Genomic DNA, 72,089 nt, shown 5'->3' with positions numbered 1-72,089 from the left:
ATTGCCATTCAAATAGTGTGCATGTGATTGATTATGTGGGGCAGGGCTTACCTCCCCCCCCCCCCCAATATTTTATTCAGGTTGGCACCCCTGTCCCAAGGAATGATGGGAATTGTAGCATTAGAAGGCCTTCTAACAACTCTCAGTGGCCTTAATGAGCAACAGTTCCCAGGATTCTTTGGGGAAGCCATGGAGGTTTAAAGTGGCATGATACTGCTTTAAATGTACAGTGAAGATGGGGCAGAAAATAGATTTAAACAGAGCTGCTCATAGAATGACCATGTGCCTGGCGTTGTCTGCCCCGTGTTCATTTTAAAGGTTAAAAACCCCAAGAAGGGAGAATAGGTGCCTTGAAGCAGCCTGTCTGCAATTAGTAGAAAGAATAGGAACGTAGGCCAACTGGCCACAGGGTTCCCTGCTATGGTGAGATGCACTGTACTGCCATTTTAATTGTTTTCTAAAATTGCATCTCTAGATGCATAAGCCCCGTGGAACTCCCTGCCCATAGAGGCTAAGCAGGAATCATCCCTGTCTATTTTTAGACATCTCCTGAGAACCATGCTATACAGAGGCCATTGGAACATGGGTTTATTTGCTCCAACCAGTTTTTACTGATTTTTTTTAATGCTTTTATTGATGATCTGCTGATCTTATGGCCATTTTGTATGCGGTACAATGCCTTGCTGTGGTTCATTTTATATGAAGAGTGAGGTCTACATTAAGATAAATAAATAAATGTGATGCAGATTTTTATGGAAACCAGTATCCTCTTTTTTCTTCTTCTTTTTTTTTTTAAAAAAAAGATGCATTTTTTTTACAATTTGCAATTGTAAATTCAATGGGACTTATTCCCAGGTAAGCACAGGGCAGTCTGGCCAATTAGGGTGAATTGGGTGCTGCCCCACCAAGCTCAGCAACCCCATCAACCCACTGTCTTACTTACAAACCACCCAAAGGTTCCTCCTTTCCAGTCTCAATATTGCCTTTTGTAGAAATCATCAGGGAGAAGGATGGGGACAAAACTAGAATTAGTTGGCTCTGCCTCCCTTTGTTTTCGATCTCCCTTTCATCTCTACTGGTCTCAGTGGGCACTGGCCAGCTCTGGCTTCAGAATAGGCAGAATAAAACCCCATTCCTTCAAACCAACATCCTCAATGGTTGGTGGTACAGAGCAGTAAATAAACCCCAGCAAACTAATCTCTCTAAGCAAAAGAAGGCAATGATCTCTGAAAAGCCTTTGATGAAAAATGACTCTCAGCAGATCCATTTAGCAAAAAAGGGCATGCTATACCCCTCTAAAGTTTCCTCTGGAAATGCCTGCTTTTCATCTTGATACTTATTTTCAATTCCACGTTTTAAGGGAGAATTATAAAAGGCTGTGACTTTTCTTCTTCTTCTTCCTCCTCCTCCTCTTCTTTTTTTAAAATGGAGATTTATAGTTAATGTTTGCCTTGGCAACTATATGTATGCTGGCCCAGATCAATGATCTAGATAAGTCTTCAGACTTACAAGGGCTGCTTTAATGTTCAGATCTGAAAGCCCTAGGCAACCTATTAATCCAGCCATGGAATCAAGCCCCAGGAAAGTGAGCCACCGAAGTCCTGAGAGCTGGGGTGGTTTTGATTTGCAGGAGAGGGAATAATAGAATCACAGATTTGAACAGTTTGAAGGGACCACAAGGGTCATCTGGTCCAACCCCCAGCAATGCAGGCATCTTTTGCCCAATGAGCCTGAGATTAAGAGTCTCATGCTCCACCAACCGAGCTATTGCCGATTGCCATGTTTTCTTGTGGAAAGTAATATCCCATTGCCCTTCCTGCCCAATGATGTTCTAAGGTTGGGATAACATGCAATTTATTTATTTATTTTATTTAATAGAAGCAGCTATAGATCATCAATTCATACAATATGACTGCATATACAGCATCTATTTAAGGTACATCTAAAGCATATGGCTTGCCTAAAAGAATTCTGGGAACTGCAATTACCCTTCTCAGAACTATTATTATTATTATTATTATTATTGTTATTATTGTTATTATTATTATTACCCTTCAACCTAAGGTCCCAGGGCAGGTTACATCATTAAAACACAATCCCTAGACCTCTTAACAAACTCGAGTTCACGCAATTCTTTAAAGGAAGTCATGTCCTTTAAGCGCATGGTGCATATGCAGCCAATAACATTGCTGTGCACAGTAGTATGTACAATAAAATAACTAACAGCATAAAAACAGTACAGAGGGATTATAATTACTGGCTGATCAAAAGGTTTATGGTGTTTCATAGGCCTATCCACGTAGAAAGGTTTCCAAGAGATGCCTGAAAATCAAAAGTGAGGGTGCCCGCCAAATCTCTGCTGGAAGAATGCTGCACAGCATGAGAGCAGTGATGCTAAATGCTGAATTTCTAATGGAGGTCAGCTAGGTCTCTGTAACACATGAGACAACTAACAGAGCTCTTCCAGATTATCTCAGTGATCAAGCTGAGACATAAGAGTTCAGACCATCCAGAAGGTATCCTGAACCCAAGTTGTTCAGGGCTTTGTACATTAATACCAGAACCATGAACCTGACCCAGAAACACACGGGCAGCCAGCAACAAATAGCCTCAAGACATTCCAGTGTTGCTCACTGAATTTCTTTTAAATTTTAAGTTGCTGTCCAGGTGTCCTCATATTTTAAACTGCACATAATGAGCATGTGTAGTGAGATATTTTGTTCCATTTACTAAAAGGGCCATTGGATTTAGGAGAGGGGTGGGGAAGGTCAAGTATGAATGTCCCCTGCCCAAACCTCGCTATCTGGTCCTGAGGTCTGTCCACAAGCCACACACCCCACTGCCTCTGTGGCCATGCCTTTAGCCAGTGGTGTTTTTTTCTCCTAAAAAAATGTTTAGGGGGTACCCTCATTTTCCTACTCATATTGAAATACTGCCCCTCAATGAGGCCAAACTTAGATTCACAAAATGTTTAGGGGTATGTGTACCCCTGTGTCCCTCCAGAAACAAAGCACTGCCCTTAGCACACATAACGCAGTCAGCAAAATCATTCATTTACATATTCACAGTACACGGAACTATACATTAATGCCTGCATAAGGCTAAAGTTTACAGAAACTTTGGAAAATACCGTAGCTATTGGTTCTTTGCCGGCAGAGTAAACCCCAGATGGCCTGATTTCTTCCTTTTCCATCGCTATGGTAGAATTCCTTATTCCCTGCTTTACTTTTCATTTAATGCCATGCAATGCCCATGGCACTCTCTCACAAGGATACTGACCATTTGTTAGCCAGGGTTATGGGTCAATGCATCTCTGCCCTGTCTTCCTAGATTTGTTTAATTTAACATAAGCGTGGCTGACAAACATCCTGCGGCTGTGTCACCGAGAGATTTGAGGAATCGCAAGCAAGAAAACAAGGCTGCTTGCTTTTTTTCAAAATAAGGTCTTTAAGTGTGGGGAATGTGGGTGACAGAGGCAGTACAGGCTTACTGGGTCCTCCTGCAAGAGTTATAGCTCCCATTCCAGTGATGTGAACCCCAAAACCAGATTGAAAAAGATGAACAGGATTGAGGGCAGCCTTGTATGCATTGCCAAAAGAGAGAGAGAGAGAGGAAATGTATCACAAGGGAGGGCTGGGGAAGGGCAAATGAGGATGCACATAAGGATGTGCATAAAAGTTACATGTTGAAATGCATGTTTAGAAAGAATGGCAATAATTCAGAAAGGAATATTTTACTTATTTATCTTCACATTTCTATCCCACCTGTCTTGTAGGTCCTCTCACCCCTTTTGGTGTGGCAGTGTTGCAGGACAGCAGAGGCTCCACTTGGGCCCCTGACAGAAGAGTCACGGCTTCTGTGTCATCCTTGATAGGCAGTGGGGGCATATGCCCCTGCCGCCTATCTGGAGCCAGATCATGACCTGTATCCTGCTTTGGCGAATGGGGATGAAGGCCGGGACTTGGGCTGTGCCAGCGGAAGGGCTGACAGGGCAAGTATGCTTCCCTCGGGCCCACCCTCAGGCCATTTAAGCAGCCCTCACCTGGAACACAGGCTGTTTTGTCCTTCGTCAGTTCCACACCTACCCTCCTACCCATCCTCCGTTTAAGCTGGTAGTCAAGGACCTTGCTGTGGCTATGGTGGTTGCCGTTTTATGGGGACAGGTAGGAATTTGTCCACCGGGCAAATTGGTTCTGACCTGGTGGTTTTTCCTCCCTCATAGCAATCATCACAACTAGTTGGGCATTGGGGCAACCCTTTGTCTTGGATAGAGGGGAGGATGTAGTCTCCATCTGCCCCTCCAAAAACTGGGGTATCCCGTTAAAGGGATCTGGGGGGAGTGGTCCTGTCCGCGTGCCCAGGCGGGGTCAGGGCCGAAGGTGGTCACCCTATTTTATGTAAGTCTTAGGAACCTCCGCCTGGATTGACCATGCGTCACTTACAGTGGGTGGGCTGGAAGTATTTTGATTGCCCCATGCCCAAGCCAAACCTCTTTCATCTGCATTTAATAAAGTTGTGGCCTGTTTTGATCCAAAGCAGTCTTAGTGGTCTCTCATTTATGTGGGTTGGGGGACTGGAGAGCGTGACACCTGGACCTGCAAGGAGCTCACATTTTGCCTCCTACCCATTTTATCTCCACAACAGTTGTGTGAAGTAGGTTAGATTGAGAGTGAATAACTGGCCATAGCACATCCAGTGAGCTTCCCAGCTTTGAGTCCTGGCCTCCCAGGTCCTAGTCCAACCCTCTAAACCAGCACACCACACTGACTCTCCATAGGAAGCTGTCTTACACCAAGATAAGCCATTGGTCCATCCATCCCAGTATTGTCTATACTGGCTGCCAGTGTCCATCTAGGATTTTGGACAAGGAACATTTCCAATCCTACCTGGAGATTCTGTAGTTTGAACCTGGGATCTTCTGCATGCATGCAAAGCAGACAGTTTAACACTTAGCTAGAGCCCTTCACCTAGGAACCAATAGGATTACAATGCATCTCACCACAATGGGGAAGACTGTAACCATATGATCTGGGTGCCTGCTCAGGTGCTAACTGTTGATGAACAACTTCCTTTCCTTCCTTTCGGTCCTTAAACCAGATTCTGGCTGGACAAACCTTCAAACAGAGGACTCTTTCAAATAAAGAACTATATTCACACAGCTCTTCAGATACTGTTCTCTGTAAAGTAGGACATGGGGCCACCTAAAATGAACCCTGATGGATCAGACCAAAGTCTACCTAGTCTGGTATCCTGTTTCAACTGTAACTAACCAGATGCTTGCAAGAACCCTACAAGCAGGTTGTAAAAGCAGTGGCCCTCCTTCACTGCTTTCCCCAGTAGCTATTATCTTCAACCTCAAGAAACCAAAAAGTAGAAGATGATGAATTGATTTGCCAGATGAAGGACCAGAAAATAGGGGCTTTCTTTGGTAACCAGGAGCTTTAAAGCTTCTTAATAATGTCCCCAGTTCTAATGTAATGGGAATCCTGCAGGGTTCACAAGCTTTATGGGTAAATGGATTTATGGGTAAATGGCTAGTTTCCTTGGCTGGGTTCCTACTGTTGACAAAGTTTCATGCCCTCTGCATCCTTATCACCAAAGAATTCTTTTCGACTGCATTGTTCTTCATATATCATCATTTTGCAATGGTACCCCAGGGAGATGGCTGTAGGATAGTACACATGGCCACTCAGTGAGGAAATGTCTACATTTTTCAGACATGGCTATACAAAGCAGTTCTCTATGCCATTTTAAACAAGGCTGTGGAGAATATCCATCTCTTTTTTCCCTCTTCCCCCTCCACTCCTCCTTCTCTTCCTCTCCACCAGTGTGTAATGACTGATGCTAGCTCAGTGTGTTCTAGAGAAACTAACAACCAAACACCCTCCCCTGCTGGGTGGGTTCTGTTTAGAGGTAAGGAAAGGGCACCTCAGATGCCATGCAAATTAGAGTTGTTCCCAGCATGTGAAGCCAGACATGCAGAGTCATTCTTCCTTGGATGGTGCTGGTCAATTAGGTCTTTTTATGTTTGTTCTGTAACTTTCTCAAATGGAGAGAGAGAGACAGAGAGAGGAAGCAGGAGCAGGGAGAGACATGAATTGCTGGGAGAGGCAGCAAAGGAAACCTGATTCATTTTCAGAAGGGAAGGCATCAGGTTAATGCCAAACCACAGGTGATGTGGGGCAGCCATGAATTCCAGACATGTTTTTCTTTGGTTAAAAGCAGATTATTATTATTATTATTATTATTATTATTATTATTATTATTATTATTATTAGAGAGAGATTTGGAATGGGAAGGTGGGTTTAATGTCGAGGTGTGAAAAACCTTATTCAGCCAGAAGCTCACATTCCTTTCTGGACAAATTTCTGAGGGCCACATCCAGAACAGGAGGCAAAAGCAAGAGGAACAATGTATGCAAATTTCTACCTTTCTATGGTAGGCTAGTTTCTACTGATTCTTGCACGCAGCTCGATCCTCCACCCAGGCAAGCTCCCTGGTTGACTTTGGAGCTGTAACTGTCTCTTAGCCTAACTTATTTCATAGGTCAGGTGTGAGGATAAAATGGAGAGGGGTGTACCATGCACTCATCAGAGAAAAAGTGGGTCATATACAATGCTATTTTTCTACCAAAAAAAAAAAAAAGGTGCCAGAAGTTACCATGAATGCCTCCCTTGTTCTTTTATAATGCCAATGTGCCAGAACTGAATTCCAGTGAGTTCCATCTGAAAAAATGCCCTGGCAATATATATCATATCTAAATAAATAAGCATGCCCCCCCACCCCCCATCTTCTCCAGGATAAACATATGTATCTGGTTCCGTCAACTTTTTCTCATCCTTATAGGACTTCATTTTCTAAATCCCTGGCAATTTTCAGTGTCCTCCTCTGAATAATGAAAATGGCACTGTGCCAAGGTTTTCCTCCCCCACCCCTTGACCATTCTCCACCAGTGAATAAGAAAATAAATTGCATTTTTAAAAAAAGTATTAAAAGGGAAAGATTCTTGTGAAAAAATAAATAATCACAAATTGCTGCAGAAATGTGGATAACCAAATTTAAGAGTGGGGGAACAAAAAAAAAAAGAGAGAAGCAGAAAATGAAATTGCTGGATTTATTCATCCCTAGGGTTCAAACCATGCTTTTCATGGTTACCACTGCCATCAACCCTGACCATTGGACATGCTGGTTGGAGCTGATGGGAATTGGAGCCTGACAACAACATTCCTCCATCCCAATCTATGGCCAGAGAATTTGTCTCTTAATATGGCAGAAGCCTTCAGGGATGCAACCCACCCTCCGGCAGCTGTATACTCTCAGTGCTCAGGAACTCAGTGCTATGTATTTTATTGATATGTATAGCTGTTTCTTATTCAGATAGTACATATTTCTGCAGTACCACAGGTGTGATATGCAAAGCTTTTGAAATATTAGCAGTATTTTCTCTAAATGCTCTCTTTTCTAATCCAGCAAAGCTTTTCTGCCTTTCTCTGCATCATTCCCTCCACCCCACTCCCTGCAGATGGCTTCAACTCCTTTTCTTAAGCTCACACAATTGAGCATCTGCATGCCTATAAACGTTGGGTTGGCAAGTGCTGGGCTGTCTTCTGTGTGTGCCTTTTGCAGAACTGAGACACAGGAATGACGACAAATGTTATTAACATTATTGTTTAAAAAAAAGGAGGGAGAGAAGATGTTTGATTCACTAAAATAATTTCCACGTCTCAGAGCTTTCTCTGATCACAAAGTCACCCTCTATATTTCCAAGTATCTCTGAAATCTGTAAGGGAAATAGCACAGTGAAGGCCCCTAATCTGGAATGACAGCCAGAGGAGAACAAAGCAATTTGTCAGCAAACATCTGCTCCCATCTTGATTCATATTTACATGTTTCTGGATGTGCACAAATCAAATCCTAATATCAGTTTCCTTTCTTTCCAAACAGTGGTTTTATGGGTGAAATCCTATTACAGTGTGCAAAAATAATGGTTCCTCCCCCTCCCCCTTTTTAAGCTGCTGTCATGACTGTAAGGGAACTGGCCAAGCTACCCTTTTCAAGGACATTTATAGGTCCCATTAGCTGCTGCCATGTCCTGAAATCCAGGCAGGCACAGACTTAGTGGTGGAGGAAGGGGGGGTGCGGTAGGGGCGGTCCACCCCGTGTATCACCACTGAGGGGGGTGACAAAATGCTGGGCGGCACTCACCATAGGGCTTGCAGTGTGCCTTAGCCACACGTCTCTCCTGGGAGTGACGCAGTGGCTTGGGTGCCCTCAGGCTCCGCTCTGTCCCAAACAGTCCACCCACTGCCTCCCCCCTCAGCTGTAGGGCGGCTGAGTGGGAGGAGGCAGGCAGATGCCTCAAAGGCCCTGAGGAGTGTCCTGCCGCAGCTTGCTCTACCACTGGGCACAGAGCAGGGATGAGGAAATTGTGGTCTCCCAAGGTTCACTGAGAGCTGGACCATAAAGAAGGCTGATCGCCGAAGAATTGACGCTTTTGAATTATGGTGCTGGAGGAGACTCTTGAGAGTCCCATGGACTGCAAGAAGATCAAACGCATCCATTCTTAAGGAAATCGGCCCTGAGTGCTCACTGGAGGGACAGATCGTGAAGCTGAGGCTCCAATACTTTGGCCACCTCATGAGAAGAGAAGACTCACTGGAAAAGACCCTGATGTTGGGAAAGATGGAGGGCACAAGGAGAAGGGGACGACAGAGGACGAGATGGTTAGACAGTGTTCTCGAAGCTACAAACATGAATCTGACCAAACTGCGGGAGGCAGTGGAAGACAGGAGTGCCTGGCGTGCTCTGGTCCATGGGGTCACGAAGAGTCGGACACGACTGAACGACTAAACAACAACAACAAGGTGTCACTGGACCAACAACCTTCACCTTTATCCAAGCTGACTGTTGGGTTGCTAGAAGCTGTAATCCAATGACATCAAGGCTGCACTCACAAAACAGTTTATTCTGTGTCCCCAACATTTCCCTAACAGTTAATTTATGCATTGTGTTTGAGCTACACAAAAGCTACTTCCAGAAATCTAGCTGGATATAGTGGAAGTTAAGCATTCATTTTCATGTTAACTGCTTCCTTTAAAAAAGAGCTATTTGTGACCCCATTAACCCAGAAAACCAGACAAGTAAATTGGTGAAATTTGGAGTTCTCTCTTATTAGTTTCATGGGGGAGTCATGGGGGAGCAGAAACACACATGTGTGGAAAGGATGGTGGAATAGTGATGCTGTTCTATGCCATGCAACATAACACAACAGGCACTACTCTATACGTGCATTAGAGTATTCACTATACTCATTCACATAGCTATGCTCCACATTGTATGACAACAGTATTGGAGTGATGAAGCACAAGTGTGTACAGGCCATATCTCTTTACATGGCTTCTGATCCCATGCCATTGCAGTGGGGTCCACATGCATATTCATCCAGTTGTCAGGTTGTCAGGGCTGAATCAGATGCCAGATGTAAATCCAGAGCTGGGAATGGGACTAGGACTGAAAGCAATTTATTTATATATAGTTTATTTAAGAACATTTATATACCACTTGGTTGTGACAACACCGCTAAGCAGTTTACAAGAAATAATGGTATAGTTTTTGTAAAATATGCAGCGATTTATGATATACAAAATGAAACATGGAAAGAGAAGAAGGGAAGTCCTTGATGTCTTCAGGATGTAAAATGAGTATTTTAAATTGTAAAGCAGAAAACTTAATAAAAATTATGTATTAAAATAGCAGTAAAAACAAATCATTAGACGCAATCAAAATTAGAAAGAAATCAAAGCATGTACACGTCAGGACAGGCTTGCCTAGCCTAAAGTGTTTTAAGCAGCTGCCAGAAAGAATGTCACAAATGTGCTTGCTTGGTGTCAATCGGCAGGGTGCTCCAAAGCATGGGTCCCAAACCACACTAAAAGATTGATTTCTTTCAAGTGTGAAGCAAGTATTATGTGGCACCTGCAACAGCACCAGTTCCTCATACCAAAGCAGTCAAGTGGGCATACATGGGGTAAGGCGATCCTACAGGTAAACCAGTCTCAATCTGTCAAGGGCACCTAACAGTAGCACCCTGAACTTGGCCCAGCAGCAGATAGGCAACCAGTGCAGATCTCTGAGCAGAGAGTGTTATATGCAGAAATGAGACTCAGCTACATTAGTCAAAAAACAGTGTTTTGAATGTGTTATAAACATGCAACACCAGATGGTGCTGGAGAGCAAAAATAAATAAATCTATGTGATTATCCATAGGGTATTTCTTTTCTTTTGTTATAACAATTTAATTTCTGGCTTATTCATAGTGGGTTTTTTCTTTGCGTGGATCCACCCAGGTTCTCTCTCCTGTCAGCAAACATACTGCAGCATTCTGCTCCAATTGCAGTTTCTGAGTTAACCACATGAGAAGCCCCACACACAACACATTCCAATCCTGAAGAGATCAAGTGCCGGAACTTCAGTGAGTCAGAGTTGTGGAAAACACAAAGAAGCATACCAAAGCTGGGAATATCACAGTTAGCTGGGAAATCTCCCAGACCAGACAGGAAACCTTTTGTGACCCCTTCACTGCTAGGAAGATGCTCCACATGCAATTCTAAGCATTGACCAGATGGGGCAGCCACACAGAGAGCCTACTGTTTCTGGTTCTAGTCCCCAACAGTTCCTGGCACAGTTCTGTTATTCACTGGAAGGTCCAAAAGACTTCCTTCATAGTATGGAAGCAGTAACCTCCCCTGCAAAAACTGGGCCATGGGGCATCAGAGTTGGCAACCCATGTTGGCAGTGTCATTTTTTTGCCGATTTCCCATAAAAACAACTCTAAAAAGCTCAACAAAACAACTTTTCTGTCCTGATTTTCACTGTTTGAAATACAATAGATGCAATAGATGCACCTACAATAGATGCAAACTGGACAGCCAGAAACTGATGCAAGGCTTGGAGAAACAGGGTGTTGATAGGAGATAAGATATCCTGACATTCTCCCCTATAAGCCAACTTTTTTCATATGCAGGGATTTTATTTGAGAATGTGGATACAAGAACAGGATTTAACCATGTCTTTCCCCACAAAAAGCCTGAAGTGATACAGTCCATGCAGGGGCATAGCAAGGGGGGTGCGATGGGGATGGGCCGCCCCGGATGTCCCCACTGAGGGGGGTGACAAAGTGGTGGGTGGCACTCACCGCAGGGCCTGCAGCACGCCCGAGCCACATGTCTCTCCTGGGAGCGACACATTGGCTTGAGCGCCCACAGGTTCCACGATGCCCCAAACAGTCCTCCCGTTGCCTCCCCCTCAGCTGCAGGGCAGCTGAGTGGGAAGAGGCAGACAGACTCCTCAGAGACCCTGCAGTGCCCCCATGGGCCTCTGGCCCCGCCCCCAGGTACAGGGCACACACGCCACCCCATGAGCCCGATCGGCTTGCTGAGTCCAGGGACTCGTTTGCCACCTTATTTGGTCTCTGAGAGAAGTAGATCCTAGTATCTCAAAACAGCAGGATGGTTTACTGCCGTTGTGGAGTAGGACTAAGAGGGGTCCTACATAAATGCAGAGTCTGGGCATATAAGGTTTTGGAAAGGTGACCATGCATTTAGTATATACCAGGGCTTGGGTGGCCTGATCTCTCTTATTTCATAAAACAAGTACTTGAAGCCATTTCAGTTTCATTGCCATAACTTGTAACACTCCAGCAAAAGCTGATACCAGATTGTAAAGCTGCCAGACGTATATCTAAAATAAACAGCTCTGAACTTCAGAAGAGGTCACCATGGTACTTGCAGCATGGGACTACAGCAAAGAGGGGTATAAAGTCAGTGGATTGCTGGGGAAAAACCACATACTCTGCCTACTAAACACAGCAGAGGTTCAGATTCACAGAGCATTGTCAAGCCTTTGAGCATAGCACAAATGGATTGCAGAATGTTTACATTACAAAAATAACTGTAGTGTCATTAACGGCATCTAAATGAAATGAAATTAAATCCACCCACCCACCATCTAATTACAAGGTGTGTATGCATCTTTCAACAGATGTTACTCAAAATGGGCCTACTCTTTTACTCTTATGTAAAGCTCCTATTGCCAGCTTATAATCATGGCCCTGAAAAACCTGTTATGCAAATCCAGCCTGCAATAATCAAACAACATAGAAGTGCTATAATCTTGGGATACTCTTGAATAGGATTCTTCAAATTTCAACATTTTCTCCTCAACTACTTCACCCACTGTGCTTGTGTGCACCTTTGCTTGTGTTACCAGAAGGTCACCCAACATTGGAATTCTGGATCTCCTCTGCAAAGCCCAAAGCATTAAGACCGATATTGCCAGTGTGGTGCCCTCTAGATTTTTTGGGACTACAACTCCCATCATCCTTGACCACTGGCCGTGCTGCCTGGAGCTGAAAGAAGCTGAGGTCCAACAACATATGGAAGACACCACATTGACTAACCCTGATTTAAGAAATAATACCACCATCTTCTCTTCACAGCTACATTTCTGAGCCATAAGGAGCACTACAAAGCCCATGCTGCAGCATATCTGAAGATGCAAACATATTATTTTGGTCTGCAGCTGACTTTTGTCACAATGGTTGGTTGATGTCTTTATGAGAAAGAATTGCTTGAAATAGAATCATAGAATCACAGATGGTCTCCTGACACCTGGGAATCTCTATTGAGTTTTGGGTTACTTATTTTAGGGATTTATTAACACTGACAAGCCACTAAAAAAGACCTACCATGTAATACTGTACTCGAGAACAAAAGCTGAATGTTTTGAATGATATACCCATCAATTCTTTGAGAAGGTGACTTTCTTTGCCAGGTGGAGGAATGTGTGTGTGTGTGAGAGAGAGAGAGAGAGAGAGAGATGACATACTCATGAAGAAACAACAGTTTGCTGTGTGGAAGGGACAGAGACTGAGGGTGAGCCAGGGCTGAAGGAAATAAAACTTGAACAATGCCTGGAGGAGAGGTGTAGTTAGGAGAGCACTACTGGTTTGGTCTCACTGGGCATGGAGCTATTATTTCGAATGGAGTGTGGGAGGTGGGGGCACACCAAATTCTGGCACCGCACAACGTGCTGTTGAAATTTGTGACCCCTGCCTGTAGTAGTAGAGTAACAAAGGCCTACAGTGCTTAAAACTTAAAATACTGACAACAAGTTTTCAGTAAAAAACAAAGTAAACTTCTAAAGCTTAACACTTTTTGGAAGTGTCTGTCTTGGAGATTGGCAAGGGTTTTCTGGTTGTCTTAGTTAAATGCTACATCAGATAGCAGAACACAGAAGCAATTGCAAAGCACTGTCTGTAAAGTCTATTTCCACTGGGGTGGGCAGAGATTTTTTCATTTCATACATCATTCACAAAGCACTGCAGAGATTCTGCAAAGTCACTCGAGAGGTGTTAGGAAGTTAATGGAAAAGAAAAACTTTATTTTAGAGGGATTTCTCACCCCCTCCTCCTCTCGCTTTCCATTTCCACCCCAGGAAATTTAGAGAAATGGAACCATGGGGAGTGGGGAGGAGGGGAGACGTACTCTACTCTGATGGAAGGGGTGAGTTTGATCAGGAAGAAAGAAACCACATCAAATAGAGTTAGCATTGGGATGAAACGGTGGTGGCACCTAGCAACATAAGAGCCCTAGTGGATCAGGCCAAGGGTTTATCTAGTCCAGCACAGATCTCACAGTGGCCAATCAGATGCTCAAGGGAAGCCCACAAGCAGAGCCTGTGATTCCTAGCCAACTGCATCTGACAGTGTAGGTAGAATATAGCCATCTTATACTCACGAAGAGCTACCTGTCAAAGTCTACTACACTTGGGAAGACCAGAGTGATGCTAACAGCTTCGTAGTTGCTATAGAGATGTGGACCGCCAGCCCCATGGCAACAGGATGCTGTTTTCTATCTATTGTCTTCTCTCTGCTCTACAATGGAACCCTCCTCTTGTATTGCATCTGCATTCTAATCTGTGTTTGCATAGTAGACATTCCTAGGGCTCATTCATACATTCACATTCGTCCATAGATGACTGCAACATCAAGTGACTTTGCAGGAGTGAAGGGACCCCACAGATCTCACACAGCGATACTTTCATTGCCCCTCACAGGAAGATGCTTTTTCAGTGGAGTCAGTTCACACACCCAACGGCTGATCATTAAGTGTGCAGTAATCACAGACAGCTTCCTCACACATTGCAAAGGACACAGGTGCAAGCATCTCTAAATGCATGCACATGTGTCCCCCACCCCACTCCATGAAAGAATGCACACAAGTTGATTTGTATTTCTTAATTATCGTGTACTCAGGAACGCGGACTGTGCACTCAGTGAATACAGCGTGCGGATACTCTCACCAAGAGCAACTGAATGGTGTACATGCGTGTGCGAATGAGGCCTGTGTCTATATGTTTACAAAAGAGAAGGACAGGCATGAAGGGGAGAATTTTGGACTGGAAAATGGATGACAGATGAATTGTTAAGCACACACTCACTCACACCCACCCAGTAGCAGACAATGTGGTGAGGCACCCCTGCTCATTTGGAGTCAGATTATAGTATAGCTGTAGTTTATAGTGTAGCTACTGCTTACCAGGAGATAGAGGGGGAGGGGCTCAGAGGTGCGGTGCAAACACATCAGCAACAGTGCTAGATTGGTCCTTCCCTAATTATTAACTTCAGCATTGCTCCTTAGTCTTTGGAGGAGATGAGCAGATGAAACTCACCCTTTGAACTTACTTGATCCTAGAAGTCTCCCCTTTGCACAGCTAGCAGACCATCTCATGCACTGATTACCTTGCTCGTTTCAACTTGTGTGGGCCCTTATACATACATATACTGTATATAGAGAGAAACACAAAACAATTTGTGAACACTCTTCTGAACCCAGCAACCGATGGCTTGCACAAACTGCCCTTTGCCTATTGAGTTGCTAAAGCAGGAGTGAGGAGCTGTTTTCAGATCAAAGTCATAAGTAATATGGACTTTGATCTAATAATTGGGTAGCTTAAACTATTGGCATTTCGTGGACATTTTTTTAGTCTGGAAACTTTTTACCTTATGAGCAACTTCCCAAGGGTCACACATGCCAGTGGCAGTTAGGGTCAAGGGCCAAAGTGGACAAGGCAACATATTTGACTCTTTGTAGAGCAAGCTACATTTCAGCCATAAAAATTCAAACAAATGAATAGAGGTTTCCACAACACTGTCATGACTCCCTCAGCACCATCAGGCTCAGCCCTAGGATGGCAGACTATAGAGGAAGATGAGGCATGGGAGCAGGAACAGATTGGAGCCTTCTCCTTCATCCCGATCCCACCTGGCTCTAGTATAGAGATAGGACTCCCATCTCCCTCCTCGAGTAGAGGAATTGAACGATAAGCTGAGAATTTTATCTTCTGGAAGGGAATGGGGTCTCCCAACATCTCTCAGCATCCTTAGCAAACTACAGCTCCCATGATTCTTTGGGGGAAGCCATGATAGTTTAAAATGCTATGATGCTACTTTGAATGTTTTGTGCAGCTGGGACCTATGATGTGCCTTTAAATCAAAAGTAAATGAGTGAATCAGTAAAGCACAGGCCCATCCATGCCATTCCTAACCATGGTTTGGAGTTATTTCTGATGCATCCCATAGGCCCATCTGAAATACACGTGTTTTGCTAGTCAGCACATCTGGAAGTTACCTGTTGCAGCAAGGCTGTATATGCAAGAAAAATGGCGAAGAAGAGAGAATGCAAGAATTTGCACAATTTACGAATTCAGTTTGGCAAGTTATTTTCTGGCAGTTAATTATTCATAGACGCTCAGCAGAATTATCACACTAAGACCAATAAAAAAAAAAGTTCAATTAAAAATCTAAATTATAAGCTTAATCATAGTCTTCAGTGGCAAAAGCAGCCTCTGATATGCATAGATTCAGGTTGAAAAATGCTGTGTTCAAGATGAACGTCACACTTTTTGTGTGTGCAGCCTCAGCTCTATTAGTTATTTCTGCCATATAAATGGCAGTCTATCACTTTATCAACTTCATTATATGTTTTTCCCCTGAGACTGCTGTTTCTCAACATCTCCACTCCTTCTCCATCTTCAGTCTCTGAGCTGCAAAACCTCTTCATTTGGAGAAGAATGTAGCAGCCTCATTAGCGGGGCAAATTGGAAAAGCTAACAGCTTGCTTGGAGGTGGCTATTTCCTTGCTTCCCATTTCCTTCCTCTCAAATTGTCTGCAGTGCCAGGAAAGAATGAAAGTCATCTTTGTTTCACAGACTAACAGGGGCACCACTTTGTATTTGCTGAAGACTCACTCACAGGTATCTCCTTACTTGATGACTGGGACATGCATGTGCAAATGAGCCATCACAAGTGTCATGGATTGGGGGCGACTCTTTTATCCTTACCCTGACACCACAGATCTTTCCTCAAATAATCATGCATTGGCCATGATTGTCTAAAATGAACTCACAATGTACAAACTCCTACCCATGTGTAGGAGGGGCTACACGCAACCAGGAGACCTGCATAACTGTGTGCCTTTATCATACACAGCCCCCCATTGATAAGTAATGGCCTCATGTTCTGACTTCAAACAGCCTTGGGCAACATACACTATATCTATCATAGCTTATTTTCACATTGAATTCTTCACTTGAGTAGCAGCCATCAGGTCATGGAAAAGCATGTGTGAATCAGCCCTCAGGAAGCATAAAGCAATGCCTCTGTTTGACTGTAAAACAAAAGGAAGCAATAACAACCTGTACCATTTTTTGATATGACAAATAGTAGTGTCTTTCACTCAAATGCTTTATCAACAAGGCTCTTGTGTTAATTCAAATACAATGCTTTTCAACTGAGGCATTTCATCACTTCATCTGTGAGTCACATTTACAGTAAACTGGAATAGTACAACTTGGGTATAATCCAGTGTCTTGTATGCAGTACCTACAGAAAAATCAACGCAGTGATTTGAGGTTGATTCCTAATAGGGTGGCAACATGTCATGTCCTACAACCCTGTCAGAAAACGCCCCTCTGTTTGAAGGATTGTGCAGTCCAAACCCAATTTGAAATCAAAGAATCCCAAGAAGGGAGACTGGAGAGAAGAAGAAGAAGAAGAAGAAGAAGAAGAAGAAGAAGGGGAGGAGGAGGAGGAGTTTGGATTTGATATCCCGCTTTATCACTACCCAAAGGAGTCTCAAAGCGGCTAACATTCTCCTTTCCCTTCCTCCCGCACAACAAACACTCTGTGAGGAGAGTGGGGCTGAGAGACTTCAGAGAAGTGTGACCAGCCCAAGGTCACCCAGCAGCTGCATGTGGAGGAGCGGAGACGCGAACCCAGTTCACCAGATTACGAGACTACCACTTTTAACCACTACACCACACTGACTCACAGACTGAGCAGGCACACAGGTAAGCTGGTTGTGGTCTTCTCTGTTACAATGTAATGTGTTCTAGCTCTATTTAAATCACAGCCATTATTTCTTAATGTCCAGCTACACATATAAATTGACATTTGCAAAGTTTAAGTGGATCTCTGTCCTTTTCGTCCTCTTTTTGGGGCACTCTACTTCATGATATAATTCAAATAGTATTTGCAGACACACACAACTCCAAGGAAGAGGTCTAGTGTTTTAAAATAGGGTCCTGCCATTATGCGATGCCTCCTCCAGAGAGGCCATTATGTATTCTCTTTGTTTCCATCTTCCTAGGAAGTTGTTTAAAACACAAAAGCAAGGGTAAGGGGGAAGTGATTTCAAGCAGTGGCTCAACCACATCACTGGTGGATGTACGACCATTTTTATATTCTTCAATAGCAACTCCTCTTGCCCTTTACCTAGCCTAAATGTTTAACAATCTCTTTAGGGAGCTTTTAATTTCCTGATCCAAAATATGATTCTGTAAATTCCTTTTGCTTGAGATTTGCTTGCATTTAAGATAAATTTGCACTTTCTGGTTTTTGTTTTTGTTTAAGAGTATTGGTTTTGTTATGTCTTTTTAAGAACCAAGAGCAGAAGTCCAAGCAAGTGAACAAACGGGGAGGGGGGAGTTTCATTTTTGCAGCAAGTGGTTTAAGCAGTTTGTCTTCCATAATGTCACTGGGGTCAGAATAACCCTGGGCCTAGATGGTCTGGGGCAGGAACAGTTAAGTTAAGTGAGTGTAGAAAATACGGAGCTAACGGCATAACTTGGACCACATTCAGATTGAAGTGTAGGTGGGTTTCTACGAGATGAGACACAGTGATTACAGCAATAGACTTTATTGATCCAATGGCTAACAAAACAGAACAGTCAAACAGGAGCAAAGCAACTGCTTATATGTATTTCTGAAGGCCTGGGCCACTCCCACTCTCAAGGTGTTTGGCTTTCTAAACTTCCAAGCTGTGACTCATAATTTTAAGAGCCTATGGCAGTAGTCCCAAACTGATAATACTATGTGATTGGACATCATGTATCAAATCAAAACATTGGGCTCAGGATCAGATTTATAAGCTAAACAAGCTATAGCTTAGGACCCCACTCTCTTGGAGCCCCCCAAAAAATTTAAAGGAAAAAAACCTGGATGTACATTTCCAAAATATAAGATAAAAAACAAATAAAATAAAACCTACACACAGCCACAGTGTTTTGTGTTGTGTAGGTTCCTATGATGTAAGTAATGGGCCCCACCTGCTAGCCTGCTCCCTAAAATATCTCTGGTTTGCTCATTTCTATATCAATCACTTTGATAAAATACATACTTTGTTATGTGAAAATGGCTTTAGATACCTATTAGGTCTATAAATTACCATATAGCATATATTCAACACACAAAAACAGTGACAATTTGTTGTTGACGAAAGACAGCTGGACATATAAAGGGCCCCATTATCTTCAGTAGCTTAGGGCCTCAGCAAACCTAAATCTGGCCCTGCTCAGGATCCTAGCCCAGACTCAATTCAGGCCAACACAGACCCCTGCATATGTTAACATACACCAAACATTTGAAGCAATACGGGATTTGCCTGAAACATTTTGAACTACAAAATGGCATTTCCCCTCCCTGCCAGGGAAGAAGGGGTTATCTACATAACGAATGGGGTGGGGGTTGGGGGAGAGAATAACGATCTACATCCGGATCAGCTGCCCTGTGGAACCCATCGTCTGAGGTAAATCGTCTCGCCTTGCCTCACGGGTGGGCTGCCCCTGAAACAATATCATACCAGTCATGGCTTCCTGCAAAATATATTGGGAAGAGCAGTTTATTGAGGGTGCAAAGAGTTGTTAGGAGACCCTTTTTCCACTCCCATAGCTACAATTCTCAATGTGGTATAACAATCAATCCCTGTTCCTAAAAAAAACCTCATGGAACTGTAGCTCTGTGGGTGAAAATGAAGGGCACTTAGCAAACTACACTTCCCATGATTCTTTGAGGGTGCTTCAAAATACTCTCATAGCAATTTAATTTTATATGCTGTGCCTGTGTGCTTGGTATAAGGCAGTTTCCTAAATTCCTACATACAAGTGGCTGCCACAACGAAGTCTGGTTTGAGGAACACAAATAACCTGGTCTCCCTGTGGTGCCAGGATCAATCAGGAGGATATTTTTTTTGCCCTTCCTCTTCCCCTCCAGCCTCCAGCTCCTAGTCAACAATTCCCACTGTTTGCCTAAGGCAAGGGAGTGAGGCTGAGCCACTGAAACTTGCTTAGCTGAGATTGGAGACAGGTCTTCCTAATAAACAGCCCACAATGCAAATGTTAAATCAGAAGCTGCTACTGGAGACAGGTACAGAAGCTGGAATGCATGAAGCTGCTCTTCCAGAGTTAGTAGTTCTCATCCCACAAGATACATGTCTTTCTCTGGCAGAGATCCTGGAGGATTTGTTGTTGCCATCTTGATCCTCAATATATATTTTTGCTAGCATCGCATGGTGCTAAAGCCGGCGTTTTCATCTCTGTTTAACTAGCATGGCTCGGTCAGCCTGAGCTGAGATATCTTTTCTCACATAAACCAGATTATAGCTACATGAAGTGTAAGCTGAGACGCTTACTGAAAGCATTTAAGCATATATATATCTGCCAGAGTTAGATTTGGAGTAAGTTTGCCAGGGGAGAAAAGAGTTCACAACTTAAGAGGCTCTCGTGACCTATGATGCTTGTGGCACTTCTTAAAAGGGTTTATTAAATTTGTATAGTGCTTCCCACTAAACACACCCCAAGGTGATTTGCAAGTAAGTAAATATACAATAATAAAATGATAAAAGCAGATTAAAAACAGATTTAGCAATATAATGCCACTGATACTGCCTCAAAGCATGATAAAAGAAATGTGTGTTTGATGAGTAACAAAAAGCTGACAATGTTGGAGCTGAATCAGCTCACACTCCCCCATGCCCCACCAGGGACAGCAATTCCACTGTGGGGCGAGAGATCTTTTAGTGGGGTAGTACTGACACTGGAACTCCCTGCCTATTGACAGATGCTTTGACTATGCTCTTTTCAGCACCAACTAAAAACATGTTTGTTTAGGCAAGCTTATCCAGACACAGCTATTTTTTATCAACTGGAACTCGCAGGAACGCAGTTCCAGCCCCTCACAGGTGGACTCCATTGCCATTATAAAAGAACAAGGTGAGCTCCTGCGCCTCTTTGTCTAGCACTGGATACAGAGAATGTTGACATGCTTTTAAATCTGTTTTTTTTAAAGCTTATTGTTGATTTTCAACCTTTTAAAAACAGATAATTTCATTGCTTTTTTGTAAACTGCTTTGAGGGGATTTTTTAAACACTCAAGTAGTGGTATTTATTTAGTTCATAAAAATTATAAATAATAGTATATACATTTTATGAAGTAAATAAATTAAGAAAATTGGGTGGGGGGCTACTACAGAGAAGGCCTGTTTTGTGTTGCCACTCTCTGGACCTTCGCTGGGGGTGTCATGCAGGGAAAAGCCCCAGATACTGAGGGTCTCAGGGTCCGCGAAGGTTCATATGGGAAGATGGTTGTTGGCATCCGTCTGCTTCAGGAGACAATGGAGGAGTGCAGCTTTGCGGGTGAAGTCAAACCACTGGTGTGTTGGAGCACCTGCTATGGCTGTAGAGACTAATACAGGAGCAATATGCTTTGCTGCAGCTGGGGCAGATGAAGGTGTCCGGTTGTGCTTATGTAGATGATACTATGGAGTGTCATCTCTCTGTGCTCCTCCCGTTGTATTCTTTAGGTTTGGGGTTCCTAAGGCTTTAAAACAGGCACTTTGAATTGGGCCTGAAACCAAATTGTGAGTCAGTGCTATTGGACCAGCACCAGTATAATAAGTTCACACCTTATCATTCCAGGACTCAGCTACATTGGTCAAATTACAATGTTATTTGAACTACAAAATGGCATTTCCCCTCCCTGCCAGGGAGTTATAACACTGTGATACCAGGTGGAGCTGTAGAGCTGAAATTGCAACTCAGTTATATTTTCCATTGTGAGCTTTACAATGGTCCCCCCCCCCGAACATTTTCAGAGTGCTTTTTAAAGTTGTGTAGATCTAGCCCCCAATTAAGAATATACCCGCCACATTCTGCACTAACTGTGGTTTCTGAACCATCTTTAGCAACAGCCCTTCATACAATGCAATGCTGTAGTCTGCCCCAGAGATGATGATTATTTAATTGCCCTCCACATATGTCCCAAGGCCATGTACAGAACATAATAAAAAGAGCTAGAATGCAGTTTAAAACATCACAAACAAATAACAGAAGATGAATTACAAAGTGGACATCCATGGCAGAGATGTGTTCATCCAGCTAGGGAAACTTTTTCTCAGAGGCTGTCAAACAACTGAAGCCAGACTATCACTATTCAGACAGAAGCTCAGGGAGTCGTCCCTGTTCTCTAATTTTCTCCCTCCCCTGTCACTATAATCCTGTGAAAGGGGAGTGGTGATTATCCAAGCTTCTTATCTGCACAGATAGCCTGCTCAGAGCAGGCTTCTTGTTGCAGATATGCAGCCCACACCACATGGGGATTGCAAGTATGATATGGACTTGGTCCGATGCCCCCTATAGTTATCATATATAACTAGAATCTAATGAATAAGGCAATCATGGAAGCAATCCCCTTGTGCCCTCTTCTACTGAAGAAGTGTTGGGACCAGTGAAGTGGACAGAGACCCCTAGAGCAAAGGTGGGGAACTACAACTGAACTACAACTCCCCTCATCCCTGACAACTAGCAATGATTGCTTCAGCCAATAGGAGCTGGAGTCCAACAGCATATGGAGGGCCACAAGTTCCCCAGTTCTGCTCTGCAGTCTGGAGGATAACATGCAAAACTGCAGACATGGGCTGGATCTAGACACATAAAAGAAGCTATTCAATTAAACGTGCTGTGAACTTCATACAGGGAACTTCATTGGTGAAAAACAGGACTCCACAGTTCCATCTGGTGTCACAGTGTTATAACATATATAAAATGCTTTATCTTTACAAATGTAGTTGGGTCCATGGAAAAAATAATGGTTAACATTTTTGTCATGCTTTCAGGTGTCCAGAGCTGTAATCCAAACACAATCCTGTAAGGTACAGCAGTTGTAATATCCCCCACATATTGCAGATAAGTATTCTGAGACTGAGAGAGGTTGGTCAAAGGCAACCCATTGGGTCCAAGGCAGAGGTGAGAATCCAACTGAGGAGTTCCTGGTTCATAGCTCAATTTTCCAATACACAACATATGCACACCCACACACCCCAAACACCCATGTTTTGTGCAGCTGTGTATTGAACTCCTTGAAAGCAAGAAAACAGATGGCACAGTAAGCCTTTAAGTCTCCACAAGTCTCTCTGGTTTTTGTTTTGTTTTGTTTTGTTTTTTGGTTGTTTGGCTAAAGCAAACTAAGGCTCCATCAGCATTATATACTGTACATTGGCTTCCCCAGAAGCACCCTGGGAGCTGTAGTTTGTTAAGGGTGCAGAGAGTTTTTAGGAGAACCCCTCTTCCCCTCACAGAGCTATAATTCCAGGGTTCCTTGGGGAGAAAGATTGACTGTAAAACCATTCTAAAAATCATAGCTCTGTGAGAGAAATAGGATTGGAGGGGGCCGGGGGGGGGGGGGAAGCATGACTGTTTAAAGTGCAATGATATTGCTTTAAATGAATGGTGCAGATAGGATCTCTTGGATTCTGTTTGCAGTGTCATATCTGCAATTGCTCATTTATACACGCAAGTCATCAAATGATGAAGAACCACCAGCACACAGTGGGTGTCATACATCTTCCATCTTCAGGGAACAAAGAAGCAACAAGAAGCCACAATAGCCAGCCTCTTTTCATCTCATACCTTTGGAGCAACGTGTCCCTTCTTATCCAAAGCTGTATATTATTTAAAAAATTAGTTTGGAACAGCAGTGGCTCTCTGCATGTGGCAGCCAATTTTCAAGGTTAACGATCTCATCTGCCTGATTTATTTATTACCTTGAAGAGAACAAATGTAAGGAGAACACAGTGAAGCAAGTGGTTTGCCAAATGTCATTTAAAGCGTTAAGCCGTTGAGATATGCACCAGTATTGAAACGGTGTAGACTTCTCTTTATTGTCTTCTTTGCAAATGAATTGGATTTCCTCCCCCAGGAACTTTGAAGGGCTTCCTGACTGACGTGCTCTATATGGTTTCAGTAATAATGATGTGTTTATTTTAGAACAGAGTTATGCAGCATTTTGACAAAGGTTGATACATGGTGCAGGAAATTATGGCATGCAGGCAGCCCCCACAGATGTGCTGCTCCTAAGACAAAGCAACGCAACATTGATTTTTGACCAATGAAGACATTCCACCTGCGCTGTACATTTAAAGCAGTATCATATTAGTACCACATTAGTCTTGGTGTCCTCCCCAAAAAATCATGGGAAATGTAGTTTGTTAGGAATCTGTTATTCACCTCATAGAACTGCAATTATCACCATTTCCTTGGAAGAGGGATTTTCCTTCAGGTTTGCTTATTTAATGGACTTCTCTCTGAGGAGGAGGAGAAGAAAACTATGTATTTGGTATGCAGAAGACTGGCAAAGGACATGTCCCAGAAGGCAACATCCTGTTCTCTGCTGTGAAGTAAATGATGGCCATGAAATAAGCTTCTGCCTATCCCAGCTCCACTACAAACTTCACGTGGCAAAACTGGACAGCAGTTAACATTTTATAGAATATTTCAATTCTAAAGTTCAACAACACATTGTTCCTTATTTACCCTTTGCTGAGTCTTGTTGGCTCCAGTGGGCATGAAGTTATCAACAGCTCCTGCCTTTTTGAACTCTACATGGAGGAGGTGCTGTTGTAGCTTTGCTTCAGCATTCTGTAACCTTGGGTCCCCATATATTGTTGTTGGACTACAACCCCCATCATCTCCAGCTAACGTAGCCAGTGTTTTCTGTACCTTTAAAGCAGAATGCTTAGTTTATCCGATATGGCAAGGGCATTGCTAACTTGAAAAAAAAATTCACAAGTGCTAGGTTATTGTTATTATTATTTAATAAATTTGTATACCACCCTTCATCCAAAGAAATCAGGTCAGGTCATGGCATAAAAATACAAGATAAAAACACAAAATGCATAATAAAAGCAAAGCAAACTAATAACTCCACTAACACATTTTAAAGGATATAGGGTGTTAGTTGGCCCAAGGCCCAGTTGAAGAGGAACTTTTTTGCCTAAAGGTGTATAATGAAGGTATCAGGCAAAGGTCCAGTCTATTTCTGTCCCAATACAAAGGGTTAGGACTTACCTCTAAGCTTGGGATACCTGAAGGATCACCTGTCTCCATATCAGTCTGTCTGTCTGCTGAAATCATCACTGTAGGCCCTGTGTCAATCCCTTCCCCAAATATGACAGATGTTAACCAAGGAAATAACTCTCCTGGTGTTGGCACTCCAGTGGTGGAATTCTCTCCCCCCATGAGTCATTTTACATTTTGCAAATGATTTTAATATGTTGTTGTTGTTGTTGTTATATACTGCATCATTAGCATCACTGAATCTTGACATCATGTTAGTCTGGGTAATTCTCTTTGGAGGGTGGGCTATAAATATAAATACACAGGCAATTTTGGAGGGAAGGTATAGCCCATGTGCAGTTCCTTCTGACCATTGGCTTGGAAAGATATTTTCAATAAAAGTTTCTTGGATGGAAATAAAAATGGCTTCTCATAAGAAAAGTGACACAGCCATTTTCTTTGCAAGAGCAAATTCAGTGGCCGAAACCTGGAAGACTTATGTTACAGCTAGGAAGGGAAACAAATTGTGATGGTGTGTTTTATAGGCAGAGTAAATTCAAAAGCTGTGCAAAGAGCTGACGGACCATGCCGATCTGAATCTAATGAAACGTTTGATGAGCTGCAATGAAAAGGAGAATGTCAGTATCTGCTTTTTGTGACAGCCGGCTAGCAAACATTTAGCTGAGATTAGGCAAGAGGGCTCTTCTTTACTCATGAAATTCCTCATTGCTCATGACCGGTATGAAGGGCATGTTTATATATTTGTGGGGCATCCTGTTGATGATGGTATTAAAAAAATAAGGATGGCTGTATATGACCAAAGGGGCTGGTGTGATCAGGGAGACATTATACTGAAGCGCTGGAAAATAAGCCCAGTCTGCCTCTGTTCCACCTCTTCTCCACCCACAAGTAGCCTTGAATGGTGAATCTCCAGTACAACAGCAGCTAATTATCTGATGACAATTGCAGATTTGTGTATTGATAGCACCAGCTCCCCTTTGTGAGTGATTGTGATAAGATTTGTGTGTGCATATTTATAATCTTACGTGACAGGGACAAACCATGCCTGAAAGCAGTGCATCATAGGCATGAAATTCAATAAGCAATAATACAGATTCAAGAAAAATAAGGTATTTGGTATATACACTTATTATTATCATTACTATATTCGAAAATTCTATACCATTCTTCATCCAAGGACAACAGGACTGCAATAAAGAAACACAAAACAAAAGAATATAGTAACAAACAAAGCAATACTCTCCACAAAGAGTTTGAAAGACCATAGAATGCCTGGTTGTTGAGAAATGTTTTTGCCATTGCAGAAAAGGCCTGTTCTCATGTCCCTCTGGACCACTCATGGAAGGGGCACGTGAAGAAAAGTCTCAAATGAAGATCACAGGTTCCTGGCTGGTTTATATGGAGAGAGTCAGTTCTTGAGGTATTGCAGTCTTGAGCTGTTTAAGGCTTTATAGGTCAAAACTGGCACTTTTAATTGGGCCCAGAAACAAACTGGCAGCCAGTGCGGTTGGGCCAGGATTGTCATTATGTGCTCAAACTGTCTCGCCTCAGTGAGCAATCTAGCTGCTGAATTCTGCACCAGCTGAAGTTTCCAGACTATCTTCAGAGGCAGCCCCACATATAACACATTGCAGTAATTTAACCTAGAGATTACTGGAGCATAGGCAATAGAAGTTAGGCTACCCCTGTCTAGGTAGGAGTGCAGTTGGGCCACCTGCTGAAGCTGATAAAGTGAATTCTGTTCCACCAAGGTCACCTGAGCCTCAAGCAACAACAGTATCCTCATCTATGTACCTGTTCCTTCAAAGTTAAACTCACATAAGTTGCTGAAGTGGTGTCTTTTGGGCTAGTGCTGGAAAATAAATGTTCCTGGGGTATAAAATCTGCATCCCTGTGTACAAAAATATTTGAGCTATATACACACAAGTTATTCACATGGGGACATAGGAGAGCGCCTTCTCAGTGGCTGCTCCCAAACTTTGAAACCCCTTCCGCTTAAGAAGCCAGACTTGCTCTCTCCTCGCTGTCCTTCTGCCCGCAGGTGAAACACACACTCCAGCAGACTTTTTAGAACTGCCAGCTTTTAATGAAAGGGCTGGTGCTGTGCTGTTTTTATTGTAATTATTTGTACAGATTTGATATATTTTATATATGTGTACGGTTTTACTTCTAGCAATGTTTCATAATTATAAAATGATTGTTTTTTTAGTGGTTTTCATTTTCATAGGTCAGCTGCCTTGAGTCCCATCAGGGAAAAGGGCTGGATGTAAATAAATAGATTAATGATAGTAGTAATAGTATTAAGTTGTGTGAAAGCAGAAATGTACTGTGGACATTAACAGTTAGGGAAACGGATTAAACTGTTGTGTGAATGCAGTCCATGTTGGGAGAAGGCTATGTCTAAAAGTGTTACGGCTGACTCCAACTGCAGTGAAACATCTGCATGGCAGGCTCTGTTCTGTGAGCTCTGCCTCCATCATCATAAGTGAAGGGGACTTGGGAGTGTTGTTTACAAAATGACACACACGACACCGGATGGAAATAGCATCCACCCTGTTTTGCGATGACAGCTCTGAGGACCAGCTCATGAAGCTAAGCATGGTTGACACCACCCATTTGCAGGGTTCAAAAGGCAAACCGAAAACATCTACAATGTGACACATGGAGGAGCAGCTTATCTTTCACACTTAATTGGAATACCTGAGGCTTAAGAAGAAAAGGCAGAAAGAAATGCAATAATGCTGGGATACAAGGTTTCCTCAGACATCATTTAAAAGCACTGCTGGACAGAAAAGGGGAATCCACAACAGAGTCTCATATGGACATGCACGATGCCTCTGGATGCAAACACCATAATATGGTGAATGTCTTTGCATGAAGCAGCTCTGGGGGCCAAACCAGACACAACATTAATTGTAAGAGTATAATTAATGTCCCCCTTTTTGGTTAAAGGGAGAGAGCACCAGAAGAAGCCTGAACAGCTGCAGAACTGCAAGTGTTGAGAGGGTGAGTGCAATTGTGCCTACCAAAACAGAAACAAAAAACAAAATCCACCCTCTCAAAACTGCTATTTGAATTTCAAATTTCCATTTCTGCCGCTGGGAGCTTTCCTTTACCTTGTTTCTCTGAGGCTAGCTCAGTGGTACAGCATTTGCTTTGCATTGAGAATGCCCTAGGTTCAATCCCTGGCATCTCCAGATAGGACTGAGAGACCCCCTGCTTAGAAATCAGGAAAGCTACTGCCTGTCCAGTGTAGAGAATGCAGAGCTATACAAATGTCTGATACAGGGAAACTTCCAAGGTTCCTCTAGTGCTACACTTCTGGCATCTGCATTTTATCCAAAAGGCCACAGTTTCAATCCCTGTCCTATCAAAGTAGGGCTGGAATAAACTCCTTGTTAAGACCCTGGAGAGACGCTGCCAGTCAGTGTGGACAATACTGAGCTAGATGGATCAGTTTCTAACACAGTTTAAGGCAGTTTCCTATGTTTCTGTGCTTGAGTTTGATCTAGTACACGTTCCCAGACAAGAGGAAGTGCCTGTGCTACAAACATACACCAGGTTCATTTCAGTTTAATTGCCATGTCTTCCTTCAAAACATCCTAGAATCCCTAGGGTAGCAAGGATGCTGTGAGTTCTGTTAGAGACCTTGCCCTGCCCCCCTCAGGAATACAATTCCCAGGTTCCTGGGGTGAGGAAGTGACTATCATATCAATTTGTTCTGTAGACGCAACACAGGGAAGTTGTGTTTCTTATTGCTCTTGGTTTGGATGTCCGGGGGCGCTGGCAGGTATTAAAACGAAGGAAATTCTCCCAGGAGGCAACTGAGCTTCACACATCGATTAAAGCAACTTGTCAGGAGGTGTAGCACGTCCCTTATTAATGACTGCAAACACTTTGTTAGAATCAACCAACTTTCACTCCTCATTATCTGAAACTGTAACGAACTCCAGCCCACGATTATACCACAAGAATAATGAATGAGCTTTGGCATTATTTACTGCATGGTTAAGATGAGGTTTTGTTGACTTTCAGTGGCCGCTTCTGTTGCTTAAGATTGAAAACCAGCTCCAGACTACCAGTCAGTTTCGTAGGAAAATGGCTTTGCCTCATCCCAAAATGGAACTGGATTGGACCCCAATGGAGGGATGGCCCAAGACATTTTGGCACATGAAACAAAGAACAAAATGGCACCCTCTCCCCATCAAGGAAGATGGTTGTGACTGAAGATCTAAATGAGGAACAGTGGGAGAAATAAAGATCTACCGCAGGATCTGCTGCCCCTGTGGATTCTGCCACCTGAGGCAATCCCCTCACCTTGCCTCATGGGTGGGCCAACCCTTCCCCAACCTCCTGCTTTGTTACTGCTTTGTGTCAATACGAGCTAAAAGCTTGTGTCAGGAATCTGTGTCCATGTCCAGACAACCTTCAACACCTTCAAAGGACAAGGTGCTACTGGTGGAAGGGGCTGGAGGCAAAAGGAGATGGAGCATAAATGTATATTTTATCCTTGTAGAGTTAGCTAGTTTCTATTAAGCCCTATGCACAACCTTCACCATCCTCCCTCCAGGGAAGCAAGAGGCATAATCAGAGTTAGAATCACAGCAGTGTAAAGTTGGAAGGGACCCCAAGAGTCATCTAGTCCAACTCCCTGCAATGCAGTACATTCCAGCCAGGCAAAAACACTCAAGGAGGATGCAAGGAGGACCAGTAGAGTGTATGGTTGGGGAGAGGAGGGGGTGACCTAGGGAGGGTGCTGAGGGTCAGACAGAGTGGATGGGAGGGCTTGTCATTGGCTACTGGCCTCCCTACCTTCTACCCTACCAGCTGCAATGGACACTAGCCACCTCTGCTTTTAGGAAGTGATTTACTATTATTAGTAATATCCATAGTTACTTAACATAGCTGTGAACAAATATGTCCTTATCTATGGATAATAATAATATTAATTATAAAAGAGTGGGTTTACGGATATGGGTGTGTTTTGTAAAGCTAAAGGACCCCTGGATGGTTAAGTCCAGTCAAAGGCTACTATGGGGTTGTGGCGCTCATCTCCTGTTTCAGGCCAAGGGAGCCAGCATTTGTCCACAGGCAGCTTTCCAGATCATGTGGCCAGCATGACTAAACTCCTTCTGGTGCATCGTGATGGTAACCAGAGTGCACAGAAATGCCATTTGCCTTCCCGCTGCATGCTTTCGAACTGCTAGGTTGGCAGAAGCTGGGACAGAGCAACCACCCATGTCCCTCATATGTTTTGTACCACAGTGGGACTGGCTTGGTTTTCCTGCTGTAATCCCAGTGAGTAGGATCTGCAATAAATGTTTGCAGCATGGAGTGCTTCTGTTCATTCTCCCAGCCATTAGCCTCTCATCTTGTATTCTGTCTCCCTCCCCCCAGCAACAGTCACTGTCAAACAGCTCTTACTGTCATTGTTCGGATGGTGGTTGTTCGTGCTATATAAGGCTCTAAGCCCATGGTTATATATGATGTGTTTTAGAGGTCTCTCCCTGCATGATTAGTTCCATTAGTTTTCCAGTGGCAATAAACACCAGCTAGACCAGACTTCTCGAACATGGTGCTCTCCATCTGTTTTGGACTACAACACCTATCAGCCAGTGCTGGCAGGGGCTGGTGGAAGGTAGAATCCAAAACAGTTTGGGTGTAACCTAAGTATGAGAAAGCAGGTTGGAAAAAGCTAGACTAGACTATCCACGTTCTATCACATGTATTTCATTGTAGGGATCAAAGACCTTAACTCAGGGCATAAACTATTACTCATGGTTATCTGTATGGTTATCTGTATGATATCCTTTATGATAAAGTATGATATACTTTAAAGAAATGTTAGCTTATGAAACGGTTTAGTAGCAAATGAAAAAGTGGCCAGGAAAACAACATTTTTACAACTGCGTGTTTTTTTTTGTTTTTTTTTTTTAAACCAGCTTTCCACCTATCCAAAACATCACTTTTGGCAATGGAATGCAATACAGTCTTGAAAATCAGAAGCTGTTTTCTGTTTAACGCTGCATGCTTTTGGAGAACAAATGTTAACCGGGTGGAAAAGCAATGTTCTGGCTCTAGGCTGGAACCAGTTTGGAAGACAGCAGAGAACAAGTGCTTGCTTATGAAATGGAGATGAACAGAAGAGCTCGGCTGAATTAGAGCAAATAGCCATCTAGCTCATCATCTCTGTTTCTGACAGTGGCCAGCTATGTGCCTGCAGGATGCTTAGAAGCAGAATACAAAAGCAACAGCTTCTCTGATTGTTTGTCCCCAGCTGCTGGTGTTCAGAATTAGGCCACCTCCAAACATGATGCTTCTCTGTCACAGGTGAGAAATATGCCACCTTTGAACCTGGAGGTAGTATGTAGCCATCACTTGACACATCGCTGAGTTCACATGGCATCCACCTGGTTTCTTCCCCCAAAGAATCTGGGAGCTATAGTTTGGGTCATTGGGTTTGGTGCTTTTGTAACTGGATTTGTAATGGCTTTTAGTCAAATGCGATAAATGATTGATTGATTGATTGATTGATTGATGTAAAAGTGCTTTTTTTTCCTGAGATGCTAACTTTCTCTGTGAATGTCATTCCTTGAACAGCTTCCTGTGCAAAGATAAGGCTTGCTTTCATTACTCTGTTCATTTCTGCATTTGACTAGTGTTGTGTGGAGGGAAATGCAACCCTGGGGCTGAAAAATGTTACCCTTCTGTCCCCTTGGGTTTCCGGTGTGGCCTTCACAGATAAGGCACAACTTGGTGTGTGTGTGTGTGTGTTGGCTGCTGAGCTGTGCTCACCATTGTGAGGGCAGAGGGGTTGGGGGTGTTGCCTCCCCAGCTGCTGCCATTGTCTGTGGGTTGACTGGGATGTCACAAAAACATTTGGCAGCTGAGTGGGTATAAATGTGGGCCAAGGCACAAGCCTCAGCAGTTGCCCTCCCCAGAGAGAAATGGGCAGCTCGGTGGCACTCAGCCCTGGTGGTCTCCTGCCCCGTGGCGGCCAGCTGGCAAGTGGAAGGAGGCAATCGCCCGGTGCTGGGATGCTGTGGAGCAAGGAGAAGGCAAGCACAAAGTTTACTTGCTGGTGGGATCGCTACTTGAAGGCGACTGATATTCAGCTCTGAAGCTGGTTGATGTCTGGCAATGGACCTGCTGAGGCTGCAGCTGGTGGATGGTTGGCAGAAGAGTTTGCACTGAGGCTAGTGGATGCCGCGAGGCTACGCTAGCAGAGATGAATGCAAACTGGTTTGGAAGCCTTGTTTGTGAACAGGCAGCCAAACAGAGGAGGAGTCGGGGTGTGTGTGTGTGGATACTGTGGATGGAGGCCATCCCATTCACCTGTTTGCCTTTGCCTTACAGGGAGCCGCTGAGGCTTTACCCAAGTCCAGCCTTCAAAGTCATGAAGAGAACCGCAGGACGTCCCTATTTACATCGGAGAAATGAACGTGAAATCCTGGCAGTGAACAATGGACAAGGCCATGGCCAGACCTCAGAGAAGGAGCTTTGAAGGGAGACTGCAGGCGGACATCTGCTGCATTGCAAGTGATGGGGCAGTGGGGAGAGAGAAGAAAATGAGGGAGGAAACATTGGGACACATTAGGCGCACCATTGGAAGTGATATGAAGACGCTTTGAACAGGAATGGCTTCCCTTCAGGGATTCTGAGAACTATAGGTGGTTAAGGGGACAGAGAGTTGCTAGGGGGGTTAGGGTTAGGGTTAGGGGGTAGGGGTAGGGGAAGGGTTCCCTCCTTGTGAGGGAACTCTGGGAATTGTAGTTCTAGTTAAGGTTTAAGGGGTATGGGTAGGGGAGGGGGAGGGGAAGGGTTCCCTTCTTGCCAGGGAACTCTGGGAATTGTTGCTCTAGTTAAGGGTTAAGGGTTAGCATTAGAGTTAGGGTTAGTGTCAGGGGTAGGGTTCTCTACTTGCCAGGGAACTCTGGGAATTGTTGCTCTGGTTAAGAGCTAAGGGGTAGGGTTCCCTTCTTGTGAGGGAACTCTGGGAATTGTAGCTCTAGTTAAGGGTTAGAGTTAGGGCTAGCGTCAGGGGTAGGGTTAGGCTTCCCTTCTTGACAGGGAACTCTGGGAATTGTTGCTCTGTTTAAGAGCTAAGGGGTAGGAGTAGGGTTCCCTCCTCATGAGGGAACTCTGGGAATTGTAGCTCTAGTTAAGGGTTAGAGTTAGGGTTAGCGTCAGGGGTAGGGTTAGGCTTCCCTTCTTGACAGGGAGCTCTGGGATTTGTAGTTCTATTTAAGGGTTAGCATTAGAGTTAGGGTTAGCGTTAGGGGTAGAGTTAGGGTCAGGAGTAGAGTTCCCTCCCAGAGTTCTTGGAAGGGAACTCTGGGAGGGGAGCAGCGGGGCCTCCTAACAGCTCTCTGCACCCTTTTCCAACTATAGCTCCCAGATTCTTTGGGGGAAGAAGCCATGAGTGTTTAAAGCGGCTTCATAGCACTTTAAATGGTGTGGATGTGGCCCTGGCCTCCCTCACCCCACTGCCTCTTATTTTTGAGGAATCGAAAGGATTTCCCCACTCAAATCTCTTGGAAACAGGAAGAAGAAAGATTTTGTATCTGATGCCATTTTGAAATGTCTTAACTTGAAATGCCAATAAAGGTATTTGGATTGTATTATATTGTATTGTATTATGATTAACATGGGAAGTGGAATGGTAAAATGTTAATGAGGCGGACGCGATACTTCTGTAGACTGGCACGCCTCTTGTGGGCGTGGAAGGAGGGACTTGGGGATGGACAAGCGACTTTGTAAGATGTGTTTTTCTTGATGAAGATGTACCTGATCTTGGAATACCCCACTTGCAAGTGTGTCTAATAAAAAGGTTTCTTAAATCATCCATTTTGTCCAGATCACTTTATTTAAAAGGATACGGGGACCTTAAGTCAAAGGAACTACTTTATTAATCTCCCACAAAGGGTAAAATAAAAAGATAATAACAATCCCTCAACTGCCAAAACAAAGGGTCTTGCAGCACTGCAAAAACTAACAGGTTTTGGGAAAACATTGTAAAAATGGGAAGGTCAGGGGCCCTTGGTTTCTGTGGGAGTCCACATGCCACACGCGTCACAAGGGGGAAGTCCTCAGTCATCATCTCTTTATTAATTAATGCCCCCCTTGAGGCCTAGCTTCCCCAGCCCTGTCTGTCTGTGGTCTCCTGTGATGTCACCAACAGACATAGAAGCTTAGGGGAAAGAGGCAATTACTTATTCTAGAATTTCAAACACAGGAGGGGAGCATTCACAGATATTGGCACAACTTGGAGGGTGTGTGTGTTGTGTGTGTTGGCTGCTGAGCTGTGCTCACCATTGTGAGGACTGAGGGGGTGGGGGTGATGCCTCCCCAGCTGCTGCCATTGTTGGTGGGTTGACTGTGATGTCACAAAAACATTTGGCAGCTGAGTGGGTATAAATGTGGGCCAAGGCACAAGCCTCGGCAGTTGCCCTCCCCAGAGAGAAATGGGCAGCTCACTGGCACTCAGCCCTGGTGGTCTCCTGCCCCGTGGCGGCAAGCTGGCAAGCAGAAGGAGGCAATGCCCGGTGCTGGGATGCTGTGGAGCACGGAGAAGGCAAGTACAAAGTTTACTTGCTGGTGGGATTGCTACTTTAAGGCGACTGATATTCAGCTCTGAAGCTGGTTGATGTCTGGCAATGGACCTGGCGAGGCTGCAGCTGGTGGATGGTTGTCGGAAGAGTTTGCATTCAGGCTAGTGGATGCCGCGAGGCTACGCTGGCTGAGATGGATGCAAACTGGTTTGGAAGCCTTGTTTGTGAACAGGCAGCCAAACAGAGGAGGAGTCGGGGGGGATGCTGCGGATGGGGGCCACCCAACTCACCTGGTTGCCTTTGCCTTACAGGGATGTCTGCAGTCGCTGAGGTTTTCCCCAAGTCCAGCCTTCAAAGTCATTAAGAGAACCGTAGGACGTCCCTATTTACATTGGAGAAATGAACGTGAAATACTGGCAGCGAACAATGGAGAAGGCCGTGGCCAGACCTGAGAGAAGGAGCCTTGAAGGGAGACTGCAGGCGGACATCTGCTGCATTGCAAGTGATGGGGCAGTGGGGAGAGAGAAGAAAATGAGGGAGGAAACATTGGGACACATTAGGTGCACCATTGGAAGTCCTATGAAGACGCTTTGAACAGGAATGGCTTCTCCTCAGGGATTCTGGGAAATGTAGGTGGTTAAGGGGACAGAGAGTTGCTAGGGGGGTTAGGGTTAGGGTTAGGGGGTAGGGGTAGGGGAAGGGTTCCCTCCTTGTGAGGAAACTCTGGGAATGTTATCTCTGGGTAAGGTTTAAGGGGTATGGGTAGGGGAGGGGGAGGGGGAGGGTTCCCTTCTTGCCAGGGAACTCTGGGAATTGTAGCTCTAGTTAAGGGTTAAGGGATAGCATTAGAGTTAGGGTTAGCGTCAGGGGTAGGGTTCTCTACTTGCCAGGGAACTCTGGGAATTGTTGCTCTGGTTAAGAGCTACGGGGTAGGGGTAGCGTTCCCTCCTTGTGAGGGAACTCTGGGAATTGTAGCTCTAGTTAAGGGTTAGGGTTACTGTCAGGGGTAGGGTTAGGCTTCCCTTCTTGCCATTGAGCTCTGGGAATTCTAGTTCTATTTAAGGGTTAAGGGTTAGCATTAGAGCTAGGGTTAGCATTAGTGTAAGGAGTAGGGTTAGGGTTAGGAGTAGGGTTCCCTTCTTGGCAGGGAACTCTGGGAGGGGAGCAGGGGGCCTCCTAACAGCTCTCTGCACCCTTTTCAAACTATAGCGCCCAGATTCTTTGGGGGAAGAAGCCATGAGTGTTTAAAGCGGCTTCATAGCACTTTAAATGGTGTGGATGTGGCCCTGGCCTCCCTCACCCCACTGCCTCTTATTATTGAGGAATCGAAAGGATTTCCCCACTCAAATCTCTTGGAAACAGGAAGAAGAAAGACTTTGCATCTGATGCCGTTTTGAAATGTCTTAACTTGAAATGCCAATAAAGGTATTTAGATTGTATTATACTGTATTGTATTGTATTATGATTAACATGGGAAGTGGAATGGTAAAATGTTAATGAGGCGGACGCGATACTTCTGTAGACTGGCACGCCTCTTGTGGGCGTGGAAGGAGGGACTTGGGGATGGACAAGCGACTTTGTAAGATGTGTTTTTCTTGATGAAGATGTACCTGATCTTGGAATACCCCACTTGCAAGTGTGTCTAATAAAAAGGTTTCTTAAATCATCCATTTTGTCCAGATCACTTTATGTAAAAGGATACGGGGACCTTAAGTCAAAGGAACCAGTTTATTAATCTCCCACAAAGGGTTAAATAAAAAAATAATAACAATCCCTCAACTGCCAAAACAAAGGGTCTTGCAGCACTGCAAAAACTAACAGGTTTTGGGAAAACATTGTAAAAATGGGAAGGTCAGGGGCCCTTGGTTTCTGTGGGAGTCCACATGCCACACGCGTCACAAGGGGGAAGTCCTCAGTCATCATCTCTTTATTAATTAATGCCCCCCTTGAGGCCTAGCTTCCCCAGCCCTGTCTGTCTGTGGTCTCCTGTGATGTCACCAACAGACATAGAAGCTTAGGGGAAAGAGGCAATTACTTATTCTAGAATTTCAAACACAGGAGGGGAGCATTCACAGATATTGGCACAACTTGGAGGGTGTGTGTGTTGTGTGTGTTGGCTGCTGAGGTGTGCTCACCATTGTGAGGGCAGAGGGGGTGGGGGTGATGCCTCCCCAGCTGCTGCCATTGTTGGTGGGTTGACTGTGATGTCACAAAAACATTTGGCAGCTGAGTGGGTATAAATGTGGCCCAAGGCACAAGCCTCGGCAGTTGCCCTCCCCAGAGAGAAATGGGCAGCTCACTGGCACTCAGCCCTGGTGGTCTCCTGCCCCATGGCGGCAAGCTGGCAAGCGGAATGAGGCAATTGCCCGGTGCTGGGATGCTGTGGAGCAAGGAGAAGGCAAGCACAAAGTTTACTTGCTGGTGGGATTGCTACTTTAAGGCGACTGATATTCAGCTCTGAAGCTGGTTGATGTCTGGCAATGGACCTGGCGAGGCTGCAGCTGGTGGATGGTTGTCGGAAGAGTTTCCATTCAGGCTAGTGGATGCCACGAGGCTACGCTGGCTGAGATGGGTGCAAACTGGCTTGGAAGCCTTGTTTGTGAACAGGCAGCCAAACAGAGGAGGAGTCGGGGTGTGTGTGTGGATACTGCGGATGGGGGCCATCCAACTCACCTGGTTGCCTTTGCCTTACAGGGATGTCTGGAGCCGGTGAGGTTTTCCCCAAGTCCAGCCTTCACAGTCATGAAGAGAACCGCAGGTCGTCCCTATTTACATCGGAGAAATGAACGTGAAATCCTGGCAGTGAGCAATGGACAAGGCTGTGGCCAGACCTCAGAGAAGGAGCTTTGAAGGGAGACTGCAGGCGGACATCTGCTACACTGCAAGTGATGGGGCAGTGGGGAGAGAGAAGAAAATGAGGGAGGAAACATTAGGCCACATTAGGCGCACCACTGGAAGTGCTATGAAGACGCTTTGAACAGGAATGGCTTCCCCTCAGGGATTCTGGGAACTATAGGTGGTTAAGGGGACGGAGAGTTGCTAAGGGGTTTAGCGTTAGGGTAGGGGGTAGGGGAAGGGGAAGGGTTCCCTCCTTCTGAGGGAATTCTGGGAATTGTAGCTCTAGTTAAGGGTTAGCATTAGGTCAGGGTTAGGGGTAGGGTTCTCTACTTGCCAGGGAACTCTGGGAATTGTTGCTCTGGTTAGGAGCTAAGGGGTAGGGGTAGGGTTCCCTCCTTGCGAGGGAACTCTGGGAATTGTAGTTCTAGTTAAGGGTTAGAGTTAGGGTTAGCGTCAAGTGTAGGGTTAGGCTTCCCTTCTTGCTATTGAGCTCTGGGAATTGTAGTTCTATTTAAGGGTTAAGGGTTAGCATTAGAGCTAGGGTTAGCATTAGCATAAGGAGTAGGGTTAGGGTTAGGAGTAGGGTTCCCTTCTTGGGAGGGAACTCTGGGAATTGTTGCTCTGGTTAAGAGCTAAGGGGTAGGGGTAGGGTTTCCTCCTTGTGAGGGAACTCTGGGAATTGTAGCTCTAGTTAAGGGTTAGAGTTAGGGTTAGCGTCAAGTGTAGGGTTAGGCTTCCCTTCTTGCCAGGGAACTCTGGGAATTGTTGCTCTGGTTAAGGGTTAGCATTAAAGTTAGCGTTAGCATTAGCGTAAGGAGTAGGGTTAGGATTAGGAGTAGGGTTCCCTTCTTGGCAGGGAACTCTGGGAGGGGAGCAGGGGGCCTCCTAACAGCTCTCTGCACCCTTTTCAAACTATAGCACCCAGATTCTTTGGGGGGAAGAAGCCATGAGTGTTTAAAGCATTTTCATAGCTATTTAAATGGTGTGGATGTGGCCCTGGCCTCCCTCACCCCACTGTCTCTTATTATTGAGGAATCGAAAGGATTTCCCCACTCAAATCTCTTGGAAACAGGAAGAAGAAAGACTTTGCATCTGATGCCATTTTGAAATGTCTTAACTTGAAATGCCAATAAAGGTATTTGGATTGTATTATATTGTATTGTTTTGTTTTGTATTATGATGTATTGTTTTGTATTGTATTATGATGAATATGGGAAGTGGAATTAAACCTATTAAGCAATAGGTTGTCCAACCCCTGGAATGCAGGAAACTCAGCTGAAAGTTAGGAAACGTTTGTATTTCTGCATGGGTTTATAGTATCCCTATTGCTATTCGGAATACTCGAAATGGGGGGGGGGAGCTCAGCTGCACACCCACCTCCTTTCATTTTTTGGGGGGGGGTCTCTCCCCTCCCCCACCTGCCCAGCAGCTTCCCTGCCTGCTGTCTCCTCCTCCATCATCCCACTGACATTGCATCCTCCCCCAGCCCCCCCCCCCCAGCTTGCTGTGCCGCAAGGCATGTACTAACCTGAACCCTTGCAGGGAGGGGGGCAGGGCACAATGGGAAGGGGTGGGTGACCGGGTGCTTAAATCATGCCCTTTTCCCAGCGGAAGCGGATGGGGGTGTTCCTCCGAGAGAGAACAACAACAGGAGAGAACAAAGAACACAGAAGACGGAAGTTGCACACAGTTCCTTCTGTTTCCACGCTTCCAAAGAATGGAATGTCAACACACAGGGCATGTGATCCAGTAGTCACACACACTCTGCCGCACGGGAGAGAATGCAGACATCCAGCAGCCCCTTCTCTGCTTCTCTTGAACTCTTTGACTTTAACTCTTCAGTGCTTTCCAACTTTTTTCAAAGAGGGCCAGATTTGATGAAGTGAAGGGCCGTGAGGGCCGACCAAAGGGCCAACCAAATTGAAATTGTTGAGCTTTTTTAGGATTGAAGTTGCTTAGGTTTTTAGTATTTTACTCTGGAAATAAACTGCCAGAGGGGCCGGATTAAACCATCCAGCAGGCCAGATTAGGCCCCTGGAACAGACTTTGGACATGCCTGCGGAGACAATTAGCAACCACATCAAAAGATTTCTTAATAATAATACTAATGTGAGGGAAAGATTTTAATGAGAGCCACAGTTAAGTAAAGATACTTAACTCTTCTCTCCCCTGCAATAGTCTTGACAAAAATGCCCCAGGTGCTGCAATTAGCCTTGTGGGAGAGAGCACGCTGTTACGTTGCTAATTGCATTTTAGAGTAGGATCTCAGTTGACCCACACATAGGAGTATAAACTGGATTATTCAGATATAACATCAAAGTCTACAGACAAGTAGCCCCACTTCAAAATCTGAAGAAGTATTGCATTTTCTCGGCCTATGATTGCAGACTGAACCCCTTCTGTCCACGAGGGACCTCTGTATTTAGTAACATGATTCCACAATACCAAAAGTATTGTTTCTTCATCTTTTACATTTTATGATTCCCAAAAGTTGTGATTAATAAACATTGATTGCATATATTCTTGACAACATTTCATTTAGTTTCCTAGCAATTTGGATCAGGGTTGATGATAACCTTAAAAGCTAATCAAGGGGTCAATGAAATCTGAAGTTTGGGAAATGCTAATTTAGTCTAATTAGGAGAGGTTTGTGATGGTAAATAATGGAAGCCGTTGCCTTGTTTTGCTCATGTGCTAATCATGTGAAGTGCCACTCACTTCCTGGAAAAAGTGAACCTCTTTTAATGGGTAATTGTTGAAGACCACACAGGTTCATCAGTGAAGTGAACATTTCTCTAATTACTCTCCTGTTGTTATTGCACCATTCCAATTATCTGGAGTACTCTTGGACACATAGGACACATAGGCCTAACATTTTGACCCATTTAGGAAAACGCAGAAATAGTTAATATATTTAATTTTTCAGAGGCCCACTGCATGTAAAGTGGAACATTCATAAGTGGAGTCTATTTTACTCAAGTAAATTTCATTTTTGTTGCATAAAAAGGAAACGGGTGACCAGATGAGACTTTAATAGTTTCCCCCCATTGTTTCCTTAAAGAAAAGAAAAAGAAAGAACTTGCATTCTCATGATCAGAAGCAGTAATGCTTATTAGTACCAGTGCTAGAAACTGCAAGGCAGGATAGTGCTCTTGTCCTCAGGACCTGCTTGTTGATTTCCCCTGGGCACCTAGCTGGCCACTGTGAGAAGAGGATGCTCACCTAAATGGGCCATTGGCCTAATCCAGCAGGTTCTTCTTTATGTTGATTCCACAAAACTGGGAAATTGGAAGGTAAGACTAATGCCTTATCACATGTACCTCATGATCACTAAGGATGCTGTGCCATGCAATTCCACAAATTATGCTTGCTTACAAATAGGGATGGGGAAGAAATTAATTTTCAGTTTGCATTTAAGGGTGAACTTACCAAATTTGCACCTTTTGAAACTACACATGAACCAAAACAAAGCTTTCTATGCACATCAGGGTTTGTTTCTTTTCTTTTTTGCCTGGTGCAATAGTTTGGTCCGCTTGTTGAGTGATAGTCTGAGCTCCAAGACAGACTGAGCTCCAAGACAGTGGTAGGTCAGCATTCATTGACTAGAAGCTGCCTGGCTAAAGGTGGTTGATAGCTGACCAGTGAGATACTACACTCTCCCCCACCAATGAAGGCAACCCATAGCACTTGTACCATACACCAGTCAAGTTGAGCTTATAACTCATAAGCACTGCCTCCAATGTTTTTGCTGCATTTGCAGCACCAAGGTGACCTTTCTGAGGCACAAGCCTGAGCTGCCCAGATGACAAAACCCCTCCTTTCAATCTCACTGATGGGATTCAAAGGAAAGGAAAAGGAAAGGAAAGCAATACATTTAGCATCAGCTTGGCTGCAGGAGTTGCCAGAAGAAGGGATACAAGATGCCATTCAACCATCATAGGAGCACCACTCTGGATTTACTCATTAGCCTTTTCTTCTCCCAAAGGTGTCATGTGAGGAAGTGGGTATGCATTGTTCCTCAGTGTTTACTTCCAAAGCCTTTCTCATGAATAAGTATAGCTGCAAGGCAGTTGAGGTTTAGGAACAAAGTTTTCATTCTCCTAGATTGACTACCTTCCCAGGTGGATGAACCCCACCTACCCCTCATCTCCTTCAACAGCATGTGCAGAACCCACCTTCTTGACCATTGGACTTATCCATTCAATTCACTGCAGCCTGTCTTCTCTGATGGAATAGACAGGTCCCTAACCCACTGAGGGTTTAAGACCCACTGGCAACCCTCATCTGGTTGAGTCAGCCAGTCAAAGTTCTCATTTGTGGCTCCTAGAAAAATTGCACACAATAATGCATATACTGGGAGAAATCCACACTAAAATTATTACAAATATTCATGAAGACTGATTGAATCTTTCTTTCTTAAATTTGAATATTGCACTGTTCATCTCAGGGCGGTTCACAACAGTATTTTAAAAATGCAAATCAAAGTGGAAATATGGAGAATTGAACTTAAAACTGGAAAAACTAGGAAGTGAAAGAAACCAGAGTGGACAGATTCACCTGTCCTTACTTACAGCTTGCTCTTCATGCACCCACAATTTCCCTGCAGTCAGCAAAGATGCTCCAAGTTGTCCTGGTCCTCCTATTGTCTTCTGAAACATCACAGCCTTATTTTACTGCTAGAGGAAATCTCCTGGGATTGAATGGGAGCTTTAGCAGAAGCAATAGGCATGTATTTCTCTCATCTATACAACCAGGAACCCTCTCCTCTTTTGTATCTAGCTACCCTATCCTAAAAACTGTGATGAAGTCTACTGATTGTAACACTCCAGGAAATGTATTATGTCTGATGCATTTCAAGTATGATGCAAGAGGCCACGGTCACCTTATTGCATGGCTCTTGCGTGAGATGTATTCTCCTTGAGAGAACACTTGCAGAGAGATATGGAACGGCCATCACCTCTGATGAAAAGTTATATCGTACTGGAAATGCTTCAGGCATAACAAATCTTCTGGAGTGCTCTGATAAATAGATTGCTTGGCACTTTTTGAGGTTCACTTCATCATGTTTGTTTCCTAAAAGTGAAATGAATGCCTGCAATTGCCTTCAGCTCATATCTCTGAGTTTCCTCCTTTAATTGACAGCCAAAACTGAAGTGCAGAAGGAACACATGATTTTGTGACTTCCCTTTTCAGTTATTTCTGGTTGAAAAGGGGGTGTCTTTTGAAATGAATTTGCTTCTGGACACTGATGTTGGACAACCTATGCATTTTCTTTGTAAGGCATAGTCGTTTTATCTAGCAAATTGTTTTCTTCTGCTTTCTTCTTGTCTTAAGGGCAAACTCTGTATATATAATGTTCACTACCACTCAGTATTTATGCATCCAGGTATATAGTGTGGGCCAGATGGCAATGGCTTAATTTGTGCACTTGTGCTGATTTACAGCAACTGGCTCAAACAGCATTGGTAAAGGGATAGAAAAGTATTCTTGTCAGTTTAGAACTTCAATGCATGTAAGCTTTTCTGCCCAGAGAGACTATCCATCTTTGCCCATTACCTTAAAACAATGTTACTTTGTTAAACAATCAATAATGCCTACTTTAGATGCAAAGATTCATTATGGACTTCCTGCCAACATCAGCTGCAGTGCTTGCTAATCCTTGCCATGTGCCCGATCTGACTGTGTCCCTGGAAAGGTACTAATTCCATCAATGCCAGTTCTTTTCAGATAATGGCTAGGTTTGCTGGTTGCTTTTGGTCACCTCTGAAGATGTTTGGCATTCCTGACACTGTACATCTCGGGTGGCTATAACGCAATGCGACTCCAAGGACCTTAGATCAATTCATACTGAGGGAGAGCCATTTCCTATTATGTGTACCTGAAAGTAGCTACATCAGTTGCCTGACTCACATTATTACTTACTACCAGAGTTGGCTACATCTATTTTTGCTCCCTTGAGTTCATGGGCTTAAGAACATAGGAAGCTGACTTTAAAAAAAAGGTAAAGGACCCCTGACAGTTAGGTCCAGTCGCAGACTCTGGGGCTGCGGTGCTCATCTTGCTTTATAGGCTGGGGGAGCTGGCATTTGTCCACAGACAGTTTTTCCGGGTCATGTGGCCAGCAGGACTAAGCCGCTTCTGGCGCAATGGAACACCAAAACCAGAGCAGCGCATGGAAACGCCGTTTACCTTCCCACCGGAGCAGTACCTATTTATCTACTTGCACTGGCATCCTTTCGAACTGCACGGTTGGCAGGAGCTGGGACACAGCAATGGGAGCTCACCCCGTCATGAGGATTTGAACCATCAACCTTCTGATTGGCAAGCCCAAAAGGCTCACTGGCTTAGACCACAGCGCCACCCGCATCCCTTAGGAAGCTGACTTACACAGAAGCAAAGCATTGGTCTATCTAGCTCAGAATTGTCAGAGAACATTATTCTCAGAGAGCTAGTGTGGTGGAGTGCTTAGAGTGCTGGACTAGGACCTGGGAAACCTGGGTTGAAATCCCCATGAAGCCATGAAGCTCATGGGGCGACCTGGGGCAGGTCATTTTCTCTCACCTTAACCTACATCACAGAGTTGCTGTAAGGATAAAGTATGTGTGGTGTGGGGAACTACCGTAGATTCTGGCGTATAAGACAACTTTTTAACCCCTGAAAAGAGGTTAAAAAGTTGGGAGTCATCTTATACGCTGGGTATAGCTGCAGTGGGCAATGGGCTCTGCTCCGCACCCGGAGGAAGCTGCCCGGCAAAGCCGGCTTAGCAACCCTGGGTGGCTTCCTCCCGGCGCGGAGCGGAGCGTGCTGCCTATTGCTGCTGTGGCAGCAGCTTCAGCAGCTTCTGAAGCAGCAGTGGGCGGTGGGCTCAGCGCCTGGAGGAAGCCGCCCAGCGAAGCCAGCTTAGCGTCACTGGGCAGCTTCGCCGGGCAGCTTCCTCCCAGCGTGGAGCCCGCCACCCACTGCTGCTGCCCAGCGAAGCTGCCAAAGCATATAAGACGACCCCCAAATTGGTGCTGCCCAATTGGTCATCTTATACGCCCAGTCTCCTAATACGCTGGAATCTACAGTATGTATACCACTTTGAGCTCCTTGGAGAATATGTGGGCCATAAATGCAACAAACAAGCAAACAAACCAATTGGCAGTGGCTCTTCTAGAATTTTAGCCAGGAATCTCCAAGTAGAGATGTCCAGGACTGAACCGGGGCCTTTTTGCATGCAAAACAAATGCTCTACTACTAAGTGTGCTTCCAACGTCTGCATGTGTGTTTTTGTCTCACTGACACTCAGCCACAGGTTGTTTCCATGTCATGCCATGCCATACAGTTCCATACTATGCCATCATATGCACTGCGGACACATTTACAATATATCCCCCATGTTACACATGTTTGTGAGCAGGATGTTTAAACTTAAAACAATTAGTTAGCAGAGTTTAAAACACTGTCCCTTGCAGCATTAGGACTAGGCTATGTATTTTTTCCTGTCAAAGAACTCAAGGGAAGTGACGTCACAGAGTGTATTCTCTAATAATGAGCAACTCTGTGAGTCTTAACACCTTCATATACTTATTTAGCAAACATGCATTTGTTACTTGGACTGAAAAACCCCCTCCCCCCCAAAAAAGGCAGTGTGAGGGGTCAGCCTTGTGAATAGACACTTAAAGCAAAACCCCAAGTTGATTTGGAAGTTCATGCTTGAGAGTTTTCAAAGAGGTAAAATGAGCTTTGCCTAAAAATGAAGAATTTTCTCCAGAGGATTCTACACATTCTGAGCCAAGCCACTGGTCTACCCTGATTGGAGGCAGCTCTCCCAAGTTTCAGGCAGGTGACTTTCCTAGTGCTACCTGGAGATGCCAGGGATTGAACCGGGGACTGTTTGCATACAGAAGAAGAAGATGGTTCATGCAAACAGACGCTCTACCAGTAAGATAGGGCCCTTCCTCATATTATGAATCAAATCTGATTATTATCATAAGAATGCTTGTTGCTAGAGGGAGATTCTTGTTTGCTCTTGCTATCCCAATCTGTATCCTCTCAACATTTCCACTGGCCACTGGTCCCATCACCTCCTGACAAATAGAAGGGGAAGAAATGGAGGCAAAGAGAGATTTTACTTTCTTGGGCTCCATGATCACAGCAGGTGGTGACAGCAGTCACGAAAATAAAAGAAGCCTGCTTCTTGGGAGAAAAGTGATGACAAACCTAGACAGCATCTTAAAAAGCAGAGACATCACCTTGCTGACAAAGGTCCGTATAGTTAAAGCTCTGGTTTTCCCAGTAGTGACGTACGGAAGTCAGAGCTGGACCATAAAGAAGGTTGATCGCTGAAGAATTGATGCTTTTGAAATATGGTCTGGAGGAGACGCTTGAAAGTCCCCATGGACTGCAAGAAAATCAAACCTATCCATTCTTAAGGAAATCAGTCCTGAGTGCTCACTGGAAGGACAGATCCTGAAGCAGAGGCTCCAATAATTTGGCCACCTCATGAGAAGAGAAGACTCCCTGGAAAAGACCCCCTGGAAAAGACCCTGGTGTTGGGAAAGATTGAGGGCACAAGGAGAAGGGGACGACAGAGGACAAGGTGGTTGGGCAGTGTTCTCGAAGCTATGAACATGAGTTTGACCAAACTGCAGGAGGCAATGGAAGACAGGAGTGTCTGGTATGCTCTGGTCCATTGGGTCATGAAGAGTTGGACATGACTAAACGACTAAACAACAACAACAACATTCACAGGACCATATGGCTGTATGTTTCTCCCCCCACCTTTGTTATTCTCTCAAACTTTCACCAAGAAGAGAGCTGATGGGTTACAGCTGTTTACAAGGCTGTCTTATTGGATGTTTTCTTGCATAGCAGAAGGTCTTGCTCAGCTAAGAGGAAGCTGTCATTCATAACAGTGCTACCAGTGAGTCCTTAGACAGACATGAGTTCATCCTCAGATTCTCATCTGTGTGTGGGAGGGGTGGTGGTGGTGGAAACCTGCCCGATTCAAGAGAGGGAGGGAGGAAAAAGAGAGAAAGAAAATGACAGATGGTTATACTGGACTTGGAACTAACAGTACAAGCCAAATTCAATATCAACTGGGATGAGTGAGTTTAGAATAGGCAGATCTTGGGCTGACCTGATCTCCCAGACAGGGCTATGCCTGTGGAATTCCCTCAACATGTTCCAGTGGGGGATATGTTGGCTCATATGATATAGCAAAATTTATGTCAGCATAAGATCAAAAAAAGAGAGTAATCTGGGGTTTTGGATGGGGCAAGGAGAGACACCCATTCTAAAACCTCTTTCAGTTCAGTCACATGATCTGACAACCAGACAGTACAAACTCCAGAAAAAGGGTAGTGCAAGTCAAACTCTATTTTAAAGGGCTGTTTTCTCTCTGCCAGATTATGGCCATCTCAGCCAGCAGTATCCCCACTCATGAATGGAGTTTGGAATAGGGATAGCTTAAGCCAGTGTAAGTCGTGCCAGCTTCCTGTACTTAAGAAGCTTTCCAAATATAGAAAGCTGGCAGAACCTACGCCAGCTAAAGTTACCCATATTCCAAACTCTGTTCAGGAGGAATTTGATTTGCACAACTCTTTTGGCCAACAAAGTTCTACCAGGTTGCTGGGTCATGTGACCAAGCTGAAAGGGGTCTGAAATAGGTGTAGAACTCACCTTGCCCTGTCCTGTCACAACAACACAATGCACCCTTTTGGGGACTTGTGCGAGCATATATTCTACTAGCTGGCTGAGCCCCTGCCTGAGCTGGGGTGAGGGACTTACACTGGCATATCCCTGAATGGCAGAAATTTAATTTGAAATCAAGTTAGATTTGAGTTTGATGGTGTCTCTGACTTGCCCCCTTTACATTACGGATGTTAGCTCGTATTATGGTATGACCTATATTGTTTTATTGGTACTGTTGCTGCAGGATTGTCATGGCCTTTGGCTAGAACAATAAACTTACCGGTAGCCTGATTGATATTTCTGAATTGAAGGAGGGTAGGGAATTTACACCAGTGTTGCCCCAACTGAGCCAGCAGAGCCCAAGAACTACTGAATCCAGTCTCTCTTATCCCCAGTGATCTTGGGTTTGATTTCTTCTGTAAGTGGTAATGAGGAAACTCCTGCTTTGAGGTTTCTTTTTATTTATAGTTGAGGGCTCCAAACCAACAGAAGACCCACAAAGAAAACCTTCAGAAATATCTCAAGGCTCTCACCTTCCTTCCATCTTACTTACATTTCTTAATTGTTGCCAGTCACTAGAAACACATTAAAAACCAAATATTTATCTAAGGCTTAACTGTTTAGTGATGCTAACAATATCACACCCTCCAACATTTCTCTGATGAAAATAGGGACGTCCCATTCAATAATGATATTTTTACCATTTATACCCCACACATCTTATTGGGTTGCCCCAGCCACTCTGGGCAGCTTCCAACATATATAAAAACATACTGTATTGGCTCGAATATGTCACACTTGAATATAAGCTGCACCTTTAAAATCCGGGGGGGGGGGGGAGAGAGAGAGAAAAATACAATACCCGAATATAAGCTGCTCCCTTAAAATTCCGCAGGCACTCACATCCGTTCCGTTTTACCATACATCTCTTTCAGCAGCTATATCATAAAAAACAACTTTTTTTTTATAAGGTCGCGAATTTAAACCACACTTTAACTTTTCATGGTTGGAATTTGGGCAGGTGTGTGTGTGTGAGGCTTATATTCAGGCCAAAATGGTAAATAAACAAAAAACCTCCCCAATACAGGATTGCCTTCAGACAGCTCAGGGTCGGATAACTCCAAGCCCTCCAACATTTCTCCAGTGAAAATAGGGACATCCTAAGGAAAAGCAGGACATTCCGGGATCAAATCAGAAACCGGGATGGCTTCTTTAAATCAGGGACGTCCCTGGAAAATAGGGACACTTGGAGGGTTTGAGATATAATTAGATATCATGTTGGGTTTTTTTAAAAGAAATCAATAACTGGCATGGGGTGAGTGATTTTCACAGTGGGGGATTTGGATCACAGTGCATGGGAAAGTTTAACCCTTCCCTGACTACCCTGAATCCCAACAGCATCCCACCCAGCCATGAGCCTTTAAAAAAAGTTGACACCAGTAGGCCCCCTACTGCTGACTGAAAGTGATATAAAATCAATACAATTTGATGTAAATCTGTTTTCAAATGAAAACTTGATGGTTTTAGCTTTGAAAGATGCATGTGAATATAGGAACTCTGTATATGGCTGAGTTCAGAGAGCACATTACAGCGGTACCTCAGGTTACATACGCTTCAGGTTACAGACTCCAAGGTACAGAAATAGTACCTCGGGTTAAGAACTTTGCTTCAGGATGAGAACAGAAATCGCACGGCGGTGGCATGGTGGCAGTGGGAGGCCCCATTAGCTAAAGTGGCACCTCAGGTTAAGCACAGTTTCAGGTTAAGAACAGACCTCCAGAATGAATTAAGTTCTTAACCCGAGGTACCACTGTGTTTTATATTCCTAATTTGAAGCCCTGATGATCAGCTGATTATTGGGGCTTCAAAGTGCCATGCACAGCTCTCAGCTAATCACCACTTTTCATCACTTTTTGCCTCTACTTGTTCATATACTTCAGTCTCTCCTTCCTGGAAAATAAAGAAAGAAAAAAGAAAGTATATTTCTGGTATGTGTTTCTGTTCTACATTTTCCATGGAATTTATTAATCAATTCTTCGCTCTCCTTAGTCCCCCTTAAGTGCACCTTTAACTCCCTTGTCGATCTATCCACCTCAGTGCTTTTTTCTGTTTCTGAAATATGTAAATATTTTTTCATGTATATTGTTGAACTTGATGTTTGTCTTGCTGTACCGTATTTTTTGCTTTATAGGACGCACTTTTCCCCCTCCAAAAATTAAGGGGAAATGTGTGTGCGTCCTATGGAGTGAATGCAGGCTTCTTGGCTTCAGCGATAGCAACGCGAAGCCTCCGAAGCGCAGAGGGAGCGCTCCCAGTCCCACCAGGAGATGCTGGGGACTGAACCTGATGCCTTCTGCATGCTAAACAGTTATTCTACCACTGAGCTATGGCCCTAGATCACAATATTGCTGTCAGGATAAAATGGAGAAGGTGGAGGCTGAAGTGTGTCTGCTCTGTGGACGAAAGGTGGGATAGAAGTATAAGAAGGAATAAACTAGCCTCTAAGTGAATAAACTACAGTATATTTTTAACTTACTCTCCTAATAATTTGTATATAAATTATAAAAGTGGTATATAAATGTTGTTAAATAAAAAAAGAGGAAATGTTCAGACTTTCAAACAGTATGTTGTGCCTGAGCCTTCACTGCTGAAACTCCCAACAGCATTTTCATGCTCACAAACACCTGATGAAGGAACCATTGTGACATAACCCATTCAAGCAGAGTGAAGGGGCAACAGGCTGTCAACAGTGGCAGTAGTTGGGGGCTCCCATCTATTCAAAAGCTACAGAAAGTCTTTTCCTACTGCCTGAGGAATTAATCCCTTATTTAACGTTCATAATTGCTGGATTGATTTAACAGGACTGGAGCTAACATTTGCTTGGATTTGGCACCATTGATAGGGAACTGCCAGCTGCGACCACCGCTTTGAAGTCACCCTAGTCTTTGGGCCTCCAGCACCACCTTCAGCATGTCCAACCCATCTAAGAGGCGTATGATACTGGTGTTCCACTGGGTTAGGAAGAAGCCCCTGACAGAGAAGCCGTGCTCTACCATCTCGGCCAGACCTTCTGCCTCTGCACCGGCTTGCAACACTCCTCACATTTCACCCTACTTCACGAGGAGCAAGACACAACCCGCTCCGCTCAGGAGGTCCAGCAGGCGCAAGGTGCTGCGATTGCCGAATCTCACCGACCCCAAGTTTTTAAGATCTGTCATGGGCAGCGTTGGCCGGAAGAGAGCCCACAGGCGTGGCAAGCAAAAGAAGACTCCAGTGGGAACAGGAAAAGGGGTGAGGGCTAGGCTAGAGGCAAGAAGGCTCCAAAGCTATTTGCAGGGTGGGATTGCTTTGGAAGATGCCTTCTCACAATCTCTACCCTTGACCCATTTAAGGACATAAGAAGTGCCTGCTGGATGAGGCCACATTGGCCTGTCTAGTCCAGCATCCTGTTCTCACAGTGGCCAACCAGAGGCCTGTGGGAACAAGAGCATTCTGTATTCCCTTCCTGCATCTTCCAGCAACCACTATTCACAAACATTACTGCCACTGACTGTGGAGGTAGAGCATAGCCATCGTGCCTAGTGGCCATTGATAGCCTTTCCTGCATAAAACCATCCAAGTTGGTGGCCGTTACAGCTTTCTGTGGGATTGAGCTTCCAGAGGGGTAGCTGAGCATGCCTGCTGCAGGAAAAACAGGCATTAAAAGTACATTTCTCCCAAAGAATCCTGGGAATTGCAGTTTGTAAAGGGTGCTACAAATTGTAGCTATGTGGTAGAAGAGTAATCTACAGTTCCCAGGATTCTTACAGGGGAGAATCAATAATGCTTTTAATGTATGGTGTGTACACGGCCTCAAATTAGCTCCACCAGCTCCGTAATACTAGAGCAAAGATTATAATGCATATTGTTGTTGTTGTTGTACTTTTATAAATATTATAAAACCCATTCCTGCAAGCCATGTAGTCTGGAATAAACTCAGTCACCCCTCCCATCATTAATTGTTTCTACCAGGTGGGGAGGGGTGTTGGATCTGCTTCCCTGCCTTGAAGAAAGGCGCAGGTCAGGTGTGTGCCCAGACCTGGCCACGCTTCGCAAGAGAGGTGTGTTGGTTCAAGGTGGCCATGCTGCCTGCAACTTGCACTCCTTCCTGACGTGTCTTCCCCAAACCCCTTCTTCCAGAGGCTGTGTTGAAGTTTTCCATCACGTGGAACACAAAACTGGCGGAACTACCTCGAGGCTCAGGCAGTGGTGGAAACCCTCCTCAAGCATGAGACGCCAGAGAGCCTCTTGCAATACGAAGGGATCAAAGCAGCTGTGGAGTCTCTCCTACCATACACGGCACTTCCAGAGGCTGGGCCGGTTACTGCAGGCCTCCATATTCCTTGATTTCATGGGACAAGTTGCCTGACGCCGCCAAGTGGAACGAGGAGATGGACACAAAAATACGGTACTTCACACAAAAAAGCTGCACACAAAAATACGGTACTCCTCACACTCTTTCCCCTCATCCCAGTTTGCATATCTTTTATTAAAGTTTTTGTTACTATTTGTTCTTTTTATTTGGGTGTGATTTCCATTTCCTGAAGTGAGCTTTTATTTATTTATTTGCTTGCTTGCTTGCTTGCTTGCAACTGCTTCACTGATTCTGCTCATTAACCATGCTGGCATCCTCTCAGACCTGGTGGTACCTTTTCTGATCTGCAGTATTCTTTCTATCTGGGTGTTCTCATTATTGGGCTTTGCCCCAAGCCTTCTGGAGAGATGAATTATATTACCCCATAGCTTTGCCAGCAGGGGTCTGCAGTGCAGTGTTATGTTATTTGAAACAATTTGTAATGCTTTTCCCCAAAAAACAAAAAACAAATAAGGGAAAAGTTTAACATCTACTGTGCTCTTGTTTCATTGCACAGAATCACAGGTGGTCTAATTTAAAGGGGGGGAACCTTGTGACAATAATTTGTATTCATGGGGGCATAAATTAGTGGTGATTCATTTACAAAACGGCATTGGAAACAGGAGTGTGCCTTATTGGAGGGACTTTATGGCTTCCTCCAGATTCCATTTGCAAGGTGTAATTGTTTGTAAACTTATTATAATTGCTTGCAAGGTTATCAGCCGACTGAAATGGCAGCTTTATTAGACAGCAATCTGCCTGTAAAAGTCATCCCTGCTGTTATTGTGAAAAGGTAACAGAAAATGTTTTTCCCTCTGCCTTTAGGTTTCCTTGCCTTTCTCCCTTAGCAATTATGAATGAAGCATCATTTCCAGATAACACACATAATTGTCACAATTATCCAAAATGGCTCCTCATAAATGTTCTCAATGTGAGGGGGACTAATCTTCATAATTTGGTTTATTTATGGTGTGTGAATTCTCCCTCCCCTTGGTGCTCATGAACTTATAACCAATTGATGCTACAGGCTGCAGAACAAAACGGTAGTCAATGTTCTATTGACATTGTTAGCATAGCTATATCAACACTGTTAATGGGAAGTTTGCCTTTCTTGTGGGCAATGCAGAGTTAAAAGGGCCCCCTAAGACATCATATGAAAATAAAACCAAGAGGCATAAGCTCATTAGGACATGACAGATGAACACAGTGGCCACGAATAGTGTTTTCCTGGGCCAGATATCCTTTTTCTCAAGATAGGGATGGATGAGTTGACAAGTTTCATCTCCTGGCCTTCTCCTTCCAAAGTAAGTTTTGAGAAATGTTTCTTCTATTAACAATAAGATAATGCAGCTTGTATGATATCCTTGTATCCGTTTAATAAATTAAAAAATATATACTGTGCCCTATGGTTATCTTTGTAGATAGTATTCTGCTGCTCTTCAATATTTATGAAAGATATAACAAGAAATCCAATGGGGAGCCATTCTCCCAACTTTCTCGTTGCTTTTGAAAGTAAGTCTGATAGGAACCAATTCTAATGCAAAAATGTTCACTTAATTAACCCCCTAGCACTGGAATGGTAAACCAGTGTCACTCCAAATGTTGGACTGTAACTGCCACCCATCTATGACCACTGGCCTGATGGAAAGTGTTGATAGGAAGGTAAACATCCTATAAAATTCATGGTAACTTTTGCATTTATTACATGTTCCCTAACTGCCTAGGTCTAGGACCACTTTATGGACCTACTGTTCAGGAGGAAAATTGTGCTAAGATAGCAGATGATGGTGGAAACAAATGGGAGCAAACATAATCTTTAAAAGCTGAACATCTTATCAAATTAATAGTTGCTTTTTTCCAGGAAATCCTCACACATGCTATAGTTCAAATGGGAGACCATTCTGCACAGCTCTGGTCTTAATGTTGAAACAGTCCTCTAATGGGGACAATATATGCTTAGCCTCCCTGTCCACTCACAGGCATTTTACATTTGCTGCAGAATGAAGCAGTAGAATTCTGGACTATACCTATCAGATTTTTCAATGCTCCGTTATGGTAATGATTCCCTGTATGCAGTGAGACAACATGTCATGGAAAAGGCTATGCTTAAACTGGCAGTCAATCTCTTTTTCAGTGAGTTTTCAGTAGTCACAGATTAGACCAGACATTCTAAAATGGACTGGATGTTTGGTGCCAGGTTCTGCTTTGCCAACTGTTGGCCTCCCTGACTTCTGCCCTATCAGCCTCAATGTGCAGCAGCCAACACTGAGCATGTGAGAACATATTCACCATTCGGTAAACACATGGAATAATTTTGTACAAAGTGCTCACATGCTTCTGATGAATGATTTCTCCCACACCCTGAAAAAAAAAGTCCAACTGTCACTCTGGTATTGCACTGTAAACCTTGCCTGGAGCTGTGGAAATATTTTTTTTTTACAGTGGAATAGAATTTGACGTTTTAATAAAGAGGAAGGGTGATATTAAGTTGTAGTCAGCAGACTGCATGAGCATAAAGCTGGCTATGCAGAGAATATTATTAGGCTTTTCCTTCTTGCCTCTATAGCTCTGAGTTTAGCAATCAGGAGATTGATTGAGTTCCCAGACTTCATCCATATATATGTGGAATGTAGTGCTTGGGATTAATTCAGTTCAATAATTGACTACATTTTGCTGCTTGAATATATTTTGAGTATTGTGGGTGACACAAAGCCTAATAAAAGAAGACAATGACAGCCAAAAAACAGTTAAAATGACGACGATCAAAGTATAATGATGCCACTCAGGACTAGATAATGTGGGGTTTGGTGTGGTCACATCCACACATACATTTAAAGCAGTGTTATATCCCTGTGACTGTCATGACTTTCCCCAAGAGATTCCTGGGAACTGCATTTTCTTAACCTGTAGCTCTGTGAAGCGTAAACTACAGTTCCAAGCAGTGCTATTTTTCTAGAAAAAGAGGTGCCGGAACTCATAATGAACACCTCCCTTATTCTCTTAGAATGGCAATGGTGCCCACCTGAGAGGTACCAGAACTGAGTTCCGGCTGAAAAGAATGAAAGCATGAATGGTTCCTAGGAGAATTCCCACGACTCTCAAAGTGAAAGAAATGTTGTCATGTGACAAAGACACATGACTGCAGAAGCAGCAAAGCAGGCTGGGAAATTCTGGGACTGCACAATCATTTGGACCTACTAAAGTTATTTAGGCATAACTGCAAACTGTTGAGTCACTCTGACACGTGTCAGTTTGCCTCAGTTGTGAGCAGAGTCAGTATGTAATCTCAGTCAAACTGTTTGGAACCATCTTGTTTATGAAGAAGTTTATTTTAACTCAGAAAAGCTCTTAGTCTTTCACTTAAAAACACTGCAGTATTAATTTACGCTGCGCATCAAATGTATGGTGTGGATGTTGAGGAAGGGAAATCAAATGGCGTAGCTGGAATTCTGGATAGAAAGCACTCCAAGAAGCAGCATAAGAACCTAATGCCAGCCTGCTGGATCAGGCCTATGGCCCATCTAGCATCCATAGTGATCAACCAGATGTCTGTGGGAGACCTGAAATCTGGACCTGAATGCAACAACACTCTGCCCACCTGCAGTTCCCGGCAACTGGTATTCAGAGACCTTTGACAGTGGAGACAGAACATAGCCATTGTGTCTAGTAGCCACTGAGAGCCTTTTCCTTCATGAATTTGTCTAATCCTCTTTTATAGCCACCCAAATTGGTGGCCATCATTGCCTTCTATGGCAGAGAGTTCCATTAACTATATGGTGCAAAGAAGTATTTTCTTTTATCTGCCCTGAATCTTCCAGAATTCAGCTTTAATGGATGCCCATGATTCTAGTTTTTTGAGGGAGGGACAAAAACCTTTCTCTATCCACTTTTTCCATCCTATGCAGAATTTTATAAATTTATATCACATCACCTTTTACTCACATTTCCCCCTCTAAATTAAAAAGTCTGAACTGTTGAATCCTTCCCACCCCTTTGATTATTCTGGTTGTCCCCGTGTTGAAGGCTCGACTTCATTCATTTTTAAGGCCATTTATGGTAGAGGTCAGCAAAAATTTGTGCCTCGTGATGGTAAATTCTACAAATGATTTATATACAAATGGAAGTTTTGTAATTTTGTTTTGCAGTTCTCCTGGATAACCTGGAACTCAGGATAGAGCAGAACTGTGGGACACAGCAGGGCAGCCAATGCCTTCAATAGATGATTGGAAATAGAGTAAACAATCTGAACAGCTTTTGAAATGTGTTTTTTGATAGGAGCAGCAGCAGCAGGGAGGTCAACCATTTGCATGCGCATTTCCATCTGTTGAATCAGAATGTGAATGTATACACTAAAATACTCACCCATTATAAGACAGCCAGTGTGACATTGTGGTCTGGGTGCTAGACTAAGGCTGCAGAGACCTAGGTTCAAATCTTGACTCAGCAATGAAACTCACTGGACCAGTCCTTGGACCAGTCAACCTCACAGGGTTGTTGTGAAAATGAAATGAAGGCAGAGGAAGAACAATGTATGTTTCTGATAGCTCTTGGAGGAAAGGTATGATATAAGCATTTTAAATAAAATAGCAATACATGCATTTGAAACAACAACAACAACAACAACAACAGAAATAGAGGAAGCAACTTTTCATGAACATGGGATTTTGAAATTGCTCCTTTATCTTCACATGAACTGTTCCCTGTTTGTGTAATCTGGTTCCATTATGACAGATTCACAAAGCAAGTATCATATGAAGAACAGTCCATAATATAAGGAATATATCTTACCAAATACAGTATAAGGAATAATCTTACCAAATACAGTAGTACCTTGGTTTTCAATCCATTCTGAAAGTCTGTTCCAAAACCAAAGTGTTCCAAACCAAGGCACGCTTTCCCATAGAAAGTAATGCAAGATGGATTAATCCATTCCAAACTTTTAAAAACAACCCCTAAAACAGCAATTTTACATGAATTCTACTATCTAATGAGACCATTGATCCATAAAATGAAAGCAATAATCAGTGTACTGTACTATAAAATAACAGTATTGTAGATGATAAAAATTAAAATTATTATTTTTCTTACCTCCACTGATAGGGATTGTTTAGATGGGGGGCTTTTATCCATTTCCGCAGTCACACAATCAATCAATCAGTAGCTGAACTGGGTTCCACACAGTCACAAAAGCAAATTAACTGAAAAAGCCTCAAAAACAAAAACGCAAAATAAATAGCAGAAACAAAAGCGTCAAACTTAATCCATTCTGGAAGTCTGTTAGACTTCCCAAATGTTTGAAAACCAAGGCACAGCTTCTGATTGGTGCAGGTGCCCCGGAAACAATAGCTGACAGCTGCATTGGATATTTGGCTTCCGAAAAACGTTAGAAAACCAGAACACTTCTGTGTTATCAGCGTTTGAGAACCAAGGTACCACTGTAAAGGTATTTTCTTAATAGCACAACACACACATTCTTAAAAGGGGGCGTGGGACTCCTGTTCTGATGGTGATAATCTTAACACATTTTGCAACTGCAGAAGAATGAGCCTAATAAAATTCCTAGTTTGGGTGTAAGCACACTCATTTTTTAATTCCACAGAGCTATGATGCTGCTCCAAAGTGTCACCAAAAATAAAAGGCATCATAAATAACATTTGCAAGAAATTTCAAGCTGAGCATCAGAATGAAGAGGAAATAGCATTAAGCTATGCATCAACAAGGCATGGGTTCAAGAATGCATCACAAAATGTACCAGCTCTGTCTCTTCCTATTCTTTCTTTCTGCGAGAGCTCAGCCTACAAAAATGTTGAACAGACAACACCTGGCTCTTCCAAATGACAACTACCTCCCATACTAGATTATTCAGGCTTTACAGAAGCTCTTAACTGGCTGCTACCCCATCACCATTAACCAAGGTGAAGTGTTGTTATTCACTTCTTGGGGGTAGAGGGATAGAGTCTCATATCTAGAGCATTGAGCTGAATCCTACAGATAATTCTCTTAATTGTTTTGGACATGTGACTTAAGACTCGTCCAGACTGCCACTTGTCCCGTGCATAGAAAGCATGGGTCCAAGCGATTTTTCATTTGCCCTTTCTCTGGAAAAATCTTTTTAGAACAAATGTAAATCTGCAGGAAAACCGATTTTTGTTTGCTCTGATTCAGCAGTAATCAGCAGGTTTGCTCATGGTGGGACAGGTGGTGGGACAAGTGGAAATAAGGATGAGCCCTTAATTTTTTGAGGAACATGAATGCTTTACAGGATGATCACAAGATTGCATGCCTAGTTCTACCTACAACTTCCTTTTCTTATCAGCAGCTAATACTAGCCATGTTGGTGTACATCCAGTGTTGGAGGCAAGTTGCTGGAAATCACAAGTGGAGAGAGTGCTGTTTGCACTCAGGTCCTGCTTGCGGGTTTCTCAAAGGCATCTGGTTGGCCACTATGAGAACAGGGTGCTGGGCTAGATGGACCACTGGCTGGAAGCAGCAGGGCTCTGCTTATGTACTTACAGCATGTTTCCTGCAGCATCTCTTGGAAAGCTGGACAATGGAAACTCTTCCTCTTTCCTCCACCTCTTTAGCCAGGGGTTAATTCCAGGTTAGGCCCAGGTAAGCCCAGACTCTCCTTTCAGCATAGGCCTACCTATCACTTTTAACAGGACAGTCCTCTATCAGTGGGAAAGGAAAAAAGAAATGAACTAATATTAATAGAAGAAACCAACACTTGCCTCCTCTGTGCTTTCTCTATTTTTCTTGTGCTGTTCTTCCTCACTGCTTCAGGCAGCAGTGCTCTCCCAACCCACTGAGTCTACTCTGCTAGGAGCAGGTTTGGGGCTTAAAGATGAAAACTGAAGCTTTGGCACCCCTCTTCAGATGTTTGTTTGCCATCTGCAGTATTTGCTACAGGTAGTTTCTGTGAATAACACTTGCTTACACACTTTTTTTCGGAGCTTTGCAGGTTTTCCCAAACTTGGCTTTTCTGCTGATTTAATTTGGTTTCATAATATTGTCTTCATTGTTCTTCTTCTTGTTGTTCTTTAGCACTGAGGTCTGTTGTACTGGAATGATATGCTGATTATTTATTCAGTTACGCATCTGGTGGATGGCCAATCCTTGATCCTGAATTCAACGAGGTTCTTGACAAATTAAGTTAGTTCAATTAAATAATGTTTAACTCACACTTCAGCAAAAGCTCAAAGGCTTCTGGGGCAACTTCCTTATCACGAAAATAGGACAGGCCCTACTCTCAGACGTACAACCTAAAAACAGACAAAACATATGAGAAAAATTGATTTGGAGGGAGGAGGAAGAAAGTGAATACAAGTACCTGTTCTTAATTATACATTTTTAATGGCCTGCTGGGGTGGAAACATTCAACGAGAAGGTGCAAAAGTTGCTTTTCTCTTAGGTATTGCTTTTATCCAACCACTTCCTTCAAACCTCTGCCTCTTGTAAAAACCCTCCTTTGATGAGGTTTACCTTGAGGTCCACCAATGCAGTGTTAATTTGGCTATATCTTTTTTTTAAAAAAAATAATATTTTATTAAGATTTTCCATAACATCACAAAAAGGAAAAAGGAAAAAGAAAAATAGAAAAATAAAAAACAATTAAAAACAGTTCAGTCTTTCATAACATATCTTGCATTTGCTTGTTTCCCGGACCTCCCCACACCTCCCCTCTTTGTATTCCAGTTCAATTTATTTATTCAGCAAATCCTTTCCCTCTTTACCTTTATCCTTATCTTGATCTTAATATATTATAACTTTAACTTTTCACCTGTTAACATTCTATTTTTGCATATTCCTTCATAACATTGTTGCTAAAAACCCCTTAACCTCCATCCAACATCATTCTAACATTCATAGATTTTGCAATATTTCTGTAGATAGTCTTTAAATTTCTTCCAATCTTCTTCCACCAACTCTTCTCCCTGGTCTCGGATTCTGCCGGTCATTTCCACCAATTCCATATAGTCCATCACCTTCGTCTGCCATTCTTCCAGAGTGGGTAATTTGGCTATATCTTAAAGTTTTTTATTACTGTTACCAAGTAAAACAAGTCCAGGTCTGCCACTGCAAAACAGGCAGTTTTGCTGCTGTTGTTGTTGTTGTTTAAATTTGTATACCGCCCTTCATTTGAAGACCACAGGATGTTTCACAATATAAAAATACAAAATGAGAACACAAAATACCTAATAAAACAAAAACAAACCAGTAACCCATCTCCTACAAACACATTTAAAAGGCCATAAAATGTTTATCAGCCAAAGGCCTGGGTCTTCAACCAGGAGCATAAGGATATGTAGGTGAAGGGTACCTGGCGAGCCTCCCTGGGGAGAGCATTCCACAAAAGGGAACCCTGCAGGAAAGGCCCGTTCTTGTGTTATCACCCTTTGGTCCTTTTGTGGGAAGAACACCCAAAAAAGGGCTTCAAATGATTACCACAGGTTCTGGGTTAGCTTGCATTAGGAAAGGTGGTCCTTGAAGTACCGCAGTCCTGAGCTGTTTAAGGCTTTATAAGTCAAAACCAGCACTTTGAATTGTGCTCAGAAACTAGTTGGCCTGGTGAGCAACCTGTTAAGTACAATTCATTTAATTGACACTGAAATGAGAATGCCTATGTATTGGTGAAAAGGTTTAACTAGGGAGGATTCCACTGACGCTAAATTAAGAGCAAGAAGTGGTCTCCGAGCTCCTAAATAGGTTGATAATTAACCATTGTTTTTTTTCTGCTAGCTAAAACATGAGTGTTTAACCTTAGGTCACATGAGAATTATTGAATTGCAAATTCACCATCTTGGAAGGGTTCTTTGCTCACAGGCTCTGTGGAAGCCAGGATGTGTAAATGCCTCTCCACTAGAATGGGGGAGAGACACAGTTATGTTCTCAGTCTCAACAGGAGTATTATTTCTAAATTATTTCTAAGAAGATGCCAAGCATGTGCTGGAAATGTACAAGTTTTGGAATTATTTGGATGTATCATTTAATGTTTCTTTTCTGTTTTTTAAATAATGTTCTGCAAGTAAAGTTTCAAACAATATTATGGGCCTTGACAATGTTTTATTTTTAAAAGGAGCCAGCTTTTATGCATCCAATCCCTTCAAACTGTGCCATATTAATATCTGTAATATAACCTGGCTGCCAAATTCTGCACCAGCTGGAGTTTCCAAGCTGTCTTCAGTGGCAGCCCTATGTATAACGCGTTACAATAATCTAACCTAGAGATTACCAGAGCATAGGCAACAGAAGTGAAACCACCCCTAAACTATGTACTCGCTCCTTCAGAGCAGGGTGTAACCCCAACAAGAGCAGGCAGTTTCTCATCCATCCAGCATTCCACCATCAGGCCATGAGCACAGCTCTCTGTGTTTAAGATTTGTATGTCTGATTACAGAACAGTGTTTAATCGCTCAGCTATTTAAAAGCCCCTACCATAGCTTGTGTGACAGCTTCTTTTTCTGTTGCTTTGAAGCTTAAACGACAAATACGGGGAGCTGTTTGCTTCCACCACAAGGCCCAAATGTGGCTTTGTAAAACCAAGGAAAAACAACCTGAGCCAATGCTAATGAGTTATCTGTTGCAAAATGTATTTCCATGGTGGAAATACCAAGAGGAAAGCTGTACAACTTTATAAACATTTGCATGTACCGCTCCTTGAATATAAGGGTCCCCTCCCTCTCTCCTCTCAGTCTCTCTCTGATTTTCTTTTCATTTTTGGCATGAGGAAACCTGAACCTAAAGGCCAAAAACAGCCCTCTGGTTTGGCCCTCAGGGGTCTCCTCAGGCCACACCTTCCGTGAATGCTTTCATTTGGGACAATGTGTATTTGAATTGTAATAATGCCTCTTGCTTGCCAGAATATAGGGTGGTGTGTGAGTTTTGCATGATGCAAAGGAAAGTGTCACATCCTTTGTGCCCATTTCTCTTATGTGGTCCCCAGAACTTTTTCCAATGTGGTTATGTGGCTCTCTGGGTGAAAAAAATGTCTCCCACCTCTGCTTTAATGTATGCTTGGATTTTGAATGGCTGAAGGAGAAGCCATATGTCAGGCATGGCAGTTTATTTCATTTTCCCACCATTTGCCTGTTAATTTTTGCATTATCGTTGAGCTTTTGCATATCATAAAAGCCACTTCTGGAAATACAGCAGAATATAGCTCAAGTTTAGCTCTGATTTCTTTATTATTTATTCATTCCCTCATCCAATGGAAAGAGACAGAATGTCCACTGACTTAATCAATCCAATCCCAACAGTTTTCAATCCCCTGAGTCTTTATATAAAGCCAGAACTTTCATCCTAGAGCTACCTCTATTCTAAGATAATATAATGTGACAGTTATACGGTCAGGCAACCACCTGCTGATCTCCTAATGATGCCTTATACATAAAAATTGAGACAGTTTATATGCAATTGACCTTTTCCATTTACAGTGGTACCTCAGGTTACAGACGCTTCAGGTTACAGACTCCACTAGCCCAGAAATAGTACCTCGCATTAAGAACTTTGCTTCAGGATGAGAACAGAAATCGTGCAGCAGTGGAAGGCCCCATTAGCGAAAGTGGTACCTCAGGTTAAGAACAGTTTCAGGTTAAGAACGAACCTGTGGAAGGAATTAAGTTCTTAACCCGAGGTACGACTGTAATACTATGAATTCCCTTACACATTCTCTTAGAAGAAGGAAATTTCTGAGGTATACCTCAGAAATAATAATAATGAAATAGATTTCTCTACACTACTGCTGCAGTCTGGTTGCAAATTTGCATCCTTTACGTCCTTCACAGTGGCCATGAGCTAGCGATACTCTGGGAGAAAAATAGCGGCCACTACAAACACATACAAAGGGGGATAATTTTTAAAGGCAATTCTGCAAAGTTGCCTTCAGAGAGTTGTTTTGTTTTTGCGACAGTGGCGGGGATATTATCGGGGGGGGGGGGGGGAGAGTCCTATAACATTTCAGCTCAATTCCAAATGTAAATAACTGACATGGTTTAGTCAAAGCTAAGGGCTATTATGTTCCCCAGATTTCAGTGGGAGAGAGTGAAGCACGTAGTCAACACTGGCTGCAGAGCGGATTTAGGGGAGCCTCAGGGGTGCTGCAGGGGACTCCACAACTATAATTTAAAATGGAGTGCAAGAAGTGTTTGGGGCTGGGAGGGGCAAATTTGGGCATTGCACAGGGCACCACTGAAACTTGAGACTTCAAGGCCTGCCGTTGCTGACTGGTTCATAACCAGAAGTCACCACCAACGCATTTGAGTTGAAAGCTGAAATGTCCCTCATTGCTACTGCTGCGGTTTCTTATATCCATCTGCATATTTAAAAGGAGATGGTAGAAAACAAAATAGAAAAATGTTTAAAAAGTGACAAGCATTTTCACTAAGCTCACATGTAATTCGAAGCACCAATTTTAATGACCGTTTTATTTTAAATGGCTTCCTCCCCACAGCAGGAGGTGTTTACACAGGCTTTATGAACGGAGATAAAGACATTCCGATGATAGTCATTAGAGGCTCATCACACGGAGGCAACTGATAAATATCACAAACAAGCAAATATATAATAAAAGAACAAACAAGCCTAGATTCTTCTTCTTCTTTTTTTTTTTTTAAAAAAAAGAGTATTAAGGAGATCCATGAGGGACATAATCTACCAATGGCTATTAGTTACAATTAGGACTTCTCAGTTTAGAGAAAAGGCAAGGGTGACAACGTGGTAGAGTTAATAAATTAAGCATAGAGTGGTGAAAGTAGCATGGAGATAAAAGTTAAAGATAAAGTAGCATGGAGAGAAAACTCAATGAACATCCCAAGAAGCTGAATGTCAGAAGATTCATGAGGTTCATAGTTAAATTATCTTCCACAGGTAAGGTAAAAAAAAGGTAAAGGACCATTGGACGGTTACATCCAGTTAAAGGCGACTCTGGGGTTGCGGCGCTCATCTTACTTTCAGGCCAAGGGAGCCGGCATTTGTCCACAGACAGCTTTCTGGATCATGTGGCCAGCAGGACTAAACCGCTCCTCGCGCAACAGAACACCGTGATGCAAACCAGAGCACATGTAAATGCCGTTTACCTTCCTGCTGGAGCAGTACCTATTTATCTACTTGCACTTTGGGCGTTCTTTTGAACTGCTAGGTTGGCAGGAGCTGGGACAGAGCAATAGGAGCTCACTCCATCCCGGGGATTCGAACTGCTGACCTTCCGATCAGCAAGCCCAAGAGGCTCAGTGGTTTAGACCGCAGCGCCAACCACAGGAGGCAATGATGGCCACCAACGTAGATGCATTTAAAAGAGGATTAAGCAAATGAACAGAGGCCAAGGCTATTAACAGCTGCTACTATGGAAATGTTCTTCCTCCACTCTTGGAAGCAGTATGCTGGGACTCACAAGTGGGGAGAGTGGCACTCATATCAAGCTTGTAGGCTTCCCACAGGCATCTGGTCAGCTGCTGTAAGAAGAGGACGCTGCACTAGGTGGGTCATTGGCCCAGTCCTGCAGGCCATTCTTAGGGTTCTACATTCTCAATTAGGAATGTGCAGGGCAGCTTTGGTCCATGCAGCTCAGTCTCACTGCCGTTCAATCATAGGTTAGGTCTGTCCCACCCCAAACTTTTGTGGACCTTTAAACAAACTGTGCATTCTTACTTTAAAAAAGATTACTTTTTTGCCACTAGGCCACAACGAACACACATATCTATATGTATTTAAGGGAAGTAATGAAGATGCGGGGGAGGTCTCCCTCCCTTTAGGAAAACATAATGTAAATTGCTGGCCATTTATTTTGAAGGCAATGAGGAGGATAATTCTTTTGGTGAGTTTTGTACTTTGCTGCCTGCATGATCTCTTGGTTATGAACTCATCAGATTGCCTGTCAGCCTAGCCAGCTGCTGAGTATGACAATTGTGGGTTCATAGATCTTTATTACCCAGTAGGTAGCTCTAATTTTATCTGAGTGAAATGGATTTTGAAGATTTAATCCTTCTCAACCCCTTCCGTCCTGTCAAGAGGTTTTTTTTTCTTTCTGCTTGAAGCAGTGGGGGTTCCAGACAACTCTGATTTCTGTGGCAATGACATCACAGACTGTTTTTTGTGTGTCTGTGATTGAAAAGTAAATGCAAGGATGGGCACAAGGGAGTTGAGATGGGGTTCATAATGCACCCACGACTGCAATCTTACAAAAGTTGAGCTATTTTTTTTATAACTATCCCACCCCCACCCTGCACAGCCTGTCTCTAAAAACAGAAGTCTGAATTGGGATTGTGGGGGTGGTATGAGCAGTGTTTTCTTTCTGGGGGGAAGCAGGGGTACGCATACCCCTAAACATTTTGTGAATCTCAGTTTGGCCTCATTGAGAGATAGTATTTCAATATGAGTAGGAAAATGAGGGTACCCCTAAATATTTTTTTAGAAAAAAAGCACTGGGTAGAAGAGACAGTCTAGAAGCGGGTATTTGCAAGAAAATATGGGAAGTTTCCACTTCCACCCCACAAATTCTCCATGAAAGCAGTGGCGGAGGAACCCTCTCTGGCACCCGGGGCATGACGCCAAGGGGTGGGGCAAACCGCCCGGTGGCCCATGTGCAACGTCCGTACAGCGTGTGGACGCACAGCAGCCCGTACGGTCGCTGTGCGAGAGGCAGACCATACGTTCGCCAGCTGAAAGGCAGCCTATACGGACGCCCGTATGGATGGTGTGCAAGAGCGGCAGCCCATATGGACGCCATGCGAGTGGCGCCCATACTGACTGTGTCTGCCCTTGGCTGCTCTACAGCTGGGGGGAGGCAGCCCCCCCCCCCGGGTAGCACACAGGGCAAACCACCGCCTCCGCCCCCCACTTCGTACGCCCCTGCATGAAAGGACCCTATGCAGTTTTGTTCCTTATTTATTTTTAAATGCTACTTACTTAATCTCTTCCTCATTGCTCATCCCTGAATTTTTTAACAGGTTGTTTTTTAGAAAAAAGATTTGAACCTGGGGTTTGACTGCATTTTGGGAAGGGTCCACGCACACCTCTTCAGGCCAAGCTATCAGGACCATTTCCCCCAGGCCGCACTTATTCTCCCCTGTGACATTAGCTACATTATTATGATTTTTTAAAAGTTTGCTAAGTTAATTATGCTGCAGAGTTTCATTTTACAGGACTCTGAAATCAAAAGGACCGCCCCCCTATAATTAAACAAACTTTGAATCTTGCCAAGAGATACTTAAACCATGTGAGATTTTTTTTTTTAAAAAAAACCCTCGACATTTTAATCTATCTGTGACTTTGTGATAATCTCATAATGACTTTGATTTCATTCCTTTTGTGTCTTTTATCCCCTTCCTTGGAAGCTAGTTCAATTACAGTAAAGAAGGAAAGCAGGGTGTATTTTGTGACCTTCGTTTCCACCTTTTTGCTATTTAACCAGAGTTTTCCTGCAGAGAGCAGAGTGGATTTAAAATAATAATCTAAGCCTTGAAATCTTAAAAAAAATAAAATAAAATGTTTCCTCACAGGTAACTTGCAATGTGAATTTGTGATGTTCTGCCTAAAGCAATCCCACTCCCTGTATTGAGTTAGATCAAATATCAGTGTTGAGCAACATGGTGTTGCTTTTCACCCTGATTGATTGATATTCAGCTGGTGTATACCACCGTCCAATTTTAGATGGACTTGTAAGGTTGCGGTTAGGCATTGGTTAAGGTGGGGGGGGGGTATGGTTGGCTGTGCCTGGCCCTCCAATGCTGCTGCTGCAAGGGGTATCCATTAAAGGAATCTGGGGGCTCGCTATACTCTTGTCCGAACCCCTGTCAAGGGGCTAGGGCCACGCAAGAGCCCCTGGGAGCATTTGGGGAGAGGTGAGAGCCTGGCACCCAGCTCTATTCTCTCCCCAAAATGTTTTCCCTTATTGTTTTCGCAGGCTTGAGGATGTCCGTTCTGTTCCTACCTCTAGGTGGGAACAGATGGTCATGAACCAATGCCTCAGCAACCACTCACATTCTGTAATCAATAAAGTTGTGGCCAAAAATTGATGCCAAAAACCTTAAACAAAAATTCTGTATGAATTGTGTTTTATTTGAGGATGGCTTGGGGACCTCGACACACAAAGCTTCTTTATTGCTACATTTACTTTCTTTAAGCCAATTCTTTAGAGGCCATTCAAACTCCCACTGTACGCATAGGAGCGTACAGCTAGATTATGATAACAATGATGATGATGACGATGGTGGTGATGGTTTATTATTCAGTCAGCAGTACAGCTAGTACTGAGAACTCCCTGTAAACCAGCCTGTTTAAGAATAGCTCTTGCCTTGACATGCTAGATTACTACATCCAGGGATTTCTTTCCGCAGGGGAGCGTTTAAAAATATGATGCCCTTGCACACACTTGCAATCTGAAACAGAATAGTCCTGCACTCTTCCACTTTATTTTGAAGCATATGTAAAATGACTGTGAATGGGCAGACTGACCGACTAAGTGGGGTGGGGAATAAGCCTTAAGGATTTGCATGTATATAGTTGTTTTGGGGAAGCAGATTCAGCATTAAGACCAGAGCTCTGTTGGCTGTTCTCCCATTTTAGCTATGGTGGAAGGAGTTCTCCCCAAACTCTTAATTTCATAAGATTCTCAGCTTTTAAAATCTTGTTTGCTACCATCGATTCTTTCACCAGCTACTGTCTTAGCACACCCCCCCCCCCATTCCGATGGGTAAGGCTTATTTTATTGTCATAAGACATCCCATTGTAGCCTTTCAGACTTTTCCCATTGGTTGGGTTTGCGTTGCTCCCGGGAGGGAGGAGTCAATAGACACCGAGGGTTGGTTCAGAGAAAGAGTTTATTTCTGCTTTCCAGATAGCAGAAAGGCACTGCGTGATCAGTCACAGTGAGCACACTTAGGTCCCCTTTCCCCCTCCGCAGGAATCCAGGAGTCATGAGTTTGTACACGTAAGTTTACATCCTTGAGCATGAACAGATATTCCTGTTCACCCAACTATAGGAGTACTCCTGGCGCCATCCCCAGGTGCGGGGGCTGACAGGCCTGTCTTGCAAGGTCTGTGCGTCAGTGTGGTCAGGATAGTTACAACCTATAAGATAAGACCCAGATCTGCCATCCCGTCTCCACTCGGAACTGACAAGGCCATCCATTAAGCCTTCATGGACTGATAAAGGAGAAGGCTTTGTTTATACAGCTGGGTTTATGTTATACAGTCCCTTCACCATAATGAATAAAAATTCCATCTTGCTACAATACATCAGGAGTGGATCTACACACAGGAAAAGAAACACTATAAATAAGTCAGAAATCAAATTGTTATAACAAAAGAAAAGAAAAACTGTTGAAAATCACCAAGATTTTATTTTATTTTATTGCTCTCCAGTCCCATCTGGTCGAAACACGGTTGTTGTTTTTACTAATGTAGCCGAGTCCCAGGTTTGGTTATATGTTGACGTCACTGAGTGCAAATGAAGCCCATTCAGAGTGAGGGTAATGCTTTCCAAATCAGTAAGTCATTTTGCCATCTTTTGAGGCAAACACAAAAAAATGTAAAAATGAGGATGTGCTTTTTAAAAAGTCAGTTAAGATGCTTCCCCCAAACCCTCCCTTTCAGCTCATTTAAGTAGATAAATAGGTACTGCTCAGGCGGGAAGGTAAACAGTGTTTCCATGCACTCCGGCTTCTGTCACGGTGTTCCGTTGTGCCAGAAGCGGCTTAGTCATGCTGGCCACATGACCCAGAAAGCTGTTGGTGGACAAACACTGGCTCCCTCAGCCTGAAAGCGAGATAAGCGCAGCAAACCCAGAGTCACCTTTGACTGGACATAACTGTCCAATGGTCCTTTACCTTTACTTAATAGAACTATGATTGTTTTTCTGCCCCTCCACACAACTATATTTATAAATTAGCTGATATATGTTGAGTCTTCAGAACATACTCTGCACCTCACAAGGAGACTGAACCTGTAAAAATTTTTTCAAGAGCAGCATGTCACTCAGAGAAGTGGGGACTGGGAGCGTAAACCTATATCTTATGGATAGTGTTCCGTATTCAAGGGCACTTTGTCTTTGAAAAAGAGCCATCTTTGTGAATCAAACATATTTTAAAACAGATGATAAATTTCTGGCAGGGTGTACCAAATATGTAGTTGGTACTATCTGGCAGTTCTCCATCTGATATTATGAGAATATCAGTATACAACATAAAAAAAAATCATATTGCCTTTAAACATTTTACATTTGTTAGCTTTTATCTCTTTCTGCATAGGGGCCAGAACAGGTTCTCTACAAAGAAAAAAGAAAAAAAAGGCTATCATACAATGCAGGCAGTGTGATAATGGGAATACTAAGAATTAGGGGTTATTTCAAAGTTGAGAGTTATGGCAAAATGGACAGAGGGGAGCATCTTAAATCTACAATGGCCGTTCCCGTAAATAATTTTTTTTATGATTTCCCATCCGTCATTTCTGTGAAGATTTGTGGCACCCTTTGATCAGATGACTTGTCCTTGAAGTACGGTTATCCTTAAAAAAAAAATTTGGTGTGAAATAGCAACTGTTCCACTATGACAGAATGAGTTCAGGCAGGAAGCCTAAAAAACACTTGATGTAGCCCTTATCATAAGAACAGGAGAGGATAAGAACGAAGCTTCCAGCAATGAAGCGCTAATAGCCCACTGTATTAGGGATGGCAGAAACTTAATTCTGACAATGAATTAATTCAGGTGATGACAGTATTTAGCTGCTAATTTATTTTATCAAGAAAGCCAACGAACTGTGGCTAACTGGCACTCTTGCCAAAATGTTCTGACTCACTGTTGCAGTAAAGAGGCTCTACCTTTTCATTTCATTTCATTCAGATATAGATATAGATATATTACTTTTTTCAACTGGAACGCTCCAAAACCCAGTTCTGTGACCTCTCGGCTGGGCGCCATTGCCATTATAAGAGAACAAAAGAGGCGTTCATGGTGAATTCTGGCACTTCTTTTTCTAGAAAAATAGCACTGTATATATTCAAGTTCAGAAACAATGTTCAGGCATAAATGCTGGAATGCAGCCACTACTACTACCACCAATACTGAGGCAGGCCCAGTTCTGACCTATTCTTTTCTCCATACATAAGATCTATTCGTTGGGAACTACATTGGGAACTCCATACATGAGAACTCTTTGTGGGTGGTCCCACAAATTCCACCCCACACAGATCACATTAGCAAATCCTCCAACATGACGGGGTGCCCATCTTCTGGGCTGCACTCCTGGGTGAAATTTTTCCCCAGGGTGAGAATGTGGCGCCCATAGTGGCCGCCACTCTCTCACATGAAAAAAATAGGATGTCCCACTTTCTCCAGGACAGTTGTGGGGTATTAGCACAATGACTAAGCACCCCAGGACAGTTTTGGGGTATTAGCACAATGACTAAGCATTCTTAATGGCACAGAGTGGGACAATAAGAGGAGGATAACACCATGATACCAGCCTCTTAGCATATATAGTGTATGTTTCATGTGTTAAAAACTTAGACAATACTTTATTTACTCATATTCAGCTCTCATGACGAAATGGCTTCGAAGAAGTTTACAGGAATGAAATCCATACGTAAATGCAACACACACTACAACAATTCCACCAAAACAACATTAAAAGTTATTAGTTAACATTTATAGCTGTTGTTGGGGTGGTTTTTTTTTGTGGTTTTTTTTTTTTTTGAAGAAAGAAAGAAAACAGGCTCATTTAAAAAGCATAGCCATTTAAACAGTTTAAATGAGCAATTAAAACAATTAGATCAATTAGATCCGGAAGTTCAAGTTTAGGGGAATGTTTGCCTTGGAACAGGTATGCATTCAAGAGTGGACAGAATGCCAGTACTGATGGGGGCTTCTTACGTTTCAGCAGCAAGGTCATTTCGCAACACCAGTGCCACCAATGAAAAAGCCCACTTCCATGTTACCACAAGCTCATGATCATCAGAGCAATATTACCATAATCCTTATAACATCCCAGTCAGGTAGGTCAGTGTTATATTGCATAGGAAGAGAGAATAGGTTGAAATACAACATAGGGTGTGTATACAGGCTCTAAGTTTCTATTATAAGCTGGACAATCAATGCATCAGCAGGTAAAACACTTTCTCAGGTCAAGGCTGAAATTTCTCGGGCCACAGATTGAATCTAACCTTAGTAATATGTATATTTTATCCATTTATGCAGATAAATTCATTTTTAAAAAAGCAAAACGGTGGTGATCCCCCCCCCCTTCTTTACCAAGCTTCCATTTTTAGGTTGCAACAAGGGTCCTTTGAGATAACGTTCCATCAGCTCCCTGTAGTGCCTTGATCTGCACTTGTGACTGTCTGTTCTGTTTTGGGGGCAAACAACAGGCGCCTTCAACTCTTTTTTTCAGAAACTGCAAAAACCTCTTCAGTGGCTACAAAAATTGGGGAGACATGCTCACTAGTCATGCCAAGAGAAGCAGCATGTCACCGATTTAAAAGCAATCCAAACGAAATAAATTCTCCTGAAAAGGGGGAGCCGTTTCCTCCTGGAGGGAATCAGAAATGCACTGGGAATTGCACCTGGAAACTTCCATTCCGAAAGGTAATTGCTATTCTCCTCCTTCCATTCTCACTTGAATACCTTCTCCAGGGGCCCAAGTGCTGAGCCCTTTTCAAACACCTTGGAGGTACGGTTCAAATAAATATGCTTCTTAATGTTTCAGTGTGCAGGTTTTTTAAGCATATAGTTTTTTTTCCCCTTGCTGAAGCAGTGGTTAGAAATCAGACTTCACACTGCATGTGTGAAGTCTGGCTTCAGTCACTGCACAGGGAATAACGAAAAGAGGAGCACATGGAGCGGGGGAGAGAGAGCGGAAAAGAAACCAAAGACGATGAAGAACTTGAAAATGCTAAAAGGCAAGCGAAGAAAACGTCAAGAAACTAAAGAACAAGAATAAGGGGGATGAAAGCAGAAAGCCTGTCTGTCCATCTGTCTTTCCATCCAGTTCCCAAAGTTCCACATCACTTAATTCCTACTAAGATTTTATATTGATGAGTAAATAGAATGCATGGTTTGATTTGATTGATTAATTATATTTCTATGCTGCTTTTCATTCAAATGAATCGCAAAGCAGCTTACAAACAATAAAAGACAATAACATGAAAGAACATAATAGAACAGCACAAAAGCAGCTAGATTAATATAGAATAATTAACAAATCATCAGTGAAACAATCACAATCTATAAAAAGCACTGTTAACTAAACCGCTTCTGGCGCAATGGAACACAATGACAGAAGCCAGAGAGCACGGAAACACCGTTTACCTTCCCGCCGGAGTGGTACCTATTTATCTACTTGCACTGGCGTGCTTTCGAACTGCTAGGTTGGCAGGAGCTGGGACAGAGCAATGGGAGCTCACTCCGTTGTGGGGATTCGAACTGCTGACCTTCCGATTGGCAAGCCCAAGAGGCACAGTGGTTTAGGCCACAGTGCCACCTATGTCACTGCCATTATGGCAGTGCACCTGCTTTGTAAATAAAAATAACCAGGGAGCTCTGCCCCCTACCTGGGTTGCTCACTGACACCTCCTGTGATGGCCTGGGATTCGGACTCAGAGGCTGAACCTGAGGAATCCCAGCCTGCACAGGAGTCCCCGCCTCCAGAACCAGCTGAGCCAGGGCTGGGGCTTGAGCCTGAAGGGTCCTCACCTGTGCTGGATCCTCAGGTGCAGGCATCAGTTGAGTCTGCTCTGGCTCCTGAGGTGATGGAGGACCCATTGCCTGCAGGTGTTCCACTCTCAGCCCTGTCAGGGGAAGGTGAAGTTGCCTCTGGGTCTGGTAACCCTCCAGCCTCTCCTGAGCTGCAGAGGCTCAGGGCAGAGAGGCGGAGGGAACTAAGTTCCTGCAGGAGGA

The 72,089-nt window shown here is 43.6% G+C and overlaps 4 long non-coding RNA genes across 4 annotated transcripts; 1 reads left to right on the top strand and 3 right to left on the bottom strand.

Moving 5' to 3' along the window:
• Positions 1 to 23,669: 23,669 nt before the first annotated feature.
• Positions 23,670 to 24,280, bottom strand: LOC310669951. The gene is made up of 3 exons (XR_014507459.1): positions 24,205 to 24,280; positions 23,899 to 23,975; positions 23,670 to 23,744 (listed from the first exon to the last, which is right to left on the bottom strand). It is a non-coding gene; the product is annotated as an uncharacterized lncRNA (long non-coding RNA).
• A 7,569-nt stretch (positions 24,281 to 31,849) lies between these two features.
• On the bottom strand, positions 31,850 to 34,973 carry LOC310669048. Its single transcript, XR_014506989.1, has 3 exons — positions 34,589 to 34,973; positions 32,102 to 32,166; positions 31,850 to 31,902 (listed from the first exon to the last, which is right to left on the bottom strand). It is a non-coding gene; the product is annotated as an uncharacterized lncRNA (long non-coding RNA).
• On the top strand, positions 32,560 to 38,285 carry LOC310669052. The gene is made up of 3 exons (XR_014506993.1): positions 32,560 to 32,800; positions 35,082 to 35,309; positions 37,769 to 38,285. It is a non-coding gene; the product is annotated as an uncharacterized lncRNA (long non-coding RNA).
• Positions 38,286 to 45,897: 7,612 nt separating this feature from the next.
• Positions 45,898 to 49,380, bottom strand: LOC310669064. Its single transcript, XR_014507005.1, has 3 exons — positions 49,348 to 49,380; positions 48,709 to 48,761; positions 45,898 to 46,115 (listed from the first exon to the last, which is right to left on the bottom strand). It is a non-coding gene; the product is annotated as an uncharacterized lncRNA (long non-coding RNA).
• Between the last annotated feature and the right edge of the window lie 22,709 nt (positions 49,381 to 72,089).

This window comes from Podarcis tiliguerta, assembly GCF_965153285.1.
Source record: "Podarcis tiliguerta genome assembly, chromosome: Z".
NCBI classification, from domain to species: Eukaryota; Metazoa; Chordata; class Lepidosauria; order Squamata; family Lacertidae; genus Podarcis; species Podarcis tiliguerta.
This window is presented reverse-complemented; position numbering and strand designations above follow the sequence as displayed.